Source organism: Emys orbicularis, chromosome 2 (assembly GCF_028017835.1).
Source record: "Emys orbicularis isolate rEmyOrb1 chromosome 2, rEmyOrb1.hap1, whole genome shotgun sequence".
Lineage (NCBI taxonomy): Eukaryota > Metazoa > Chordata > Testudines > Emydidae > Emys > Emys orbicularis.
In genome coordinates, this window is record NC_088684.1 from 233,952,767 (window position 1) to 234,024,855 (window position 72,089).

Below are 72,089 nucleotides of genomic sequence, written 5' to 3' on the forward strand. Positions count from 1 at the left end.
AAAGTATGGAGCATTCAGTGAGTCTGAGAGAGAGAAATATCAATGTGTTCCCCATCACAAATGTTTTCTTTTGAAGCGAATGAGAAATGTGAATCCAGAGGTTTCCCTTTGTCATGAGACGAGGCCTTGGTGGACTGCCCTGCTGCTGAGGATCCGCGTCATGATCCCCTGTGCCTGTGTGATGGTCCAGCTCTCTCAACTAACTGCATGCTCATTCGTCTGCCTGAGGCACATCTGCTAGAGGCTGACCAAGTGCATTTGTGTTACTGGATCCTTCTTGGATTGCCACATACATTCAAAGAGAAAATATATCGACTTGTTCTCACTTAAATATTATGTTATCTGCACTGTTTAAGAATGAGAGATATGTCTTTAGGTTCCACTTAGGAGTGGAGTTAGGCCAATGTTGAGTGCTTTTGAACATCCCACCTGGTATTTTTTAATATTCATATTAATGCTGTTTAATTTGGGGACAATTTTAATCCTAATAATAATACATAGTGGTCTGCAAACATTATTTGATCCACACTACACACTTGTGGGGGTGTTTTCCTAAGTTTACAGATGGGGAACTGAGACACGGTTATATTTACTGATGTGCGCAAGACAAACAAGAGAAATTAGGTGTTCCTGTCTCTCAGTCCCATGTTTAGACCACTAGACCCCAGCTCTCTCATGACTTACCTTGGAATAGAAAGAGCTGATATGTGTGCTTTCAATTTTGACTGCTCAATACTTTGTCTGATTGCACTCCAGCTGTTTTGTGATGTCACAAACTATTGAAAGCCTCTGTACCACGGGACAGGAGGACTCAGGAGTTTCAAATACATAATGAGGATCACTTGATTGACAGTGCTTTTGACCAGCAGCATAATCATTTTATTTTTTTACTGTTAAAAATATTTCCACTGTTGCAATAAAAGATTTACCTCTGTGGTGGAAACACCTATTTCTATAGCAGACAAATAATACTATTCATTTTCAGCATTAAATTAACTGATAGGAGTATATACAGCCCGAAATGTCATTGTTAGCTTGATGGAACTACTCATTTTTGTCTTACAGAAATGCTGGCACTTTTTATGACATTATATATTTTCACTCATCCTGTTTGCCTACCCGATGCTCATGTAGGAATATGGTTAACCTGATTAAAAAGTCTCTGAGTGTTGCAGGTTTACATCAGAGACATGGTTCTGCCTGCTGAAAATGCTTTAGACAGCACACACAATGCACCTTCCTTGAGTAACTGAGCCTAGTCTCTGGTTAATGTCTCCGAAACAGCCTGTTAAGAGTGTTACTACAAATTAGAGTCTGGATCATTCTAAAACGAAAATAGACTTCTTTCATCTTCCAGATGGCTGTCTGATTGGAAACTGGGCAGGATCACATTTCAGGTTGTGACTTAATGATTCAGGACAATATTTATGGTTATTACCTGACAGAGGGCAGTGAGGAAAATTAAAGCACAGCCCCATGCTTCATTTATGACAAAAAACAAATTCATGACAGTTCTGTATATTAGAGGTGGCATCTTTAGCTCAGGGCAAAGTCCAGGCGCAGCTCCACATCTGAGGCAGATCTGCCAAGTACTGCCATTAGAGCCCAGCAAAGGCCAAGCTAGCCATCAGACCTTTAATATATGTGCTATCGTCAAAAACAATCTGGTGCTTCCCTTGGAGGAGGTCTTAGGCACACAAGATACAAATAGGAGCGAGAGATTTTAGAGGAGACAAAGAACATAATTATACAGTGTGTTTGTTTGATGGCTGCACTTGTCTGAAATATTGTTCTTTGGGGCATTGTTTTGACAATATTGTAGTCACCGATAATCCCTTTTTGAGGAAAAAAAGGAGTAATTATACTTGCCAATTGTGAATGTCTTTTTAATGCATGATTTTGCATTATATTTTCACTGCAGCAATGCTCTTTGTGATATGATTCAGGGGGAGGAGGGGCCTTTTGGAATGGAAGGAGAAGGTGGTTGGAGAAATCAAATTTAAGCCAGAGCTCCTGTAAGTAACTGTAGATTGCCTTCAAGAATGGACGTTTACAAGAGTGTCTCATTACATTAATTCTTCATTTTTCAAATGAAACAAGCCATCACATTTTTATAACCGCAAAAAGGAAATGCCTTTTATAAATCTGACCTAACTGTATAGCTGTTAAGATCCATGCAAATCAGGTATGAACTGCCAGACTTCTTAATCAAACAAACAATAATCTTGGAAGCAAAATGTCAAAAGAAAACATAAGAAAAATGTTATGCTAAGCTAAAATAAGTTCTTTGAGTTTTCAGATATTGATAAGTGGAATATTGTTCCAATTAAGTGTATCTTATTTTTAGGAAAAAATATACTGTACACATCTGTTAAATATTACTCCAAGTCCACAACAATATTTATTATTTAAGAAACATTTTCCCCATGAGATGGGTGTTCTGAGTCCTTATTGGAGCCGCAACCTCTTATTCCCTCATAATTTGTCCCAGTATTATCCTCCCACTCCGTCAAACATCCAACATGTCAAGGCTTTTCCTTCCAACACAGGGGTGCTGAGTAAAGAACCCTATGGAGTGTGATACTAAATGTCAAGCCTGGGACGCAAATTTGGATCCCCCACATGGCAGCATATTGTGCTAACATTGGATCCCCAGGCAGAGCTTTACATTAAAATGTGTTTGCTGTTAGCGCTTTTGAGCTGGATGAGGTTTCCAAAGCTGCCAACACCGATTGGGGACAAGCCCATTGGGAATTAGGTGTCCAAATCCCTGTAGGCAGTTTTGAAAATCCCAGCCTTAATATTTAACAGACAAGGACAAATAATTTGTATGTACCATTTCTATTTGCAATGGTTTTTGATTATAAATAAAGGTTTCTATTTGGGGGATAAGATGCATTTTACTTTTACTTTTTAAAATTAGATGAATTTTGTGCAATGAAAGCACCGTGCTCTTTTATTCTGTTCCATTCGGGTTCTTATATTGTGCCTGTGATCATGGTATTGGCGTGTCTAACAGGTGGAGGACTATAGGGTCTGATCCACAGGCTCTGGATCAGGGCTATAGTGAGGGACTAAAAGCTGTGACTTGGAGCAGGCATGCAAGCAGCTCACAGCTCACAGAGAGATCTGCTAATTCCCCTTAACTCTGACCTTCAGCATCCCTGTAGCAATGTTTTATTAGGGATCTCCAGGGCATAAATTTCTTACTGAGAAGTGATTCTATGAGAGTGACTCTATGAGTGTGGCTGTGCTGTGCCTGCCAAACTCATTGTTATTGTGCCCAGGGCTGGCCCTAGACTAAATGGCACCCCAGGCGAGGAGTGGCTTTGGCGCCCTCCTCCAATTATTAAATTTTTAATACCTTTTTTATTGTATTTGTAGCCCATTTCATGATTTTAATGTACGATTTGCATGTGTGATTTATCCCTGACATATAAGATGATAAATTAGCATGCTAGGATCTGCAAATCTGTATTTATTCATGCCATATATAAGCAAATAAAAAATTGTTTTGCTTATGGAAACTTTTTAATTATAAGAATAACTGAAATGTGCTAACATCAAGAAATTGAACTGTGCACCAACATTGGGTGGGCCAGTATTAAATAATGTTACAGTAGGTAACAGCCTTAGAATGTTAACCCTGGTCCTTTAGTTCAAAAGGTCGCTTTTCTCCATAGGTGCTGGAACTAGCGGTGCTGCTGCACCCCTTGGCCTGAAGTGGTTTTCATTATATCCAGGGTTTATAGTTTGGTTCAATGGCCCTCAGCACCCCTGCTATAAACATTGTTCCAGCCGCCCTGCTTTTCTCACCTTTGCCTTCGTGAACTGAAGCAGGGCATCAGAGAGATCCAAGGACTGGCCAATGGCATTTTCACATGATAAAATAGCAAGCAATGTCAGTCTTTAATTGGCCATTGTCGATTGAAGATATGTTTTGAGGAGCCTGAGCTTTGAAAAGCTGCACTCACCACTTGCGACTGCAAGCAGAATCCTCAAAGCTATCCACACATTAGGAAAAATGTCCTTCAGCTCTGCATCATGAATTAATTGCAGAACTTGAAGTGGAGAGTTCTTCTCATGTTGCAAAATGTGACCGATGTTGTCCAATCCAACATCGAGGTCTTTATCATTGACTTCCGAACATTCCCCATATGTTAGCGTCTGATGAAGATCCATACAGTTGTTCAAGAGTCTGTCTGCCGGCAGCTTGCTAAGGTCATACAACCCCCTCTCCCCCCGCCCCCCCCCCAGGTCTTTTTGTGGTGCTACATTTATCTGAACCTTTCTTTGATGGATGCTCAAGCCGTGCCAACGAGCGAACAAAAAACCTTCCTCTTGAATTTTTCTTCCGAACTTCCCTTCACCTCAGTTTCTTCTGCACTGGGATAATTGCTACTGTCTAAAGGCCAGTCTATGTTGTTCTGTTTCATATATTTTCCCATCAAATTTGCCCCTTGCTGTAAACTAGATTGCAACTGAGCTTTTCACTTCCGATATTGAGCTCCTGAAGGCTTCTTCGGGGGCATCTTTTATTTTCTAAGGGGGAAAACAGACAGTATTAGAGAGAGCAAAAGTCTATGCTCTGCAGTCTTACAAAGGCTTCAAACATTACGTGTTAAGCATGGCAAAAGAAGTAACAGTATTTCTTTATATTGTTGCGTAGAAAAGGGTTGGATAGATATCGCTCGCATCTCATTAAATATGTCCTTTATTAGTTGCTACTTATACTCTTCAAGGCTTAAAACACAAGTACACTTTCACAATTACACAATAAAACAAGGTTCACAATATCGCAGTTGGGATCTCACTTCACTTCACTTTGTTCTTGTATCTCACTGACTGCCTGGCGACGTCCCACCCCTTATATACTCTCAAGGGAATGGTTGACAACATTCTAGGAGGTTTGAGGAAAATGTAGTTCTCAGAAAGTCTGAAAGGTTCCATGAGATTCTGCAAAGGTCCAGAACATTCTAGGAGGTTAGTGAAAAATGAATCCACATACGAAACGCCTGAAACATTTTACTTCAAACATTCTATGTGCCCTTTTGTCACTAACAACAAAAACAGCACCCTGAGCTTGGCACCCCCAAGCCCAGCACCCCAGGCAGTCACCTGGGTCACCTGCCCCTAAATCCAGCCCTGATTGTGCCTACCACACTCATTGGCACTGGGGATCTTACCTGGGTGAGGTCTGTACAATTAACCCTTATTTAAGACACATTCCCAGGTCTCCACAGTACCAGGCTAAAACCAGTCCATTAACCCCAATAGCAGCTGGCTCGCATTTCCTTCTTTCTGGATCCCAGAAACTAGCAATACTCAGATGCTTTGAACATTCTCTTAATTATGCAGCGTTGTGCACCTCATTAACGATAGGCCTATACTATATAATTAAAGAAAAAGTATATAAACAATATGCTGTTCTCAGTATCTGTAGCTCAACATGAAATTACACCAGGAACAGAAGACTGTTGTCTGAAAAACCCATTTTCTTGTCACTTTTATGGCAATGTTAGATAATAAAATCAAGATATATAGGACTAGAATAACAACAGTATCTCTTCCCAGGCAAAAGGGAAGGGGCAGGGAGGAGGAATACAGAGAATGATGTATGAAACCTCTTGTCTAAGTAAACAATCTACATACATTTGCATTTGCATGGAATCTTTGTCATAAAAAGTTGCCTTCATTAAAGTTCAGAGCTGGTGACATACGTTGCTTCTCCACCTTTGGTTCATTTGCCTCTTTAAAATAAGAACTGGGGACACTTAAGCTGATCTGGCAGCCTAATGCCTACTAATTTTACTGTATTATTTCAAGTGACTGAGATTTACTAATGAGAGCTTGACATTAATGAGAGTTAAACATTCATATCAAGGGGCGAATAAGCCCCAATTATGTTTTACTGGAATAAATCCAGGAGCCAGCTGCCATATGGTAAAATCAAAAATATGATGATGCTAACAGCAACTTTTGCAAAAATGTCTGAGGGCCACGTTCTGTCTAGTCCTTATATGGGTGCAGAGTGAAGAGGCTCCACCCCCTGGCATAGACTATAGAAAGGATGGTGTCACAGGCTGGCTGGTTCTTTAAGGGGAGTTGGGCTCAACCTTGCTTGTGATGGATCAGCTACCCACCCCCCACCAACTGATCCTGATCAGCTGTGGATCAGGTGGCTCAGTTCAGTTATCAGACCCACCTGGGAAGGAGTCAGGTGATCACCATAAAGGGCTGGAAGTGCTCAGCTGGGGAGAACAGCAGGAAGGAGGGTGCCTTCCGTGACTGGCCCTGAAAGGAGATAGTGGTAGGGAAGAAGGTGGCTCCTGAGGCAGGCCCTGGAGAGAGCTAAACTCCAAGCAGATGGCCTAGAGGGAGAATGGGAACACGGACCCAGACTATGGAGAACCAGACTGCAAGAAGCCCTCAGAGTTGGCATCTTGGGTAAGAGTTAGGCCTCTGCGGAGAAAATCAGATGGTCAGCACTCTACAAGAGAGCAGGGCAGAGGGGCAGAAGGACCCTCATTTATGTTTTCTTTGGACTAGAGATTTGCTACTTGACTGTCCCTCCCTGAGGGAAGGTAGGCCTCTTGCAGGGCCACTATGTGGACTAGGAGCGGAAACAAAGGGAACCACTGATGCACCCTGTTACAGCTGGCCAGAAGAGGGTGCAGCAAGGGGATGTTACGCTCGAAGAAGCACATGGGCTGCTTTCTCCCTGCTCTTCTGAGGGCACACATTGCCCTGAGGGGCAGAGGAGGTGGAACCAAAGTTCCATTGCCCTCACCCCACAAACCAACCAGCAGAGGTGGCTGGCCCCATGGAGTGAAGTCTGCAGCACCTCCTAGGAAGCTTGCTGCCTTTGAGATGGTGTGGCTCAGCACTACCCATCACTATGGGCTATATGCAATTTGCACAATCAAACCCTTAATCTGGAGACTGCATTCTAATAAGTAGTTTGATATCTGGATTACCCTGGAGATGGAAATTTGGAGATGGGGGTTTTGGTTCAGTCCATTATACAGACATAGGAGGTAGTTAGGAAATTAAGATCAGGCCCCAGGTTTTTGATTCCACCCTCTAAAGTTCAAGCTTTTGGGTGGTATCACCACCCTATAAAGCCATCTTTCTATCAGTGCAACATATTAGAACATATATAATGAGCCACAAGTCTACTAGCAAATAAAAAAATAAGTTTTCTGCAGTTTATGATATGAAACTGTTCACTTACTAGGGTTTCATATTAACATACACAGTTAAAAGAGCCAGCTAATTTGTCTTGGTGAATCAAATGAAAATCCCATAATCAGCCAAAGTTTTCTACAAATGAACTGTGTTGTCAATCCAAAATGCTCATCAGTAATTTGTACTATTATTCATACAATGTTGTTTATAGTGCAAAGCCAAATAGTTTAGTGATACAATGATCCAGATATTCCACAGTGTTTTCAAAACATTTTTTCATAAGTAAAGAAAAATTATTTGAATGCAAGGTGCTAAACAACCAAACAACCTTGCAAAATGAGTGCATTAATGAGGCATCTGGGAGAGTGAATCTAGGGCTGATGACTTTCAGAAAAAGCCTAGATGCCTTTCAGATTTTTCAAAGAAAAATAATCCACTGACAAAAGAATAGCAGCTGTGGACACAGTAAGGAAATTAGCTGGAGCAGACTTGTAATTAAGCATTGGAAACTGATCAAAAAAATGATCCCTTTCGTTTATACCATGGATTCTATCTACTGCAAAATCTATTAAACAAAAAACAAACTACACATGCTCTCTTGGTTTAACACATGAATTTATCCATCAAATCTTTGGAAATGCAAAAAGGAATACAGATATGTTTGTTTTTTCAGTCAAACATATATACATTTTTAATGAACATGGTTTTAGAGCCAAAGTAAAAAGCTGGAAACAACTTGGATTAAAAGGGGAACAGAGAAATTGGGAGAGAAGTTTGGCAGAATAATATGTTCTGTGAAGGCCATGTTTTTCTAAAGCAAATATTTGTGCAATGAGATAAGCAACTGTGATTTTCTTTTGATGCATGTTAGACATTTTTCCATTTTCTTATGCAAGGCACTTAGAACAAATAGGACCTATTGTTGTCAAATTATAATACTGTGCAACAATAAAAGAAAAATAATTGTAGAACTTTGTAGCAAGCTCTATAATAAAAGTTAGGCAAAGATTTGCCCTTAGCAAGTCACTTGCAACTCCCATCAAATGTAATGGAAGTTGTATGAATAAATAAAATAATATTTAGTATTTATCTAAATTGGGATTTTCCTAGGAGACTAAGGCCTGATGTACACTCAGATTTTGGAACGATGTGACTATTTCAGTTAGAGGTGATTTTTTTACTGAAATAGTTATACTAATACAACCTCTAGTGTGAACATAATTATACCGGTGTAGTTTATTACCCTTCCTTTATGGGAATAAACTATATTGGCATAAGCAGCTTTATACCAATATGACCAGGGGCTTTTACTGCTTTAACTATAACGGTATAGTTAAAGCAGTAAAACTTTTCTGTTTAGACAGGCCCAGAGGGAGTCCAACTCCCATTGAATTTCAATGAGATTTGAGTGCCTAACTCCCTTAGACACCTTTGAAAATCTCAGCTCTAGTACTCAGCATCTTCAAAGTGCCTACCCAAGGTTACCTAATTAATCTTCACAACATGTCCCCTCCCCCCATTCAGGAAAGTAAGTGAATATTATTACCCTATTTTCCAGATAAAGTAATACAGCTTACAGGTCATGCAGCCAGGAAGGAAATTGGCATTAGAATGCTGGAGTCCCTGGTTCCCAGACATGGGGTGAAGCCCCTAGACCACACTGCCTCTGTGCAGAAGAGAGGAAAGAAAGTTTTGGAGTTAGGTTGAAACAGAGAACTAGGAGATCTGGATTCTGCTCTAGGTTATACCACAAAAAGCCCGTGTGAGCTTGAGCAAATCACTTAGCTCAACATTTTCAAACCTGGGTGTTTAAAGTAGAGATCAAATTAGGAAAAACAGGGAGCAGTGTTCTTCCCAGCTCTGCTCACAAAACAAGCTCTGCCCACTTGAGACACCGCCCTGGGCTGATTGTGCACATATTCGAAATATGACCACACATAATAGGCAAAATGTTGTCATGCTCTCTGGGATCTGCTGGGCAGGAGAGGGTGGGTTTCCCCCTTGGTGGGGCTCAGCTGCCTGGCTGGGCTTCTTGGGCATGGATCCTTCTTGACTGGGGGGGGGGGGGGAATAATGAAAGTAGTGGCCCATTACACCAAAATGAGCTGTCCTCACAGCAAATTACGAAGTTCTTTAGAATGTTGTATTTCCTCTCCTTTCTTCCACGCTTTGATGAGCAGTGAACTAGTTAACAATGTTGACATTGAAAGTATCATCCCTGGCATCTGAGCTAGCACCCTTTGAATGTATGAGACAGCTCATGCCTCCCAGAGCTAGCATTCCATGCTATCTAAAGACTCAGGCAGACATTGCTGCATCAGTTACCTTTGGCTTATATTTTAAAGGATTTTTTTCACACCCACAACATCTAGAGACTTCTTATTATTATAACATTTAAATAGAATCTGAGATTCTAGAGAACAAGAAGGCAGCTTTGGAAGATAATAGTACTGCTGCGTACTGGCCTAATCTGAGCCTTGGTTTCCAAGTAAATATCTAGACCTATATTTAGGCACTTTGTGGGCTGATCAGAGGTGCTTCAAACCTACAACATCCCGTGCAGTCAGCACCTCTGAAAATCAGGCCCCTTATTTAAGGGTCTAAATGTGAATTTAGGCACCTAGCTTTAGGTCCCTATTCTTGTAAATCTTGGCCATACTTTTGGATCCTCAGATAGGAGTATAGAAGTGAAAGGTGGTATTATTGTGCCATGGGGGCATCCGCAAAAGATATCAATATGTGAATATACAGAAACTAAGGGAGAGACAGAGTTGATGTGCCTTTAATACCTCCGAAGTACAAGGAAATCTTTCACAAGTGCAGCATGACAGAGTTCACGAAAAGGTAAAGTCTAGAATAAATTATGAACCCCATTCCTTAAGAGGTATTTATTAAATACCAGATGCTGATGGGGCGGGGGGGGGGGGGGTAGGTGGGTTAAGAGATCATTTTGGTAGTAGCAGAGATTTCCTTTTCCTAGGATATGTTTGTTCTTTCCTGTCAAATTTACCGAGCCAAGAGACCTCTGCTTAAAAACTATGAGGATTTTTTATATATAGAAAAGAGATACTGGAATAGACTCATCCCTGGGGTAACTTCACTGAAGTCAATACAATTACACAACAGATTCATTTGTCCCACTACCTTTATTAATGTATATGCCTATGTAGTACTTATCCCTTATTACACTGTAAAGGCATATCCTTATGTTTCCCTTTACAGTGTAATGGATAAGTACAGTATTATTAGTATAGTATACTTATAACTACAGTACTGTTATTACAGTATAGTACAGCACAGTATTATTATACTATTAAATTTTATTGAAATACACTAAGTTCCAACTTCTGCTCAAGAAACCATTGCTTTACATTGACAGTCTATCCAATTATCACTCAGTCTCCCCTTTTGGGCAAATCCCCTGGGACAAAACTGGATGCTTTGAAATTTTCCAGTCCAGTTTCAGAGCCCATCATGGAACAGAGGCATTGCTGGTTTATGTGATGGATGATCTTTGAGCGACAGATGTGACACAGCGCATAGGGCAATAATGCTAATGGTGATGATGTTAACTCTGTTGGATACTCCTGATCACAAAGTGATGTGAGGGCTAGCCTTTGAGGCCTGTCAAGCTCCCAGCTGTAGAATTCTTGGTTTTATGGGAGCCTCCATGACACCTTGTGATTTTAGGGCTGTCACTGCACTGCTGTCAGCCTCTTCAGTATAACATAGCCCTACCCCCAAATATCACTGCACTGTGGGAGGAAAGGCCAGAGAGAGGGAGGAAGAGGATTACATGAACTATGCCTGGGAAGGAGTTGACTAACTGGCCTTTCTCTTCCCCTTCCTAATGCTGGATGGATGGGTAGGTGGATAGCAGCTGTGTCTTCAATCTCCAGTCAGACACTAAATGTGCTCCATGCCTGGGACCATCTTCTATTCTATTCTATTCTATTCTATATAGGTTTTTATACCACACTCATCATCGTATTATTCGAGCACCTTTCAGTAGTGCATTAAGATGAGGCCTCACCAGTGCTGAGTAGAGTGGGACAGTTACCTCCTGTCTTACACACAACACTCCTAATAATACACCCCCAAATAATATTAGTCTTTTTCACAGCTGCAACACAATGTTAACTCATATTCAATTTGTGATCCAAGGTTAACCCCCTGATCCTTCTCAGCAGTACTGCCACCTAGCCAATTATTTCCCATTTTGTAGTTGTACAGTTGATTTTTCCTTTCTCAGTGAAGTACTTTTCACTTGTCTTCATTGAATTTCATCTGGTTGACTTCAGACCAATTCTCCAATTTATCAGGATCATTTTGAATTTTAATCCTGTCCTCCAAAGTGCCCTACCAGCTTATTGACATCTTCAGATTGTATAAGAGTACTCTCCACTCTATTATCCAAATCATTCATGAAAACATTGACTAGCACCAGACCCAAGGCTGACCCGTGCATGACCCAACTAGATACACAGGTCAACCACTGATAACTTCTCCCACATTATAGCAATTTCATCTAGACCACATTTCCCTAGTTTGCTTATGAGAATGTCATAAGGACTGTGTCAAAAGCCTTACAAAAATCAAGATATATCACATCTACTGCTTCTACCCATCCACTAGTCCAGTAACTCTGTCAAAGAGGGAAATTAGGTTGGTTTAGCATGGTTTTGTTCTTGACAAATCCATGCTGGCTATTCCTTGTAACCTTATTATCTTCTAGGTGCTTACAAACTGCTTAATAATTTGTTCCAGTATCTTTCCGAGTATTGAAGTTAGGCCAATGGTCTATAATTCCCTGGGTCCTCTTTGTTCCCCTTCTTAAAGACAGGTACTATGTTGCCCTTGTCCTGTCTTCTGGGACCTCACCCATCCTCCATGAGTTCTGAAAGATAATTGCTACTGGTTCTGAGATTGCTTCAGCTACTTCCTTAAGTACTCTGGGATGAAGGTCATCAGGTCATGCCAACATGGATGCATCTAACTTATCTATATATTCTTTAACATGTGCTTTCCCTATTTAAGCTTGCATTCCTTCCCTCTTGTTGTTAATATTAATTGTGTTGAGTATGTGGTCTCCATTAACCTTTTTAGTGCAGACTGAAGCAAAATAGGCATTAAGCACCTCAGCTTTCTTGATGTTATCAGTTATTAGCTCTCATTTTCCTCTAAGGACAGGACCCACACTTTCCTTCATCTTTCTTTTAATCCTAATGTATTTAAAGAACTTCATATTGCCTTCTACGTCTGCCGTTGGTGCAACTCATTTTGTGCCCTAGCCTTTCGGATTGTGTCCCTACATGCTTATGCTATCCTTTTGCACTCCTCCTTAGCAATTTGTCCATGTTTCCACTTTTTCTAGGATTCCTTTTTGATTTTCAGGTCATTTAAGAGCTCCTGATGGAATTATCTTGCCCTCTGACTACTATTCCTATATTTCCTTTCCATCATGATAGTTTGCAGTTGTGCCTTTAGTGTTATCTCCTTGAGAAACTTCCAGCTCTCCTGAACTCCTTTTTCTCTTAGATTTTCTTCCCATAGGATCTTACCACCAGTTCTCTGAGTTTAATAGGATATGTCTACACTGCAATGTAAGCCCAGGGTTTGAACTTAGACTCAAGCCTAACCATCTACACACAAATTGGGCTAACTCAGAGTCCCAGGACCCCCTGGGAGTGGCAGGTCTGAGCCTGAGTCAAACCAGAACCGAGGGTTCAAGCCCTATTACTTTGCAGTGTAGATGCAACCCCACTGGACTCATGCTCTGGAAGTCCACCAAAAGTATTCCACAATCCCACAGGCTGACTTTCTTTGTCCTCTGGACAGTCAAGTTGTCCAACATTGCACCATGAACAAAAGAGTAGAGTGGCCACATTTTGGACGGTGCTAGGGAGTTAGGATATGGGTGGCTGGACTTAAGCCTACATAATGCAGTGTAGATGCTGGAGCCACAGGCTAGGACCCAGTGTTCAACAATTCCTAACCTGGGTTTCCAAATCAGTGTCAACACTCAATCTCTGGGTTAACCAACCCAGAGTCTACTAACTCGAGTTCTACTAACCCTGGGTTTACATTGCAGTATGCAGGGTCTGCCACCGCCTGGCTTCCCCAAATAACCTCAGGAGGTCTTTCAGAGCACAAAAGGAGACTCAACATACGAAAATGTTGGCAGTGTCAGAACGACCATTTGCTGGAATATCCTTGCAGGTGAAGCGAGGCTGATGCAGTGGAGTAGTTAATTAATTATGATCATTATGAAATATTTATATTTATGTTGCAGTAGCACCTCGGCTTACATTGCCGTGTACACTTAGCCTTAAAATCTGCTTTTTTTTTGAAATCCAGTGTCCTTATTCTGCTTCTTTCACTTCTTTCTTTCTTTAGAATCAGGAAATCTATCATTCCATGATCTCTTTCACCCAAGCTACCTTAGCTCTCTTAACTCTCTAAAGCAAGTCAATGTGGAGTTCAGGCTTCATCATCATTTTGAGACATTGAGACATTTGTTATCTATGGGACAAACTTTTAGACAGATGAGTACAAATGATGTGCATAAATTTTTGTACGTGCATAATTCTAAAACTATGGCCCTATATGTGTTGTAATACCTGCGCACACAGTAGAGTGAGTGATGCTCTGAACTTGGTGTTTCATTAGTTTATTTGGTCAAAGACAGACTCTGAGTGGGCTTATTTTGGATCAAGGTGAAGACACCATAGAGAATATTAATAGCTCACTGAGTCACATAGGGCTGAATAGAACATGACTAGGTAATAAAAGACTGGATCATTTTTGGATCACTTATACCTTGGTCTGACCTTCCTAAAGTACAGGAGGGATTATACTCTTTCTCAGATTATATTGGAGCTCTTTGTGAGCGCTGGCTGAGGAGCCGCTGTCTCCTGCTGTCACAGTAATCCCAGGAATACTGACTCCCACCAGCAATCCCTTGTAACCCTGACCCATGTCATGGGACTCTGGTCAGAAAATAAAGATCTGTCTCTCACCAGCACTCCTGGGTATTACACTTTTCTCACACCTGTTGATCCTGCTGTTCCTCCTTCCCTTCGCAGGCCTCTCTATTCCAGACTCCATCCTTCCCTCAGTCACCTACCAACAGTGGCGCTGGAACATTTTTAATAGTGGGGGTGCTGAAAGCCAGCCCTCTCACCCCTGTCCATACCCGCCCCCCCGAGCTGAGGCAGGTGCATGGGGCCAGCAACCGGGACCCTGGGCACGGGGCTGGCTGCTGGGAGCCCAGGGGTGCTGCAGCACTTCCCACACCCCTAGTTCCCATGTCTATGCCTATCAAAGCTCCTCAATCCTCCACCCAGGCTGACACAGGCAACCCAAAAGGAGGAGGAAGAGGAAGCACAGATGCCACCGTGATTCTTTCTCCTCCACAAAGAAGTCTGGGAGCAGAACAGGCAGGTTAGAGCTGGAGAGAGGGGCCTCAAGTGGTCCAGCAATGGGAGGAGAGAGCAGAGGGTGGAAGCAGCCCAAGCATAGGCAGGAGGGGACCCTAAATCCCCAAGTAGAAATCCCAGCAGTCGCAGAAAGAGGGTGGGCTGAGACTCCCAACAGAGGAAATGGACAGAGCCAGCGGACTAGAAAAGGAGTCTGAGAGCCCAGCCGAGATGAGTCGGGGGATTCTTGGGCTCACTACAATCTAGGCCAGGGGGAATGGGGCCACAACTTCTCTCTTGTGTTAGCGTCTAGCCACTGTGGCTCTGCTCCTCTTTCCCACTCACCTCTCGCCTTTGGTCCTCTACTCTAATCCTCACACTGTAGCCTTCCATGGACCCTCTCCCATTTCTTTAGCCCATTTGAGCCCTTATACTTAAATCTATCTATGAGCATGAACTGGAGGCAATGGGGTTGCACAAACCTAAATAATATAAGAACAACCATGCAGAACTGAGTCAGACCAATGATACATGTAGCCCAGTATCCTGTCTTCCGACAGTGGCCAATGCCAGGTACTCCAGAGGGAATGAACAGAACAGGTCATCATCAAGTGATCCATCCCCTGTCACCCATTCCCAGCTTCTGGAAAACAAAAGCTAGGGACACTTCGGAGCATGGTTCTGCATGTGTAAACCTGGACCTAATCTGGCCTGCAGAACCTTCATTCCCAGTGATGATGTGTAAGAAACAAAGAACCCAGACTGAGTTTGCAAGGCTGGAAATTAAGAAACATAATATTTTTACTTATAGACTAGGACATTTCTTATCAAAATCATTGAGAGAAAATACCAGTGGACCCCATGGTGTCACAGTATAACACAATATCATCTCAGAATAGGCCCTCACTTAAATATATTTCTGGCTTGTAAATGCCAAAACACAGACCATATACAGTTAATGGGTCATTTAACAGACAATTAATAGCCACAGTACTAACAAAGCCTTATCTGTAGTGGGAATTCTCAACTACAGTACTTGAATTGTCCTACATAAAGAAAATATGAGCAAAATTGTGCTTTCAGTCACACAAAATCAACCCTATTGATTTCAGGGGCCCTGTTCTCCAGTAACAGAAAATGAATGACTTCTACTGATTTCAGTGGGAAGTGTTGGGGCTCAGCACCTCTGAAGGTGCCTAAATATGGATTTAGGTGGCTAATGTTAGAAACCCACTTTTGAAATGTTTGGGGATAGTATATATGCTGCAGGCAAATCAGGGTGTTTTTCCATCCCTATATTTGCCTAAATATTTGGTTACACTTATCTCCTGGCAAGGTGACAACCATCTGCTTTGGTCTTCCAGTTTCTTTTTGTTTTGTTTTGTTTTGAAATTCATTTAGAAATGAGCCCACGTGCCTGAATGGGCCCCATGCCATACCAGGCTGCACACCCTCTTTCTGGCTTTTTGACATTCAGCCCACCAACGCCTCTCCCAATCCCATCTGCAATGGAGCCATATCGGTGCTCTGCAAATGGGCCTTCCCCAGTTGGAAAGATGGGGCTGTATTGGCCCCATGTGGCTGCCACCTTAGACTGAGCTCCTCTGGAGAAGAGGAAAGATGGAAAGTGGAAAAGATTAGCAGGATGCTTTTACATAGTTCCAGAACACAGAACGGGGCATATTTTATACCTTGCAGATTTCAGCTCTTCAATGTGCTTCTGCCAATCCCGTGCTCTGTGCAAGCTCATTGAAGGCACTAAAGGTCAGCCAAGCCTTCCAAAAATCACGTGTGAGGAATATTGAACATGCCAACTCACAGATGGAAGAAAAGTTTCTCTGGTGTATTATGGAATTTTGTGCCGATAAGAGAGAGAGAGCGATAAGGAAGATATTTCTTAACCCATTATCCGCCTTATGGCATTGATCATATTTCAAGGTAGATTGAATGCCTTTAAAATGTTCAGATTTGTCAACAGTTACCACATCTGAGATACCTACACAATTTTTCCACATACCTCAATTTTCCCCTAGACTTAGAATAGGACACAATTGTTGTTACTCAGTGTAAGCATATGTTGACTTTTGGGACCAGATTTTCAGCTGGTGTAAAGCAGCATAGTTCCACAGAAGTCAGTGGAATGATGCTATTTACACCAGATAAGGACCTGGTTCTCGTGCCAATGACTGTATTCCAAACTCCTACTCAGGCATCACAACTGTATAGGTGTGTGCACATGTCTCTGCGGGAGCATCCTCCAAATGCAGTGTAGCTGAAGATTTACTTTTTTCTGTATTTATAAACGCATTCCTACGATTTGAATTTCCAGTCATGGGTGAATTGATTATGATGACCCATCTGTAGGACTGTCGGATTTTATTTATTTCATTGTGTAGCTATCCTCTTTCAGGTTTCAAGATGTCACCAGAGTTTGCAGCATAAATATTAACCGGGCTGAATGTGCCAGAGTCATCACAGCAGCACTCAATGATGTGACTTGCAGAATTTTGCTGTCTGATGGAACCAGAGGAAAAACTTGCTCAGCACAATAATTTACGACAACAAACTAGACTAAATTCCCTGCAGGCTGCATTCCCTAGGTTCTAAGAAGAGCTCTCAGTTTATTAGAGATCTCTTTTGCATTTTCATTACATCTTTCCATCACAATTTTCTCCCTTGTAATTATTAACTTGTCCTTTCCTTGTAGGGGGTTATTTTCCTAGTTTGAAAATCTCATAAGAAGAGAGAGACCAGCCATAGTGCAGGCTGGGATTTTCAAATGAACCTAAGGCAGTTAGGCACTCATATCCCATTGAATTTCAATTTTCTAAGGAGCCTTTTGTTGCAAATCCCAGCACATGTACTGAGTCATTTTGCCAACGCTGACTCCTGTAGCAGGAAACAAGGTGTTCTTGATTTTACACACTGCTGCAGTTTCCTTCTGTCTTGCCTTTGTATTGTGTGCAACAGTCCCCCCACTTTTTACTTGGTCCACCATCAATGATGATACTAAACTGCTCAAGATAGTTAAGACCGAAGCAGACTGTGAAGAACATCAAAAAGATCTCACAAAACTAAGTGATTGGGCAACAAAATGGCAAATGAAATTTAATGTGGATAAATGTAAAGTAATGCACCTTGGAAAAAATAACCCCAACTATACATACAATATGATGGGGGCCAATTTAGCTACAACTAATCAGGAAAGAGATCTTGGAGTCATTGTGGATAGTTCTCTGAAGACGTCCACGCAGTGTGCAGCAGCAGTCAAAAAAGCAAACAGGATGTTAGGAATCATTAAAAAAGGGATAGAGAATAAGACAGAGAATATCTTATTGCCCTTATATAAATCGATGGTACGCCCACATCTTGAATACTGCATACAGGTTACTGGGCTGCATGGACCTTTGGTCTGACCCAGTATGGCCATTCTTATTTTCTTATGTTCACTGCTTGGGTCTGCACTTCCCACCAAATTGAAGTCACTGCGGTGCTCTGTGAAAAAGCAAGAAAAAGAAAACCGCCAGATGAGAAAGAATCACCTCCAATTAGCAAGAAGTTCAATATCTTTTTTAAAAATGTATCTTTGAGAGAGGAAAAATATGGCTGCGAAGAGTCACTTGACAAAGGTGGAATGTGCTGAAATGCAACTGCAAGGCACCCCTCTGTGCAAAGACCCCACTAATATCCAGTTGCCGGCTGAGATTATCTCAATGGATGTCCTGAGAGACGGGCAGGAATTCTTTTCCACCAATGACTGATGAAACCTTCCCATTCAAATGTTTTAAAAGCTGTAGAGAATTAAAAATAGAAGTCTTGCTTAGGGAGGAAAGAATCCTTTGGGGGGAGGAGGGGACCTTTGTTTGCTTTGGTTTATATCTCCCTAAATTGGAATGCAGTAAAAACCTGAAGAAATTAGAGAGCAAATATAGTGATTTGCAAAAAAATGTAACCCTACACTCAACTGACGCATGAGGAGCTCATTTTGTGTTCTGTTTACAGAAGGAAAGAAATATCTCCTTCTTGATTTCAGCATATGCAAGCTTTTCCTAGTTGCTCTCCCTGTAAGTAAAAATTACAGGGACTATGCCTTCAGTGGGTTATTAAATGATAGCTAATGGTAAAAGCAGGTCTATGCTATGTGTATGGCATGTTATGCACACAGACAGTATAGAGAATGAAATAGGTTGTAAAGCTTTTGTCTGATAATGTCCCTACATATGAACCAAGCTGCACAAACATGGAAGCCGACAGTGATGATAAGGACTCACTGAGAGCAAACTAGGGATGGGCAGTTCATAGGTCTCAGCTGCCCAATCACATTAGACAGTTTTTGACCGTGGCCTCCCAAGGAGATTGTAAATTTCCAGTAAAGTGCTATTACGTGCTATCAAGGCTTTTAATTACATCAGACTGAAATATCTTTCCTGTTTATTTTCTGTTTATGCTCCTCATAATTCTCTAAGGCCACAATCTGCAGACTGAACGAACTGTTGACTGGAGATGTGCGGGATGCCTGTCTTCTGCATGGTAATTATGCCCCATGTTTGTGGGACCATATGCCACATTGTATTTGGAAAATTGGGGCCCGTGCAAAAATTTTAAATCAGAGTGGGAAAGATATGTGCTTGATATTTTTGTCTAGGTTAGATTGTGAGGGAGGGCTGCAGAAATGAAGGGTTATATTTTCTGCTGGGTTGTGGCCCGACCTCCCTCTTTGCAGGAGCAATTTTTGACCATAAAATGTGCATCCCCCAAATGAACTTCTATGTAGTGGCACCTCTCACCATCTGGTTTGCACTGCAACCGACTAGATAGAGGTGACACTATGCACACTTGTGGCAAAATTTGTGTCCACAAAAGGGAAGCCATCCTTCTGAAAATATCCCCCAATATTATGGGATCATATTTACACCAAATAAGAATCCTCTCTGGTCTCTGCTCATTCTCCAGCCCCTTTTCCAGGTTTGGATCACTTTTGAGAGGTGTCCTAAAGCAGCAGTTCTCAACCTGCACTCCAGGGGCCCCTGTGAGGCCATGAGCAGGTTTCAAGGGGTCCTCCAAGCAAGGCTGGGATTAGATTCACTGGGGCCCAGGGCAGAGAGCCGGAGCTCGGGGCCCCAAGCTCCACCATCCATGGCTGAAGCCAAAACCTGAGCAACTTAGTTTTGTGGGGCATGGGGCCCTGGGCAATTGCCCTACTTCCTAGCCCCTACTTCCTAGCCCCTAACACCGGCCCTGACTTTTATATGCATAAAAATAGTTGTTGTGGCACAGGTAGGGTGTGGAGTTCTTATAGCATTGGGGGGGGGGTGGGCTCAGAAAGAAAAAGTTTGAGAACCCCTGTCCTAAAGCAAGCACCACCCTTTTAACATGTAGTGGCACAGTGCTCTCAGGTGGTCTCTTCCGCAGCTCCTTTCAAAAGTGGCACTACCTGAGGCCTCCCGCAGAGATTCCCCTTTGGTGCATTGCTGTGCCATTCCAGAGAGAGGAGCGGCACTTGTGGGGAGGGAAGGCTCTTCTCTAGGAAGTCCAAGATTAACAGCTCTCGCTGGGAGGGAAGGAGGTGATGTGCTCTGGCACTTTCCAGAAGAGCACAATGTACAGCATAGGATCTTGGCACCATGTTTAAATCCATAGCAGCACTGAGGTCCCTCAACTAAACCAGCTGCCTTGGCAGGAGGGATATGCTTGCTTCCCGTATCCCCTTAAGATACTTGCCACCGAAGCTGGGGGCGGGGGGAGTACTCCGTGATGATGCTTATTCTTACACAAAATGAAAAACAGGAGACAGTTAGAGCCATATTCCACAGACACTAGGCTAATGGCTTCCACACATTAGGTCTGAATCTCAAACACGCTGCAGGTTCTTATGGTTCATCAACCAACCTGAATTAAAGGGCCAGATGTTATTATTACTGTTATAGCAGAGTGAGTTGCCTGCATACATTAAACTGTACAGTAAAGAAGAATGGCGCTGGCTACAGACATCCACCAAAGGGAAAATTTCTACACCTGCTTAACGTCTGCCTAGGGCTCTGAAGATGTAACATGCTATATGATTGCTACATATCATCATCAAATTAATAATTTCCTGCATGAAAACTGGAGTATGGTAAATACATTGGTTGCAACTGGATATCATCACCTGATGAAGACACAGCCCACTTGACTTTGGTTTACAAGCAAAGAAATGCATGTGATACTGCTGCCTCCTTTTCCCCATCTGACACATGAGGAACCATGCATGTTCCTTTCTGTGGTCTCCTGTAGTCTTCCTCTTTCCCATGTTTACTATGGGCCCGAGCCCGCTCCCATTAAAGTGAGCCATCAAATTCCAATGAATTCAGTGGGATCAGGATTAGGCAGTGTTTAAGTTTTTTCTTCCCTTCAGTTAAGGTGGAGGTGCTGAATTCTAAGGAGAGAATACATGTTTCACCTTCAGCCAAGTAATTTTTCAGGGAGCAGGTAGTCTGCTAAATATTTGCATATCCATTTGTCGGTTGGTGGCATCCACAGAACCACAGGTGAGCTGGACATTTCAATCCAGCTCTGTGTTTAGTCACAATACAGTAGATTGAATAAAAAAGTTATTTCTCAGTCATTCTAATATTAAGTAGTATCTAGTTTCCATTAATGTCATACTTTACCAAACATCAATCCTCCTCCAAGACTCCCATTGACTCTAGATGCATGATCAGGCCCATATTTTGTCATTCTCAAATTCTGCTGTGCATATTGGGCAAAGTTCTGCAGTTTTTACTCCAGCAAAATTCTCAATAAAGTCAATCAGTTAGGATTGCAGGATCTGGACCGTGTTGTCTAAGAAAAGTAACAGGTTTCGGAGCAGAACAATGCAAAAATGTCATGTTTATACTTGTGAATATTTATGGAGACTAAGTGACGTTTCCATGAATGTGCTTGGAAGTAATGCCAATGAACCCAAGCGCTAGGTTTTTTTTTTTAATTATTATTTTTATTTTTATTTTGCAGAGACAGTGATGCAATTCTGTATGTCTGACCTTGAGAAAAGAAGACTGAAGGGGGACCTGATAACAGTCTTCAAAAAAGGAATGTGATTAATTGTTCTCCATATTCACTGAAGGTAGGACAAGAAGTAATTGTCTTAATCTGCGGCAAGGGAGATTTAGGTTAGGTATTAGGGAAAACTTTCTAACTATAAGAATAGTTAAATACTGGGATTGGAGAGAATGGAATCCCCATCATTTGCAGTTTTTAAAAACAGGTTAGACACACATCTGTCAGGGATGGTCTATGTTTCCCTGGTCCAGCCTCAGCACAAGGGGCTGGACTTGATGACATCTCAAGGTTCCTTCCAACCCAACATTTCTATGATTCTATGAATATGCAGATGACACACAGCTCTACCTATCCTTTACAACATACGACCACACCATCACCACCCAGTGGTTGGACGAGAGCAGCTCTTGGATGAAGAACAGCTGGCTGAAGCTGAAATGAGCAAGACAGAGGTGATGCTGATAGGCAGAGGAAAGCATTTTCAAGAGTTTGTAACCATGGTTCATTCTCCCTTGGTTGACAATACACACCCACAATTGGTCAGTTCAGTCTGTAGGTCGAGGGGTACTCTTGGATATCTCACTGATACGGAGCTCTCACATAGCAGCATCCGTGAGTAATATTTTCTACTATCTCTGGTTCATGCTCACCTGCTCTCTGTATGTGTGTGTATATATATCTCCTCAATATATGGTTCACTCTATATGCATCCGAAGAAGTGGGTTGTAGCCCACGAAAGCTTATGCTCTAATAAATTTGTTAGTCTCTAAGGTGCCACAAGTACTCCTGTTATTTTTTCTGGTTGATTAGGAAACTCCATCCCATCCTGGCAGACTGGCCTCAGTTATTCATGCCTTTGTCACCTCTTGGCTGGATTACAGCAGTGCAATATACTTGGGCAGGAAACTGGTAGTTCTCTGTCACAGGTTTCCTGATAACCATGCAGGACTCCACAGGGCTGCTCTTCTGAGCAGGAGCTAAATGCACACTTATGCTGTGTAGGCCAGTGATTTTTGCATATGGCAGCAAATGCAGTACCTGATTTGTGGAACTATACATGCTCCTCAGCCAAACTCCTTAGGGGACAAGGTCTGCAGGCTGGCATGCTAGCTGGACCAACCTCCTAGAGTGCACTTCTGCATTATAGTATGATCCTGTCACAGGCCCTGATCCAAAGCCCATTGAAATGAATGGAGAGGTTCCTATTGACTTCAATGGGGCTTTGGATGAGGCTCTTGCTCTTTGAAGGGGAAAAGGCTTGCCACACCCTCTCTCCCACCACATGCCCCACAGTAAGGAGCTCTGTTGATTCTGTATAAAGCATAATATAGGGGTCAGTGTTTGCTGTGTAGCTTTGTTGGGTGGATTTTGCCCTAGCTGCCTTTTGTTTTCACACAGCTCAATGAAACATCAGAGGCCAGATGATGAAAATGATTCACTTTTCAAAAAATTATGGGACTTGTATGCAGTGTAGTTGTAGCCGTGTCAATCCTAGGATATTAGGAAGACAAGGTGGGTGAGGTAATATCTTTTATTGGACCAACTTTTGATGGTGAGAGAGGGAGAGAAGCTTTTGAAAGCTTATCTGTCTCACCAACAGAAGTTGAACCAATAAAAGATATTACCTCACCCACCTTGTCTCTCTCAAACTGGGACTTTTCACACCGCTCTATTTCCAACACCAAAGTGGTCTTCTAAAAAAACATGGCAGCCAGTGACAACCCTCAAATGGTTGAGACAGCACTTTGTAACATATAAAGTATGCACTGTTCTGATTAGGCAAAGATGGAATGATCCAATGATATGCTTTTTTAAAATCAACAGTAAATTTTAAACCACTGGTTAAGTCTCACATTCTCACAGGGTATTGCTTATTGTTTCTATTAATATGTAAGTGGTGTAATAAGCAAGTGTCTGTCAAATTCTGCTTAGGCTCCTTCAGTGGACTATCTCCTCACACCTATTTCCTTCAGAAAGAGACAGAATAACTAGTAGGAGCAGTGTACGATAGTAGAGCACATGCTAACTGTTGGCAACCAGTGAGTTCCTACACTAAAGATACTAGTTCAGAAGCCAGGAGGGTTAGTGAAGTGATAGCAGCCTGATCCTCTTCATGGGGGACGTGTTTATTTGATATGTAATAATAGGAAGCATTTTCCTGGCAAATGGCATCTTTTGATATCCTGCAGATGGGAGAGTTGTCATGGGAGGGTGTATCTCTTAGGGCTCACTTAGGTCTCAGTTGTGCCTTTTGGGCTCTGCCCCGCCTAAGAAAGCTGCAGAATTACCCAAATCCAGCTGGATCTCCACACGCTTGGCATACCCCTGGCCTGGGGGGCGGTTCCCAGCAGGCGTAGAGTCAGCTCCTATGCTTCCCTATTCACAGACCCTTGCATGGGGGAGGGCATGGTAGGGGCTGGCAGGGGGAAGTGGCTGAAGCCAAATGCACTCTGGCAGTTCCCAGTTGGCCTAGGGTTTCTGAGGCTACTGTAAACGGAACACTAAGATAGGGAGAGAATTGGGGAGCAGTAACTCTTCCCCTGCCCTGTTCTGCTTTATGCTGGGCACAGCAGAGAATCTGGCCCTCTAAAGTCTATGTTTGGTGGCAGTCTGTCTGGTTCTCTGCAACCAGGAAACAACAGCTTGTTCAGCAATGAGGATCATCACAGACAAATGCAAGAAGGGATAATAAAATGTTTGCCAATATTCTGTTCAGCTTCAAACATTCTTCATGCCTGGGAGATAATCAGAACCAAAGTCAGCTGGGTCACAATGACCTTGGCTAAGATTTTTAAAGGGGCATAAGGGACTAAGAGCCTAAATCCCATTGACTTGTAATGGGATTTGGGGCTGTAACTCCCTTAAATGCCTTTGATTAGCCCATCCCTCGCCTACCATTCTGCTCCTCCAGCTGAAGAAGAGATGCATGCATTGCATTGATGATCTCACAAAGTAGGCAGGCCATTTGTGCAGTTTTAAACCAGATCATTCTCATTTGTCTGGTACTGAGACAAAATGAGATGTAGTTTTGTCCAGTATCAGACAGGGGATGCCATTTTGTGTGAGGTCACGCTGGCGGAGTGGTGTATTCTTCAAAATGGCGTCCTCTGTGTGGCATGATTTCGTATATACCCTGTGAGTGAGATCATGCCAGCAGGGGCAAGATCACACCAGTGATGGTGGGCCCAAACCATTCCCAGAAGTATGTCCAGTATTTTGGGAATGTGTGAGTGGCCACCCTACGAAGTGATGTCACTTGTTAGCAAGACGACAGCCACTGGATGTTAAAATTGTTAAAGGTAAATTGAAACTGAAATTTACAGTCTCAGCTGTAAAATGGGGATAATGCTACTAACCTCCTTTGTAAAGCCCTTTGTGATGGATGGCTGAAAAGAGCTCAGTATTATTAGTATTAAGAACAGGTTAGACAAACAGCTGTCAGGGATAGTCTAGATATCTTTACTCATGCTTCCCAATAAGTGCAATCACTTTAGTGGATCCGATGAGAGAATTTGTTCCACGATCCCTGCTGTAAGACATGTACAATCTAAATTCTGTTGGTGTCACTGACTTTCTAGCTCTATAGTCGCTATCAGAATATTCTCGTAAAAGGAAATTTTAATTCAAGATGTCATTTCCAACCATACTGTGAATTGTCCATTTCTCCATGGCGGGGGGAAGTGATCCTCATCATGTGACCTTTCACAACTCTGTGCTGTGTGTTTCTTAGCAAGGCATTAGCAAAACACAAATCAGTGTATCTATCTATTTTAATGAAAATCCCCTAAGAAACCCCAGAGTAATGGACCAAAACCAGTGGAACACTATTGTAAGCTGTAGGGTTTAGGACCATTTTTGTACAATAGTGTAGTATAATTTTTAAGGGATGTTATATCTTGCTTGTGGGATTTTCAGATTCATAGTAAGTCTATTACACATCCTAATCGTGACTATTATGCATATTTCCTGAATCACCTCAGACATGTCAGCTGCCAATTCTATCTTTGCTCGGCACAAAACAATAGGTGGTGTGTTAATTAAGAGAGTGAGAGATTTTTGGAAAATGATGCTTGTAAACAATGATATTTAAGACACAAACCATTGCATGAGACATAGATTTACTTTCCAGCTGTTTTATTCCTTTAGGAAGAAATCTGCCTGACTGGGGAAGGGGGAGTGGAAGGTTTGATGTGCAGGAGAGCTGCCATGATCAGGGACCAGTGTGATGAGCTACGATAACGAGGGAATCTGCAAACTTCCATGTGCAATTCAGTCAAGCTCTGCAGCAGAGCTGATCAAAACCGGGGAAATTATTTAAAAATTCATGTTGAAGTTGTTTCAATTTCACAGGGTTCAAAACGGACCCGTTTTCTACTTTTCACAATATTTGTATCAAAATCGCTTTTTTTTTTCCCAAACAGTTACTGACCTTTTTTGTGCACTGAAAACTAGTTTTTTGGTAAACAACAACAAAAATTACTTCCAAAATGATTTTGATAAACAATGTTGGTAATTTTAAACCTCCATTAAAAAGGCATGGGAAATTTTTGCAAAAACTGGAAAATTTCAATGTTCTTTCGGTGAGTTTCACTTTTTTAAAAAAAAAGGCCTTTTTTTCCCCCTTAAGGAACAACCTTTGTGTCCAAAATATTGTGACCAGCTGTCCTCTGCAGCAGCCCATTTTGTGGGTGCACACAAGAAAAGGGAAGTGCCCCACAATGCATTTAGGTGATTGTGCTGAGGCAAATGGATGCAAGGGAGGCCTCAGTCCCAAACCCAAAGAGACTCCAGCCTAGGACCTTCGGAGTTGAGGCAATGCTGTGTGAATATTCAGAAGTGCAGACATGATAAATAAGGCTCATGGTTACATGTCTCACTATCAAGACTCAGTGACTTGATTTATAACGTTGTTTACAGTTGTACGGTATAAGGACATGCTCTCATTTGCCATATGGGTAGGGAACTACTCAGCTCTGCTTCACAGTTCTCTCCCCATACTGCTTACAGGATGATACTCTCATACCATAGGGAGCATTCATGAAAATGTGTTTCAGTTTATGTAATGGTCCATCTGCCTGTAAAAGGTGCAGCCTAAAAAACATGGGGTTCAGGGACAGATATATTATAAAAGGACAGCATATGGCAATGCAACCATTAGATGATCAATTAAGATTCTTGCAAATGCTTTAGGACTGATGAGGGGTTAAAGCGAATGTTGGTTCAATGCTAAATTCAAGACTCAAAAAAAATGAAGGAATGCCATAGATTTGCAAATGCCTTGTATGATTGTGTTTTAAAATAACACTTTTAAACAGCTGCTGGGGCTCTAGGCAGGGAAGACCAGAAAGTTTTGAATAATGCATGAAAGATAATTTCCAAAATCACCCTTTAACTAGTACCACATTTTTTTTCACTGTCTCCATATTCATGATTCACCATTTGCTAATCCTGATGCATAAGGAATGAAGATAGCCCCGGTGGATAAGACCTAATGGACACCATTCTGGAATAATACACAAAGCTCAACTTCCAGACATGTGTCTTCAATTTAAAATAATTCAGCAATCATGTTCAACCAGAACCTGATTACACAAAATGGGACTTTTTAACTCCCAGACTTGGATCAAATTTTAAGGCCAGGGTTAAAAAAAAAGTGTTATGTTTATACATTCCAGATACTGTGGCTGAATTACCTGCACACAAATTTAACTATTTCTTTTGAGCCTCTTATCAGCTCATCTGTAACTGTTTTAAATGCGTTTGCTTTACCTGCCCTTTGTAGTTCCTCAGTGATTTTTCAGGCATTCCATAATTGTGATGAATGGATTTCCTGGACTGGGAAATTAATTAAAAATGAAGCTGAGATCCCATGGTACATAACAGTAAATTGTCACTTTTTAAAAACTGTTACTTTGTTGGTTGAAGCCTCAAGAGCCAAAGATTCCTGGGTCAAGAACATGAAAATGACAAACCCTAGCAAATAGCCAGTCATGATCTCCCTTTGTAACTACTGTAGCATCAGTGTCTCCTCTTGTCCCACTCATTCTTCCTTTGACAGTTACCTTACAGACTACAACTTGTGACAGTAACGTCCAAGCTAAGCTATCAATGTCTCCACCTCATGGATTATAACAGAAGCTGAAGTGTGATTTGATCCTAGAGTATCTGTAGTCAAGATGGGCTTGTGGAAAGTCACAGGCCTTGCAGAGAGCAACAACATCTTTGGTGACCAGAACTAAAACTCATTTTGACTGTTGGTTAAAGGCTTTGTGTGAAATCATTGCCGTTGATCTTTCAAAGCCAGTGTTACTGCAGAAGAGAGCTATGGCCCAGATTTTAAAAGGTATTTATTGCTGCGCTCAGGGTTGCAGCGCCTAACTGTTTTAGGAGCCTGAATCTCATTTTCAAAAGGGATTTAGGCAGTTAGGACTGTCAATGGGATTTAGGCTCCTAGGTGCCTAAATCCCTTTTGAAAATGAGATTTAGGATCCTAAATCAGATAAGTGTTGCAACATTGAGCGCAGCAACACTTAAATGCCTTTAAAAATCTGGGCCTATGCCACCAGAAGTGGACTGGCTGGTGCAACCCATCCACTCTGCTCACCCAGGAGGGTCTTTCTCCTTTGCCTTCACAGCATGATTAGGGCTGAATGAGCCAATAACTGCCCCTTCCCTCCAATCCTCTCAGGCCTTTATCCAAAACCCAGCCAAGCCAAACCTGGTTTTACGTTCAGACTGTTGGTTAACTTCCTTTCTGGTTATTTGATGTTTTTGCATGCCAGTGCATTTCTTAGGTCTGTCCATAAATGGGAATGTCAAAATCCTACAAGCAAGGCTGTTCCCCAGGTATTTCCAGCTTGAGCAGAAGCAGGAGCTACTAGAAAACTTCAAGAGTGCCTGGCCTCCTGACATATCCAGCCTTACTTCGCATACCCATGGGGTTATTGTTTATTTTGTTTGTTGATGGTGGTGTTGACAATCTGCTAAGTGCTTTAGCATAGTCCTTGCTCTGAGGAGCAAACATACTAAGGACAGACAAGTAGACAGATGCTAGGGGTAGGGGGAACAACAAATCCACTAAATTCTCCTTAGGCAACACAATAAAAATGGATCTTTAAAAGGGAAAGGTGGAGTGGGTAGGAGCCTTTTAGATGATTTCAGAGATGTCAAATCATGCTTGGGGGCAGTGTGGAAGAGACTGTGTGACAAGCTGACGAATAAGCTTGATAACAAAGATAAACTTCAGCTAAACACCTATATTTTTGGGTGCATCTCTGAAGCAAACTTCTATGCTATTAAGATCCATCCTTCACCAAACTTGACCAGCCTTCATCATCCATGGGAACAATGTGACTGCTTCCCATTCAGCATGGTAGCATATCAGGATCTGCCCTCACTACTACCTCACAAACAGCTTGCACTGTTCATCCGTTCATGAAGAAATCAAATCTTACTCACTGACACTGTTAGAAAAATGTGCTGTTAAATGAATATTACCGGTTAAATGAATACTAAACATCTTGCCAGTTCCATTCCAGAGTGATTGAAATAAGGCAGCATATTTACACAGTTTAGCTGCAGTTATACATGGGCAAATTAAAGTCAAAGGGAGTTTTGTCACCCTCTTCTAAGGAAGCAGGAGTTGACCCAGGAAATAGTTGGAAACACTGACCAACAAGCAAGATCTTCCTCCCATCACCCCTTTGAGTCTTCTTTTTGTTTATTTTTGTGGTGCATGTAGCTATGTAACCCTGGGAGATGTTATCAGGTGCCACATCTTTAAATGGAAGGCGGCTGCCTGCCTGTTTGCTGGGAGGCCTTCTGTTTTGGAAAGAGCGGTTCACTTCCTAAATATGGCTAATCTAAGAGAGGGAGTCAAATGCACACCACACACTCTATCTCATGGAAGCATTCCACCTGCAGTGTTGCCATCTCTCCTGTTGTTTTCCGCAAGTCTCAGAACATTTTGTGTTCCTTTTAATGTCCCAGCTTCAGGTGAGTCCATGAGAATCTCAGTATTCATTTAAAAAACATAAGTAAATTCCCAGCCCTCATGGCTGTGGAGAAAAGCTTTGAAACATGATCAGAGTTCACCCTAAAGACTCAAAAATGAGAAGGCAAACAAAAAGAACCCCAAATTTATTATTTTTAAAGAATCTAATGATTCTTAAGCCAAGCTCCTGATATTTGGCAGCCTGCCTCATGACATTTGAATGCTAGGGCTTGTCAACACTGCATTTGTTCCTTCTTACTTTGGTTTCTTTAACCTAAATAAAATACACAGGATTAAAAGTACCAGTTTGCTCTTTGTATATGGTAAAACTTTAATGTGAGTTAAAAAAAAAATTGAATTGTGAGATTCGTGCAAACCAACCCTTTCTTTTGAACAGTTTCGGCTATCAACGAATCAACTATTTGAGATGAAAAAACGTTTACTCGGAATATGCCTGATCAGCTCTGGTTGACAGTGAGAACATAAGGACCAATTTTGTCTTTTATTTAAAAAAAAAACACCAAAAAAAACCCCTCACACATATTTGTGAAACTCACAAATCCAACTAGAGCTTGAAGGAAGCTGCTTGCTTTGGCCATGCCATACCCTGGACCTCACTATGGGATAGCTTCAGGATCGTCTCCACGTATTTTAGTGCTGCTCAGAGATGCACTAGCTCCCTCCTGAAGAGCAGGAGCCAAAATGTGTCTATTTTAACATGAATATAAAAGGTTTAGAATATACTGCGCTCGCACTCTCTGTGTCCTTTCTCCCTCCAAGCAGCAAAATCCCAGCCAGAGTAACTTAATTCACATTTTTAAGAAAAAAAATCCTCTTCACCCTTGTCGTCCTTCCAGCTACAGAAGACCAAATCAATTAGCCCAATTTTTGCCTGGGTTCAGATAAATGTTTAATATGAAAACTTCTGACACAAACCTCTCCCAGTTCTTCTTCCAAGATAACTGATGCTTTCTCATGCCAATTTCAACTTAGAGCTTCAGATGAGAGCAGAATACAGTGCTCAGGTATGAAAGTCACCAGCATGTTGCACTGGAGCCTAATGGGTAAATAGCAATGAGATCATCAAAGGGTTTGTTTTGTCAGTATAAAATCTCTGGTAGATGAATCCCTGCATCAAAAAAAAAAAAAAAAAGTCAGTTGCTTCTTGAGAGATATATGGACCATCAAACTGTCTGTAAAGATGCAGGTAGTGTTATTAGTTATTGGCAGTGATTAGGAATTGCGCTGCTGTTGTAACCAGTAAATTAGTAGCAGAACACACTGTCACAGATGCGTGGCATGTGTTACTCAAGAAGCAGCAGCCATTTTAGATTCTGTTTCTTTTTGCAAGCTACTTCCTTAGACCACTAGATGGTGCTAACGGATTCAAACAGTAATGGATACAATAGCGGTTTAGATAAAGTCATCTTGTTTGATGTTATTATTTTCCAATTTAATGTGGCTCTCCACTTCCTGGGAAGAAGGGTTGGAAGGAACTTGAGAGAGGTATTCACAGTTATGAAGGATTTAGAGATAAATGACCAGATTCTCTTCTTTATACTGTCACATACCCTGTCCCAAGGGGGCATTATTCACTAGGATATTGTCAGAACTTGTCAGCCTCACATGTTCACCAGTCACAAGCATTCAAAAATCATAGGTCAGACCCAAAAAATCCTATTTTTAAAAAAATATAATAAATGTTGGGTTCTTTTTATTTGCCTTCTGGTTGTGGAGCCTTTAGATTTCATGATTTCAAGATTTCCTCTGCAACAATGAGGGATGAAACTTACTTTTTTAAAAAAAATGAAAGCTCATTTCATGAGATTCTAGTGGCTCCAGGAGCTGGGGCTTTCAGGAAAACACCATATATGGTGAGATTTGCAATAAAACCGCAAGAGTTAGCAACACTGCCCTTGTTCAAGGGGTCATTACAAAGTAAAGCAAGCATTCCTCAAGGAGCAAAGTGTGCAATGCTAGTTATATAGATTTTCTCATAGAAATATATGCGCCTGCAAACTGTTTGGCAATTCCACTTAATTACCACTTTATGGACCAACTTGTATGTGCTTACGTATGGATTCTCATTTACTACAACTGTGTGAGCAAATCAGACATTTGCATGTGCAAAAGGCCATTAAGAATCTAAGTGGCCATTTGCAAGCTCAGTCACCTGATTTGCACATGCATTCATAGGAGTTGCATGTGCAGATGAAGGTCACACAATTGTGCATATATTTTTGGGCACACGCAGGTCTCTGCTTTTAAACATTTGGCTCTTAGAAGTGTACTCTTAGAAACATGTACTCTTAGAAGTGAACACATTGACAGGCCACAAAATATGGAGGATATGCATTGACTGAATAGTGTGAGGACAATTATTGTGTGACTGTCATATATTGTGTGGCTATCCAACTGACATGGCATAGTGTTGATATGGGTGTGAGCATCCTACTGGCTGAGTTAAGCCTCTGAGCACCTCCAGAAGCCTGAGAGGACTCTGGGCTAAATCCTTGTGAACTATAAAGCAATGCTCTCTTGACAAACCCGATTCCTGAGTGCTTACTAAGCTTTATATGTGAGGGGCTGCCTCCTTGAAATGCAGTCACATCACTTTCCTTAACAGAAGCAAGCCCCGCATCCCACCACCAATGGCAAAGTGACCCTGGCTAGAATCACACAACTGCTGTCTCTGCTCATACTCAACTTTCTCCCTGTGCATTGGAACGTGATCCAAGTCACACTCTTTCTTTGGCTGCTTGCAGATGAAAATAGCAAGGTGAGAGGGATGGGGGGAAGAAAGGGGAACCGGAGGAAGAGAAAATTGAAGAAGCAGACAAATATATAAAACCGAGGGTAGCAAGCCATATCGACGAGCATCTGATTATCACTGTTCCTGAAGAAACCAGTCTGGATAAAATCACTGAACTGAACATTCATCCAGATCTCTAACCAAACCCCAGCCTTCATATTGTATCTTTTAAATTCTTTCTACATATGGGATGGTGCTATAAGAGATAGCTAGTTGGTGCTAGGCCAAATTCTCATGTTGTTACTATACTAATGTGGTTGTTTGGAAAAAAAGCCTGTTACTAATTGGAAGTGACAGGAGTTTATGACCTCTCAGTCTACAGACTGACCCATCCTAGATTTGAACCTGGTAGGGGACATTTGGCAAAGGAGTTTTTTACAATCCAGTTTTGCTGTAAGCTGTGATTGCTGCAGGGAATTATTTAGTTGTATTGCGGTTGTGCCTAGGCGCCCTAGGCATGGAACAGGCCCCTACTGTGCTCGGCGTTGTACAACGACAGACCAAAAAGATGGTCCCTGCCCCAAAGAGCTAACAGTCTGAGTATTAAAGGGCCTGATCCTCATTTACAGAGTGGTGTAAAAGGGCCTTAGTGTGAATCAGATCCAATCTGTTGTAGTGATGAGAGGTCCTCATGAAGATTTTATATGGATGTTTAGCTGAGCCAAGCCAAACCTTTGGAGGTTCATCCCCTCCGCCTCTTTGCATCCTCCCTCACAGCTCCCGCTTCTCTTTACATCAACCTTCCAAGGTCAACTGACCTATTTTTAAGGCTTGTTTTGACCTTTCAGATGGTGGTGCCTATTATAGTATATGGAGATATACCTATCTCATAGAGCTGGAAGGGACCCTGAAAGGTCATAGAGTCTAGCCCTCTGCCTTCACTAGGAGGACCAAGTACTGATTTTGCCCCAGATCCCTAAGTGGCCCCCTCAAGGATTGAACTCATAACCCTGGGTTGAGGGGGCCAATGCTCAAATCACTGAGCTATCCCTCCCCAGCAGAGAATCAAGGCTGCTGTTTCCCAAAACTGACAAACCCCAGTCTGGCTTTTAAATTGTTAAAAGGAAGGCATGATGTCCTTCACTCAATTCCTGAAAGGGGTGATGGGATCACCCATTCATGCAAGTGAGCTAGGATGTTACTTGGTTACTATCGGTGAAGATTTGCTGCCATTATTAGGCGTTGCCAGGTAGAAAGGTGCCTTCTCAGTTTCATCTTTCAGTGATCTGTCAGGAGAGTCTTGTCGGGTTTTTTTCTCCATGATGGTTACCAGCCTTGTCTGATCATTCCCATCTGCCGGCCATTCTTTGAAATTCAATGAAGTGATATCATTCCTATATTCTTAACAATCAGTGCAATTCCAGGCACCCCAGTGGGCCTGGAACAGGGCTGTGCACAAGAGGTGAGGAAATGCATATGATTTGTATGGCTGTGGATCGTTGTACGCCGTATCTAAAGAGCTTTGCTATTGAATGATTGGTTTTCTACAGGCACCAAAACGGATCCTGTTACAGGATTGCTACTTTGTCTTTTCATTTCTTGCACTGGACATCAGAGAAACTTGATGCTGGTGACATCTGATGTAATATGAGTTCAAAGGGCTCAGTGCAGCTGTAATCCACCTTTCCACTCCTCTGATCCTCTGGGGGCTGAGATGCCCCCAACATAAGGTAAAGTTATATTCTCTGGAAAGGTCCTATAGGCACCAGTCCACTGGCCAAAGGTCTATCCGAACATTTTGAACTTTGACCCCGACCATACTCACCCACCAGCATGCCTCTTTCCACTAGCTGAAGATTCCCCCATTCTTTCCAACCTGGCTCTTTTATGACTAGTTTAATGTCCCCTTATTCCATCTTAGCAGGGGTCAACAGATCTCGCTCCAAATAAATTAATGTGTACAGTGGTTCACTCTTCTGAATTGAAAATGACTGTGGATCACCTTCCAAAGAAAAATCCCAAGAACTCCCATTAGAAGACAAGAAAATCTGGCTCATAGTGATATTAGGAGGCTGTTACATGAAAAATGTTGATACAATACTGTTACCTTGGCTGATACTGCATACTCTGCTGCAACAATTTCAGGTTGTTCCTTCAATCTATATGCAGAAGTCCCACTGATATCATTGAGAGTATTTCTTTGTGTGAAATGAGGGTAGAATGTGGCCCACAGGAAGATTTTATAGTTTTATTAATAAGAGACTTAGTTTCCTAAATGCCCTGTTTTAGCTTTAGGGGCTGTGAAAAGCAATTTCCCTCTATTTAGAAAAATGTTTCCTATTTTCTGTTCTGTAGCATGACATACTTGACTTATAGTTTGGCTGTAGTCATTTCCTTTCGCTTTCCTAGGAAGAGATTACCATAAAAGAATGGATGAATATGGCTGGCTACATGAAACTAGGAAAAGAAAAATGAAATGCAATCTCATGGGATTAGACTGTGTAACTCCTCTTCATGTGGCCTCTTTGCAGGGAACATTGAAACCAGTTCTTCCTCCTTTCAGCCTGAGCAGCAGGTTAATCATGCTTCCTTTCCAAATACCATAACAAACCAGAGAGAAGCTGCCAAAAAGAATTGATCCCTGAAGAAAACTGTGTTTGCACAGCCCAGCCCTGTTAGAAATGGTAATATCTTCAGTGTAATCGTGGTCACATTCTCACTGCTCTCAAATAGCAATTGAAAGGCATTCTGAATTAATTAAAAATTGTTCTGTGTTTTTGTGTTGAACACTCCTTCAATTTTAAAGACCACGAAGCTTGGCAAACTACTACCCAGGCCCTAACCTCTCTTTGCTAGGCAAGGTAGTCAAGAAGTTAATGCAAAACAGTCTCCAGTATCTTCTGTTATCTGCCAATATCCTGTGCCCCTCTCGGTCAGGCCTCAGGCCAGGCATGGTACTGAGGCAACACTCTGGTGGATGACCTCCGCTTCTTCATAGACAAGGGGAGCACATCCATATTCATGCTGATGGACCTCTCTGCAGTATTTGATAGAGCTGATCACCAAATACCCTGCCTCCAAGAAGTGGCAGCAGTGAAAATGACTCAGGCCCTTCCTCTCAAACAGAATCCAGATAATTATGAGCAATGGTTCCTCCATCCCCAAAGCGCTGCCCAGTGGACTCCCACAAGGCACCATCCTCTTCCCCTTATTATTCAACATATATATGGAGCCATTGAAGAGAAGGGGAAACAGTACTGTCGGACAACACCCTGCACTAGATCTCCTTTACAACAAAACGTAAATAGTACTATCTTCTAGCTTTCTCCAGGCCCAGCAGAAATCAACACCCACTGGATAAAGCTGGACCCAGGCAACAGTTAGATGATGTGGACAGGAAGAGGGAAGCACTTTGAAGAAATCCCCAATTATAAAGGGTGTCTGTCCTAGACTGCTAAGCCAGACCACAGCCTGGGGATCCCTTTGAACATCCTGTAGGACTGAAGAGTCCAAAGAGTAAAAAATACCTGCTTCCCTCTGCAAGTGGGCAGAAGATTGCCTCCCATACTGTCAGGCATGGACCTGGCCATGGTGATTGACACATTTGTGATCTCAGGCGTGTGTAAACGTGACACAATGAAGCCACACACGCTGAGAAGGCTTCAGTTGGCACAAAATGTAGCAGTTTGTCTGGCAATGTAAGTCCCCTTGAACAAAATGCCCTAGTGCTCTATGCTGCAGTGGTTGCGAGAGATTCTCAATGGGATTGGCCCTCCCCACCAAAGCCAACCCCTCAGCACGATGGATACATGCCACTAGAACATGGAAACTGCTGACCAGTAAGATGAGTCTCGTGAATGCAGGAGGCAGAACTTCCGCAGTACCTGGACCTTGACTACAGAACCCACTGCCACAAGTGATTAGAACAGCCATGGAACTAAGCACTTCCACAACTAAATGACAAGACTCATGGCCTCAATTTAGATTGCCCACAATAGTTACTTCACACTCATGGACACACAAACAAATATAAACAAGCAAACAAACAAACAAACACTGAATTAGCTAATCTGGCCTAAAGACTAACCAAGCTACTTCTCCCACTGGCTGGGAAGGAAGAAAAAGAGATTGGGGGAGGGGGGGGAGGTAAGACAAGAGAAAGTGATTTAGATTAAGGACTCCTGCTTCCCCAATGTATTGGATAGTGCCAGACACACCGATGATGCTCTACAAATAAACATCAAGTTAAATCCTAGCAAATGGCTATGCTTTAGGACATGGCCACTGTATATCATGCCTTACCCTTAGGTTATATAGAGCTGTGTCTTTCAAGAGGTGTGGCGCTGTGTAGAGGAGGGGCCATATCTTGTGAATACCATGACATGCACACTTGGCAATGTTGGAGGCCAGTCTGTGGAAACTGTGGCACTTGGCAGAGTAGGAAAGCATGGCTGCTGAGGAGTACAGCTCCTGGTAGAGGAGTGACCATGGGACTTTGGGAGAGGTAAGGCTTTAGTCAAGCTAGGGCCATGGCTACCTGTAAGAGGTGTGAACAGGGTATGGCACCGGGAGACTTGTGAGGGGTTTAGCACTGGGTAGCTGTACAGGGTCAGGGGCATAGGGACTTCTGAGAGGTGTAGCATTAGACAAGGTAGGGCTTATGGGAGCTCATGACGTTTGTTGCACTGGGAAGGTTAAGGGGCGCGTATTAATGGTGTGTCACTGGGGGGAATGGAGTGGGAAGGTGTCTAGCTTTTGCAATGGGAGAAGGGAGTACATTTCAATGTCAGAAGGAATCCTGTCTAGTCATGGCTGCTCCTCTGAAACAATCTTTTCTTCACAACATCTGTGACAGCGAATATTTTGTGAAGAGTTAAGGTCACCTCTGAAGTTTTGACCTCATTCACTTTGAAATTGCTTAAGATTAAGTGATTTAGCTGAGCATAACATATGGTGGAGCGAACTGGGCGGGCATCTCAACCCCCTCAGCCTTAGAGACTGGGAACACACTGTACTGGATGCTGGGCAGACTCCAAAGTCATTATTTATTTAGTGAATCTCATTTACTATACACATAAAAGAAACACCAAAACCCCACATAGTGGAGGCTCAAGACTGAGCAGCATTGGGACATCCATTCAGGGCCTAACTCTGACACTGAATCCAACCCCAATCCAACATGTGCAAACTGTTTGTTTAAAAAACAAAGTGGATATTTTGAGGCTTGTCCAATTTTACACCAGCTCCCCTAAAAAGTCTGTGTGGGAGGGACGGCCAGTCCCCATTCCACAATGTCTTTGGGAATACGAATGATCAGTCATTTCAGCTGGATTCAGTGTAACAACTCAAAGTTACCTGATTTTCAGGTGGCTGCTCATCACTGCAAGATGTCATAGCAACCTTTATGTGAACCTTGAATTGCCTGGATATTGTAGCACATGTGGGGTCCGGCCCCTCATCCAAAAACTTCCATTGCAGTCTACTGGAGTGCTTGGATCCAAGGAATGTAGGATCAGGCCTATGGTATGTAGCACTTAGGACTTCCTGCTGTTTTGAGATGCTTTGAGAGAGAACTGCAAAGGATAGTCTGAGCAGAACAGAGCCTGGTTTAGATGGGTTGGCAATTTCCATTGTATTAGGGTCTTTACTGTAGGTTCCAGTGTAATGTTATTTTAGGGCTGTTGTTCTTTTTCCAGCTTATTGCAGGTGGGAAAAGATCAGACATCTAGAGCAGCTGCCTGGTCATTTACTCTCTGTCCTGAGTCAGTAGCAGGTAAGAATAGGTGGGGGAAGGTGGCTTTCCAATCATAAGTAGTGCGCCCTGAGTCCTAGGAAAGAACCCTCCAAAATAATTTCTGCTTACAAAAATAACCATTTTGTCCAGGGGACGTTTTAAAAAACTTTAGGCAAGAAATTATAAGGTTTATGTCAAATTCTCTCTGCGTATCCAAACAATGGCGATTATCTCTGTGTGAATGGAGGATGCCTGGTTTCATGTAACTTCAAACTAAGCATACAATGAACCTCACTTGGTTAGTAATGACCATTTGTATTCTTTTTGTCCCCCCCAGGTATTGGTGGTTGTGCACTAGAAATACATTGATATATAGTTAGAGGCCCTGATCCTCTAGTGGAGCAATTTTGTGCCACTGCCCAAAGACATTTGCAATCAAAATAGACAACATAAAGATGCAGGATAGGATGCAGCAAAAAAACAAAAACAAAGTGTAGCACTGGTGAATCACAGAGAACTTTGGGCCAGGTTGAGAATTCCTTATTCCCCCTGGTAAGCCGGTCCTCTCACAAGTAGTTCCATTGACTTCAGTGGGACTACTAATGGGAGTCATTGCTCAGCAATGGCATGTGGGAGGGTTCAAAATCTGGTCCTTTATAAAATTAAGAGGTTTCTTGGGTAGCTACTTTATGTTCCTATAGCTCTGCAGCTGTTCTGTCCAGCAACTCTGAAATTAAATGGTAGTACTACTTTCTCAAAGGAAGATAGACTTCAGGCAGTCTCATTCCAGAGGCATTCAGCATATGAACTAAATACCTCCAGTTAATTTACAATATCACTCAAGTCTTTGCAATCCTGAATTAAAATAGAGCTTGACATTTCTACATAGTAAAGCACAAAAGGCTAAAACCTGGCCTAGAGAACAAGAAGACAATTCTGAAATGGCCATTTAAAGATAATCAATGAGGACCTCAGAATACAAAGGTTATTTGCCCTCTCTCTCTCTGAACCAAATCCAAAACCTACGGACGTCAATAGGAATCTTTCTAGTGACTTCAGTGAGCTTTGGCTGAGGCACTCTCTTGCCATCCTGTGATATTTTTTGTACAGACATAAAACGGAGCAGACTGCAAGGTTCTACTTTATCGGCCACTCTGTTCTAGCTAACCAGGTGTTTTCTCAGCATGCAGTAAAAAGCAATCTTTGGGAGCACAAGCTTGAATCTTAAACCAAGTCCCAAAATATTAAGTAGAAAAAAATATATATACTTGATTAATATTAACAGAAGAGTGTTTATGCATTGAGAACAAAGAGAGACTAAGCAAAGGATTCAGAACAGATGTAAGAAATGTTCTCCTTATTGGGAAATGCCTCCCGTAACACTATAATTCTCCATGGGTCACACACATTTTGTCCATTAGCATCCTTCTCATCAACTTCTGGTCTACTGACGTCAAGCCTTCCCAGCATTTCAGAACTTTTCAGGGAAATCTTCTTTTAAAAAATAAGAGAGCACCTTAGCAGCCTGGATTTGGCAAAAGCTTCACATTTCAGAGATGATACTGATCTAAGAAGATATGATATTATCTACGTAATTTCCAGTTGTTCCTGGAACCATTATACTGTGAAGACCATTGCCAGCTCCTTAGTAAAGGAGATTCATTAGGGTTGCAAGAATTAACTGAAATTAAGATTCTTTGACATCTTCACGAAGAAAAAAACCCAGTTTCATTGCAAACAATTCAGGTTTTAAGAGATTATGTCAGGTTGTAAATGTCTATGTAGTTGAGAGAATAGCTTTGCTGGTAATAATGTCTTTCTAATTTACACATAGCACCATGAAGTGATGGCTACAAAGATATTATCATAATGAGGACGTTTGAGTTACGACATGAGTGCAGATTTTTAAGGTTCTTCTTAGAGGAATCACTTTGAAACATAATGTTATGTGCAAAAGTATGGGGCGTCACAGACAGTGGGAGGATAGAATGAGGGGTGATCAGATAAAGTGCTCCCCAGTTGTATTTTAGGGCTTTGTTTGTTGGCATATTTGGTCTGACATTCCCTAATGGATTTCCTGATAGAAGGGAGAAGGGCACCTGATTCAGGCTTTCATTGGGGGATTCCTGATGCAATTGGAACAACCTGTGACCACTTGCATACAGACACCATGCTCATCAGCAGGAATTAAACCTGGGAAATTCAATGCTAAAAATGTAGGCCTTTAGCCACTTGAGCTTCAGGATAACTCCTTTAGCTGGGAATAAAAAGCAAGATGCTATAGTAATCAGGGTCAACCACTAGGGAAGGCTAATCAGAAATTAGAAGTTGCTAGGCAATAGTGTCTTGCCCCTAGGGTATAATCAACCAATTAAAGATGTTCTGACAATGTCATGCCTGCATCTGCTGTTTCACTGTATTGTCACTCCATTTCATGTTGGAGGTGGAGTACTTCTGAAGTTTTAAGAAGACTCCTTCTTGATCAAGTGGTTGAATTTAACTCTTCAATAACTTAGTGTTTTTATTATTTATCACTTGCCTTTGCACTCTTAAATTATATTACTCCAAACACAACACCTATGAACTTATGCCTATTTTCCTCTGAAATTCTGAGTCAGAATTATTAAATAAACTACATTGTGCTGGCAATCTGTTATTACTGGTAATAGTAAATCTGTATTAAAATTCTATCATATATTGTAATGAGCCAGCTAGTAACCTATGCCCTAGTAAATGGAACCCTGTGTGTCATAGGCCCTATGATGCCAGTAGCTTATGGAGATTCCCCTTTACTTGTGGGAGGAAGATCTGAGTTCTATCCCTTACTGTGACATTCTGGTTCTATACAGCTACAACCATGAAGTTCTTAGGCAAGCATATTACAATATGGTTTTATGGTATAACGACACAAAGTAAAATGAGACATAAACATTACACAGTATATCATAGCTGAATAATTTGTGTGTCAGACCGTTAACGTTTATGGTTAGTAAGACAAGATGTTCAGAAAGGGTTGTCCTGCTGATGAAGTTCTCTTATATAAAGAAAGAGAAAACTGGCTAAGACACCATCATAGAAAACATGTCCATGTGATAATGTGAATGGCTTGGCTCACTCTTCGTACCGCATTAACATTTCCTTGTTGCATTTGCAAAGACTGCATGTTTCTAATCATAGCTTCATGGACTTATGATTATGTGTAAATCAGAAACACACGATTATTGTGCCAGTAAAGTACATGAGTTTAAACAGCAGCCTGCTGATCTTGCTAGCTCTGGCTCCCTTTATCCTAGTGTCTGTGCAGCTTGCAGGGTCTCTGCATTGAAAAAAGGTAGGCTCCATGACGAGTGGGCAGCTGATTTTTATTTCCCAGTAAGAAATGGTGCAAGTTGGTTAAAGACTTTCCAAATTAGTAAGCGAGAGACAGACAGACAGACAGACAGACAGTTGTGGGGGTTTGGCAGAAAACACCACACTCACCAGAAAATTGCACATCATAATTTCAATCTGGGGCAGAGCCTCTTACAGCTGCATAGACTGGAGAAGCCTGGGTCTTTAAAAAATAAACTACTATTTTAAAGAAAGATACTTTTTGCCCTCTCAACTTCTGTGGTGTATCCAAATCCCAGTTATCTTATTTGGTGGCCTTCCTGGCTTCTTGCCTTCCTCTGGAATGGCTGACACTCATATTCTTGCTCCGACAAGTGACAGAATCTGCTCTGTGTGTTCAGCTCTGGTGTGGCAGCACGTACCCTTCTGACAAAGTTTGTTGAAAAGGAACAACAAGCTGTGATGAGGAGTGTGTAACAGCACCAGGCAATTTAAAAAGTCATGGAGAAAAATGTGCCACTGAGAAAGTGGGAAATGTAGTCTGTTCCAGTCACCAGAGCTGATAGCAGCTGAAATATAGTGTAAAGTACCATTCATATTGAGACTATTGAATTGCAATCTCCTTCCATCCCTGTGTGTCCCGGAGGATACCCCATTTTCTACAGTTTTAGCTAGCTGTGTCCTCCAAGCCCACATCACGACTACAATTCTTCTGAGTAACAAGGACTGGCTGAGATTCCCTCATGAGGCTGTGATTGCTGTTCCTTAAAGGGCCCAGGAGTCACATACTGTGGAGAGTTGCAAAGTAAGACATGCTTTACTGGGGCTGCATGCACTGCACTCCCAGCCCATGCTGGCCCGTCGTACAAGAGACTGGGACATATGAACATTTCACACTGTTGACCCCCAGCAGAAATGCCAGTTGCCTACGTGAAAGTCCATAGCATAATTACAACACAGCAGGCTAAATTCTGCATTCAGTTACATATATATCACCTCATTTAAGTGAACTGGGCTGCCCTGGTATAACTGAGGCTAGAATTTGACCCACTGTTGCTTGCTTTTGCCCTGTGGTTATTACTTTGCCCTAACTTTATAATTCTGGATTGACTTTAATTCAGCTTGCCCTGGAGTAGTGAAAAAAGGCATCTAGACAAGGAGCCTGATTTTCCAGTGACTGTCCCTGGGCACAGTCATGTACACCTGCGCACAGTGGGGGGAAGCCCGACCGAATCAAAAAGGGAATTGTACAGCCACTTTGGGTGGGCAAAATGACACCACAAGGTGCTAGGCAATTGTGAGTTGGGCCAAAGTTTTCTTGCCAGGTGGGTTTTCTTGCAGTGATGCAGAGAGCTATTCCTGTCTGTCTGCATGTCTCTCTCCAGCACGGGAAGAACAGTGACATTTGAAACCCTAACAGTTCTCGTGATGGGTGAACCTCAGACAGTCCCGACGTTTAGTTTGAAGAAGGGCCCACGGGTCCAACACCAATATCCACCCCTTCCTGAGTTCCCTTTCTCTGTGTCTCCGCCCACTTTTCTTTATCTGCCAGACTTCTCCATGCATCCTCCCACCCCAGCCTACCTTGTCAATAGAGCACAGGCCTGGGGCTCAGCCGATGGGTTCAATTCCTGCCTCTACTACAAGCTGCCTGTGTGACCTTAGGCAAGTCACTTAATCTAATCTGAACTTCATCTCCCCATGTGTAAAATGGGAAGAGCAGCTTTTCTCTACCCCCACCGGGCTGTTGTGAAGATGAAATCCATTCATGACCATGAGGTGCTCAGATACTAGGGGGGTGAGAGGTTTATAAATTCCTACATAAATAGATCAATCTCTCTCCTCTCCTTCCCTTCTCTTGACAACCAGCTTCCTCGTCTCTGTCCTTAATTCGCCTTCTAACTCCCCAAATCTTTACCCCCTAAATGACCTTTGGATTCCTGAAATCGCTCTTCTTTCTCCCCTAAATACCCTCTCCCTGATCTTCAGCAGGCTTCCTGCTGTCAGCAATATTTCCCCGCAGCATCTCAGGCCTGGCATTCTCACTGGCTGGCTTTTCTATTCAAATCTCAGGCATTCCAGGGCTTCCCAGACTCAGAGGCAACCCAGAACACATTCCCATTTCCTGACCCCAGGGAGGACCTGGAACTCATGTGAACCAAACACTCCAGCTTGCTCAGAAGGGTTTGCCAGCGCTGATGAGAATCCCAGATGAGGCCAGTTTCCTCAACCTACCAAAATGGAGACAATAATTCACCTTTGTAAAGCACTTTGAGAACCTCAGTGAAAGGGGTGAAGTGTTGTTTTTAATGTTGTATTTATTAATTCCAAGCAGAGTTGGAAGCTTTCTGTGGGGATGGAGATTAAATGGGACATGCTTAGCATGTTTGCACTTATTAGGTTTACATTTTCAAAAATCAGAAAAGGTTTGGAGCAAAATTTGGACTGAGATTTGAGTCAGTCAGCCTAGACAGAGTACCTCCATAGTACTGTGTTGTCTACATTGCAGTGATCAGTTGTACCTGGTGTAACACATACATAAAAGCGTGGCTGTTATTTGCCCTTATCTGATCTACATTCTTCCAGTCACGGAGTGTTTAGGATATGGATGTTACGTGCTTTCTGGAGACCATGCTTTAGCCTTAGTTTAATTCATGTGAAAGTATTGGGACAGATCCTTGGCCCTATTAAGTCTGCTCTGTGTTGCGACAGTGGTGCAAAGCAGACATAAATGGTCAGTTCAGGTTTCCCCTGAGTGGGAATATCAGTGGAGGGCATGGAGTCCCTGTAGCAATTTTTATGCCACCCCTCCCTTCCTGACCAGAGTGGGTGTTCCTGGAGAGCTGCTGTTTCTGACCAAGGCTGAAATATCCCAGGAAGAAGATAGAGCAAGTTAAAAATCTTCTCTATCTTGTACCAGGAACAGTGATACCAGGCTGGTGCCTGTTTCCCCCAGGATCAGGGAGTTGCAAAGATGTGTTAGTGTCAGTTTGCCCCTCCCTTCCTGGACTTGCGCTGAGCACACCTAGGCTGTGCAAGAGAGTCTGGGCCATTGACTTTTGAGTGGTTGAACACATATCAATATTCCCCTTAGTATAGCCAACATGAATACTAGTTACTGCAGCATGTTATGAAAATCCATCGCCAGATAAAAATTAGATAAAATCTGTTAATGATTTATAAATGACACCTCTCTGCAATTATTTACACTTTTCATGCCGATTAGTAACTTTAAAATAAAAGCACAGAAAAATACTCCCCTCAAAAAATCAATGTTTAAAGACCCATATAAAATTATGACTGATGGAAGTAAAAAGAAAATCTTTACTTTAGTTACAAGGTTTCCTTGTAGCGTTAAAGAAATACCTACCACACTGGTTCTTTAATGAAGGGACCCTACTATATATTTCTTATTTTGCCATTTTACAAAAGTTCTGATTGGGAAAAATTTCAGTAACTTTATTCTTTATGCAAGGATTTTAATTACCAGTGAAGTGTGTAATTAACTATAGTAATTTTCATTATAAATGCTTCCATCCCATTCTTTCTGAAGATGGGCTGCTTAGATGCAGTACATTCCTTCAAACTCTATAATGCCATATAAAAGAAAAAGCGAGACAGGTGGGTGAGGTAATATTTTTTATTGGACCAGCTTCTGTTGGTGAAAGAAACAAGCTTTCAAGCTGCACAGAGCTTGTCTTCAGATCCCATGTCCCATCAGTCCCAGACCTGAAGAAGAGCTCTGTGCAGCTTGAAAGCTTGTCTTTTTCACCAACAGAAGTTGGCCCAATAAAATATATGACCTCACCCACCTTGTCTCTCTAATACCGTGGGACCAACACTTCTACAATAACACTGCAAACAGATAAAAGAAAATGCATTCACAGCATCCAGTGCACCGTCTGCAATCCAACCACTGGAGGGCATCTAAGATAGCATGTTCTGGCTGCCTTTCCTAAGAATACACACCAGGTGGCATAACTAGGTTAGTTACTGAATTTTTGTGTTTTATTTTCTGTTTAATTGCTAGGTTAATGTGCTGGGTTTAGGGAGACTAACATGCTTTACTGTGTCATTCATTCTCCTGTTTTTATTTTCACTCTAAACTGACCACAGCATATCCGTATGCCTCTTTTAAAAGCTGCCATAAAAATGCCACTTGCCAGCTATTCAATTTTATGTGTCCATTTACACTGTAAGAACGTATTAGCTATATTAATTTCTGAAGTATATTTGCAGGCTGCAGCAATATTTTTTTATTAATTAGTCCAGATTTAGCTTATTCTTGCTAGTTGTCATTGCGCTAGGTCCTGAAAAATACTGCACGAGACTTTAATTTTCAGTTGATCTTAAGTAAAATGAGCAGTAATTCTAAGTAAGAGCAGGGATTGGAAATAACCACTACAAAAATTACACAACATCCCCCTTCACTTTAATTATGGGAAGAAAAAGAAAGTAAATACATTAGTGGGTAATAAAGAATAAATCAGAGTTGCTAGAGCTGGGAAAGTCCTAACGGCTCATGAAATGCCTCCACTCCCCATTGCAGGACAGACACATGGTTCAGGATGTATCGGTGCTGTGTTTGAGATTCTCTTGTTAGGTTCTGGCCTTGTCATATTCAGTGAATCACTGAAAAAGACCCTATCTGGCTGTTTTGGGGGGTGGGAGCCCAAAGAGTCCTCCTGTGCTGGCACTGCCCACTTACCGGCCAGGGAAAATAGCAGTCCTGCAATGGTGAGAGCACAGACATTACTCCCTTGTAGTATACTTGGTGGTGTACATCACTCCAAAAGGGATAGGGGGAATTCAGGGCCATGTCCACCTCCTACGAGTTAGCTGGGGTTGCTGGCCTGTGCACAGGGGGAGAAGACTGCTTTGTCCAAAGGGAAGCTGGACCACTGGCTAAGAGGATACAATGTAGCCCTGAAACATATGGTCTCCCCAGTGTATATTTGTAACAAAAGTTGACTGGAGAATAAAATTTTTGGAATGATTCCTCCCTCCCCGCCCCCCCAAATTCAATTGTTTGATGAAAAAAATGGTTGACATTTCAATTTTTGAATTTTTTCAGCCAGCTCTATTTACAGGTCTTTGGTTACCTGATACTCATGGAGGAAAGAGGGCTCAGGCCCTGATCCAGCAAATCACTTTGGCAATTAACTTTGAGTATGTGAGTAGTCCTACCTACTTTAGAGTCTCATATGCTTAAAGATAATGACATGCTTAAATCCTTTGTTGGATCAGGGACTGAAGTGTCAAAGCATGGGGTCTGAAACACCACACTCACTGGTAATATAGGCTGGGGCCAAGTTAGCTCTTTCTTCCTTTGAGATAAATAAATGTTCTTTCTGATTACAGTGTATGCGACTCTTTTGTAGGCAGATCTTCTGTACGTACAATATATACTCGGTATTGTCAAGTGCTTTGGGCTCCTTTAATTTAAAAAACACTGTGAGCCAAATTGTGACACCCTTACTCTCACTGGTGAGCAGTTACTCATATGAATTGTCCTCTTGTATTTGAATGCTCAGGGATTCACAGTCTGGTCCTTTTGAATGCAGACTGCCGAACAGAGCTGTGGGAACCGTTTTCACCATTGGAGAAAAATGACATTTTTATGGGATCTCAAAAAAGTGATCCAAATGAAGCGGGAAGGTAGAGCAAGAGACCTGTTTTTTTTACTACCAAAAGATTTGTTCACTTGTGCAAACACTAAGACTGTCCTGGATCAACATGATATCAGCTTTTACATGTGAATAATCGTAAAGTGAAACTCCGTAGTTTGCACAGTGCTGTGACTAGCCAGCAAAGTCTGTTGGATAAAAGTTGGTGGAAGCAAGCCTGACAAAGAACGCTTTAGTAATGCCATTGGGGACAATCATCTGTGGTAGGTTTATTCAATCTGGTATAGTACTGTATGTGGGCAGAGGGCATTGGCTAACAATGCTACAGCTGCCTTATCAGCCCCCACACTGGTCAAATATGGCAACACTTCAGCATGATAAAGAAAAGGGCTGAAGAAGTATTTGTCTTTCAGTGGGCTGAGAATGGCTATGAAACATAAAAGACTGGCTGGTGTAGAAGGGCTCATTGAAATGAACCTAAAGGCATTTGGAAGCACAGCTTTTCAAAGTGAGACCTTGGACAGCGAAGGGTTATTTGAAGATTGTTCTGCACCGACCACAAAACTGGCAAAATTAGGAGAGTCATCAGATCAAAGCCGTACACTTACAATTACTGAGAGAGAATAAAATAGCTGAGAGATTTACACAAAAATCAGTTATCTTAAAAAAAAATCACCGTCCCTTCAACTTTTATTTTAGTATTTTATTTTAACTCAGAGCAACTGATGACAGCTGGCAATTTCTGTAGCAGGATCTGTTGATCAAAGCAGGGTCTTCCTACGTTAGTGACCTCAAATCAAAGCTCGTCACTACTATAGAATCAAGACTGTGAGCCAGACTCTGTTCTTAGTTAAATTGACTGCCATGGAGTTATTCTAGATTTGCACTGGTATAACTGAGAGCAGAGTTTTGTCCTATATTTATAGGGATGTAGTTTCCTGTTTCCGCATGTGCAAAACTTTCCACTTATGTATAGTCTTGGGAAAGAAAACTTTCTTTGTTTGGAAAGGGTCTAGTCTGTTTTGGGTGCTACTGTAGTTTAAATAATTAATAATTATTAATGACAACAATAATTAAATATAATGAGACATGATGTAGGGAAACTGACACTTCTATTTGTAATGCCAAATCCATCATCCTTAATTCATAGTGTAAGATCTGATCTTGTAGAGTTTACTTATGCAATACTCACACATTGGCTGCAATGGGATTCTTGTATGAGTTCTGTCGCAGCATCTGGCCTACAGTGCACACATTATTTTATGAGGTTGTGTCCTCTGAGCCCTTGCCCAATAATGCTGCTATATAAAGAAAGCTAGCTCCCATCTTTACTCCATTATTATCACCACCCCTTTTTTACCTCTTGCTCTAAAAATAAGACTAAATAGAATTCCCAGTTTCCAAAGTCAAAGACAGCATGAATTGATATTGCCCACTAAAATGCAATGAGATTAAATCAATAACATCTGCAATAAGGCATAATGAAGACAAAATTATATTTCAGCTTTCCTGAACAGCTGTGAATCTATTTTTAATGATCCTCATTTTTGGCAGTCAGCTAAACAACTTTTAAAATGTCCTAGCAATCGGATTGTTAAGTAGATCAGCAATACAGAGCACTGAAATGCCATTAATTGCAGCTTTATCTGTGGAGTCGGGAGAATTCGGCACTAAAAATCCTGCACACCATCGTCGGACCTGAAAATATACACAGCACCCAGGGGCAATTTTTAAAGAGGGGTTTTAAGTAGTGACTTTAAAAATAATGTAATGTGATTTAAACCGTTGTCTTTTTAGCGATGGTTTCTGGTACACATGCTCTGTTTTTGCAGGCTTATTCTATCATTCAGTGGTGCCTCACTGCTTGATGACAGCTTTGGATACGGATAGCCTATCTCCTGGGCTTGGCCTGTCAGATTCTCAGCATAGCCTCACAGTCTGGAAATTCTAAAAGAGTCGGCTTACGCAAAATATTGACAGAAATCATCACCGTTAGAGTCAAAGTAGCACTTTAAGCTTCAATATGCTTCTTTTCTACACCAAGTGTCTTGTAGCAGTAGAGGTGGTGAAAGATAAAGGGTAGGGGACCTGCAGTGTATCTAAATCTAGGTTGTTATTAGTAGTAAATCTCACAGGGTATGATCTTATAAAGTGCTGTACAGGTTCCGCTGCTGACCAAGAACGCAGGGGGTGCGCGGCAGCCCACAGGTTCAGGGCCGTAGTGTTTTAATGAGATATGTAGCTATATGGTTACTGTGGTGCTGTGCTACTAATGATCCTGCAAGATGATTTGCACATCTGTGACCTCCAGGTTTGAGTACTGCAACTCCTTATACCTTGGAATGAAACCATATACCCTGAAAAAGCTCCATTTGGTACAAAATGCAGCTTAGCAACACAGGTTGCCATGAACACATCACCCCAGTCCTCAATCTGCACTGCCTCTCCACTGAATCCAGAGTCCATGTCAAAGTCTCTGCCCTGATGTTCAGAGATCTCTAGGGTTAGCCTAGTTGCCTCTCTCTCTCTACAACCATGACCTCCTTTGACTGCAACATGCCATTGGAGCAATGAAACTGCGAACCAATAGGGGAGGCTGCTGTGTGCAGGGGACAGAACTTTCACAGGAACTGGACCTAGATTATGGAACTCATTCCTATAAGACATATGATGACCACAGAACTAACTGCTTTTAATTCAATAGACCCACACTGATTTACATCAGTTGAGGATCTGACCCTCTATTTTTAGCTAGTTGGTAGGTGCTCAGATACTATGGGGATATGAACCTGATCCCAGACTTCGTCCGTATACAGTCTTGGGGCTATCCTTCAGGCATGCTACTTCTGGGTTAGCTGCTTCTTTGTGGAAACCCCTTTCCTTTCCCCCCTGTGTCACAGAGTCTATCTTGGGCAATTTTAAGCCATCTGTCACACTAGTATGGTATCTAAACACCTTTGTGATGAATGCAGGGGGTGCGCGGCAGCCCACAGGTTCAGGGCCGTAGTGTTTTAATGAGATATGTAGCTATATGGTTACTGTGGTGCTGTGCTACTAATGATCCTGCAAGATGATTTGCACATCTGTGACCTGTGTATCACTTTTGTGTTGATACAAAAGTCTGGTAATTCTAATCTGCTAACCTGACCATTGATAGATTTTAGTTCAGCAAAGTCAAATTGCCAGCCAACAATTTGCCCAGCCCTAATTACAATATTTTCTGTTGATAAAGGAAACTTTATGAGCCTTATCTTCCACTTCCATTTGAATCCTGCCTCAGAACACTTCACTTTCAATATGCTTAGCTTTAAAATAGGGGGTGTATCATTGCAGGGGGAGTACAGTATTCCTAAAAGTCTCATCAGAGGAAAGATATTCTCTGCCTCTTTTCACATTCATCTTTAATGCACCAGTACAAAAATGCATCTTGCAGTCTGTGAAATGACAATACTTCTTGTGGCTTATTACTTTGAGTCTAGGATGCCTGTCTTCTGTACACTTCATCTTTAAATTACTAAGAACTCTGCCTGTGTGCAGGAAAACCAGGCATTTTGTTCTCAAATTTGATTCCGTGTTTTACAGAAGAGACACACACTGTGCTGTCATGGGAACTTTACTTTTGTTCTTTCTTGTTGTTGTTATTTTTTTTCATCTAAACTAAAAGACCAAGACTATATGGTTGCTCTTTTTGAATGGAAAAACATCACAGCTACCAATTGGTATGACTTTTTTTTTTAAATGTTATTTAACAGCTTATTTACTCCCCCAACAATTGGATATCTGCATCTACCCTACTTGGGGATTCCTTCATGAGAACTTGACAGAATTATTCATCAGTTATGCAGGAATGTAGAGAGCCCACCCTGTCCTCCTCTCCCCCACCCCCACTCAACCAGCATACAGCTTGTTGTTTGTTTGGCATTTTACTTTCCCATTGATCATTAGCAGGTTTTTCTGGAAATCTTTCTCTTTCTCCGTCTCCATTTTTATCATCTCAATAATGCTCCATGTGTACACTTGTGTCAACTAGTGCCTCTTTATAAGGAATGAAAACATGGTTTTATATTCCTGAATAAATAAACAACCATGGAACAGGCAGAAAAAGGCGAGAGAGGAAGAAAGAGAGAGAGTGCACATGATCACTTACAGAGCAGCAGTACAAGGTACAGTAAATGAATCAAAGGAACATTCCTTTGGCACAAGGGAATTGTAATGAAGGGAATGAAATTCTCATCATGTCGAAACCAGAAATTAACATGCATCACTTTTTTTTCTTCCCAGGGCTTCTCACTGCTGGCTTCAGCTATTTTGAAATATTTGGGGCCAAAGAAGGAGCAAATCTCTAGAGAAAAGAAGGCTATTAACATCACCAATAGTTCACAAAATAGCTTTGTTTCTTGAAAGGCACAGACACGGCGGGAGGTGGTTAGTGCAGCTATACGAGGGCTGTACTACTTTGAAATAATGGACCCTAGGGGCCTGAGGCTACAAACTATTCTTCATATGACAAGGAACCACTCACACGTGTAAAGATGACTTGTGTGAGTAAAGGACTGCGGATTGGGCCCTAAGGTTCTTATTGGAAGGCCACTGAAATCAATGGAAAAACGGAATGATTTCTCTGGGTTTTGGATCAGACTTTGGCAAAAGGGATTCTGCTAGGTTTGCAGATACTGCATATAATTATAATAGCAAATCAGCCAGGGAGCATTTCTACTTATTATTAGACCGGGCTGAACTAGTTGATGGAAACAATTTATTGAACAAATTTATTCCTTTATTTTGTTCACAAAATGTCTCCCAAAGAGACCATGGGTCAGATTCTTCTCTGGGCTGCATTTACACTCAGCGCAATTGAGGAGGGGAGAGAAGATGAAGGAATGGTGGTGGTAAGCCACAAAGCATGCAGAGCAGGTGGCTCTAAATGCAAAGCAGGGGGAATCAGAATTTCGAACAATTTTTATGCACATAGATGAGGCAATGTAAGGGACTCTTTGTACTGAGTAGTTAGTTAGTTAGTTGATATTCAGAATTCACTATTCAAGTTTTGTGACTAATCAACTAAGACTTTGTCTCCATTAAGGAAGTTTGCACCAGTGTAGCTCAACAATGCTAATGTCCTTAATGCACTTTGTTACAAGAGTGCACTATTTCTTTATATGTAGATGGCGTTCAAATATATGTCACATCGTTTATGGGCTTTGTAGGCACTGCAAATGGCTTACTGTGTGCAGCCGTTTACATCAGCTCTTAACATAGATCAGGCTTGAGTTACGTGACATTGTTTCTATTCCCTGATCAAATGACATAACTTCTTATAATTATTTTCCCTTACCCAAACTTAATATCATTTCTTCATTAAAGCTCCATCAACCTTGAATTGAATTGTGTGTATGTTTCTTAAAAAGAGTTAAAAGTCGTGATAGCTAACGTACATGCTATACGTATTGCACACCATATTAATATGTATTACGCACCACATTAATATGATATACTTTATATTATATATGCATGTTAGCACAAAGTTAGGCTGAATGGAACGAGGTTCACTCTTGCCCAACTTGTGTTCAGAGATATGTATCCCACAATAATTTGCAAAGCTAAATGTAGCATTGGGCATTACCGAATATAAACCCTGTCAAAATCAAGATATGTAGCATTCTAGCCTGGTACAAGGCAGAAAGTTTCTCCGTGGCCCAACTGGTTTCGAATGCTGTGTTCAAAAACAAGAAATAAGGGGTACAGCATGATACCAGAAAAACAAGATAAAAAAGCAAATTGGGGAATTTTAGTTTTAGGTGGCATATAAAGTGCGGTTAACTTGTAAACATGCCTACTTTAAATATAGGTAGTTTGGGGGGCATATTTTGGGAGCGCACCTTCTGTGTAAGATGAACTGATACTCTGCAAGAAACAGCTTCCCAGAAGGATCAGTAACAGTAACTCTTTCTTTCCTGTACTATTGACTTTTAACAATTGGCTATCTTTGTTTATTTGGTCTCTTGAACATCTTTCATAATGAACTAACAGTGTAGTCAATCAATTGGTGGCTATATAATTTAGCAATAGACATTTCAGGCACTACGCCTGCTCTTGAGGCTTCCTGCCAATGCTTGTTGTTTTACAATAATTTTCCCCTACCATTTTTAAACTTTTTTCTCAGCCTGTCCTTGTGTGAGAGACTCACATAATCAGTGGGGGAAACTGACTTACTATAAAGGGGAAAGAATGAAAATAACTATACAAAAAGTGGTGTCAGATGAATAAAGTTAACCTATGGCTCAATTCAAATAATAGAGATATATTTTCTACATATAGTAATTATTTGTTTGGATTTCTAATGCTACTAGATAAACAAATATTCAGAGAGAAATAGGGTTTTTAAGTTGGTGGCATCCCTTTAAATAAATCTCCACTCCAAATTCAAAACTTGCCTTGTGTTAATCTAAGCGTAACATTATGAACAGCAAATAACGAAGTAGCATGTATAGGCCAAATCAAACGTCCTGTGATCACATGGAAGCCCACTGTGGAAGCAGGGTCTTGGTTTCTAATTTGACAGACTGTTGGCAGACAGATTTTTCACACCATTTTATTCCAACACTGTTCATGACAATAACAAAAACTCCACCTCCCCAAAAGGCTACTTGCTAATTCACAGTGCAGTGCCTCAAACTGAATGAAACTACCAGATAATCAAGCATCCCATAGTTTAAAACAAAATTAAAATAACAGAACTGCTGTTAATACTAAGAAGGAGGTTAAATGCAATACAGCTAAAAGGCTGTGTACTGTAAAATAATTAAAATAAACCCCACTGCCTAGGATATCTGCGTTCCTTCATATTTCTACTAGTCTCCCCGTGGTTAAGTAAAGTAATGATTGATTTTGAGAGAATTATAGCTATTATAAACTGTAATCAGTGGAGGATGAGAATAATTACACAGAGAAAGGGGAAAAGCTGAAACATGGCTGAGCAATATTCTGATTGATGGCAAAGTCATTTCCTGGCTGCTAATGACTGATTTTTCAACAGTCAGCACAAGCTCTAACCCTGTGTGGGGTGGGGGGGAAGGAAAGGAATGGCCATATTATTAAGAAAATTACTATCCCCAAAGTATCGTTTTAATTAGAAATGGGGAAAAATCAGACCATCCCCCCAAAACTTCTGTCCATGTTGAAAACCAAACTTGAACTGAGTATTTTTGGAAAGATTCTGAAACTTTCAATTAGCTTCCCCTAAACCACCCAATTGTCTTTCATTTTCTTGATGCTTCTGTACTCCCAGGTTCCAATTAGGACTAGCACTGAAAGTGCCAAAATGCCATTCAAATGCCTATTCTTGCAGTATTTGTGGCAAGAATAGAACATAATTGTACCTGGATGAGAGAACCTGTTCCTATACACTTCCAGGTACATTTTGCAGATTTGAAAGATTCGGATAATTTAGATAAACCTCTGAAAAGCAGCCTATCAACTGATAAATCGATCCATCAGTCATCTCCCATATCACACTCATCACTTGAGTAACTGAATGCCTGAACCAGATCTTGGGTAAAATCATCTCCCCACTGAAGTCAATGGTAAAACTCCCATTGATTTCTATAGGCCCAGGATTTCACCTCTATTGAGAAGTTCCCTCATCACTAATGTTAATCTGTTTTCCTCATTGTCTTCATGCTCCATCTCTTGTTTCGTTCTTTGTAGAGAAGTGAATCCCCTCTAAAAAGGCTAATTACCCAGGCATATTCATGGTTAATTATATGTATGTGTTTTATGTATGTGTGCTTATGCCAAATGTGTCTTACACAGCTGGGTGTTGTGTAACCAATAAAGTACTAATCACTCCGATCTTAGAGGCGTCTATGGAAGGAATGTCTGTCCTGGATTCATGTGCATTTTCAAGTCTAAAATATTTTTAATCTCTATTTTGTGCTACATGAGGTCGCAGAGTGGGTAAGTCTACAGAACGCTTTGTTTTAGTTTATAACCGTGAGCTCTCTAAACTGTGACATTTCCAAAAAAGAGTCTAATTTATCTTATCAGTTACAACCATAAAACAGGATAAGTGATGGAAATAGATTAGGAACCATAAAACTGAGGAAAGCAGGACAGCCAAGATTCAAGCAATGACAGACATCACCCTTCAGGGTCTTCCTGACTTTGAAAAACCTTCTGGATAGTTTACTAAAACTCCATACGGTGTCTCCTCTCCCTGCTCATTTCCTTTCAGTTTTGAATGCCAGAGAACTTACAGGAACATAATTTTAAAGACTCTCCTTTTTTTGTGCCCATGCAAAGATGGTCAGATTTCCTGGGAAGAATGACCCATGGTAAACTTAAATGCCTGATTTGAATGTTCAAGTGTGCTCAATGCTTGTGCCAATTACCTAACCCTAACCTACCTATCACCTCTTATTCAGTATCGAAAGGTCAGCTTCCACCTCTGATGTGCCCATGCCAGCCTCCATTGCCCACTTATTAAATGTTCAAACAAGCACCTTTGTGACTGCTTTTTCCCATGCTGTCCACCATGCTTGGGTGAAGCCCCCTGTAAATATCTGCACAGCTTTACCTCATTATCCACCTTAAAATCCCTCGTTAAAACTCTGCGGTGCCATGATGTGTACAAAGAACTCGACAACGGTTAGGCTGTTCACGTACTGAAATCACAGCCTATCATGCTGACCAATATTGCCTCATTGTTTCCTTGTCATCTCTTGTCATATGCTGAGGCAACCTCTACGCTACACACTAGGGCTGTGATTGCCAGCTCGTGTACACGTACTTGCGCTAGCTCTCATCAAGCTAGTGTGACTACGAACAGTAACGTAGCTGTGGTAGCATGGGTAGCAGCCACAGAGGCACAGCTTAGCTGTGGTGAGTACAAACCCATCTGAAACTGGTGAGTACATCCTCGGCATGGCTAAGCATCTGCTGCCACTGCCTGCGCTACCATAGCTACACTGCTATTTATACTCACGTTAGCTTGAAGCGAGCTAGCACAAGTATGTGTACACAAGCTGGGAATCATACCCCAATCTTGGAGTGTAGACGTACCTATGACTGCATGCTCTTTGGGGCAGGAACTGTTTTTTTGTTCTGTGTTTGTACAGCACTTAACACAATGGGGTCTTGGACCATGATGGGGGCTACCAGGTGCTACAGTAAAACAAACAAATAATAATAAATAATAATTATTAAATTAATAATAATCTTTCAAAATGATGCCCATGGCATAAGGCTAACAGTAATGATTGCACTGAAAATCTTGTGAGTTTTTAAAATAATGGACAAAATCCCAAAGGTACAGAGGTTAAAGGCTTGATTCTTAACTTAAGTTTTAACTTATGGCTTGTTATGCCAGTTTAGTGCTAGTGTAATGCCGTTTGTTTCAATGGAATTACCCCAACTGGTGTAAACAGGTAGAATGGGGTCAAGAATACAACAAACAGCTTTAATTTCCTCCCAACAGCAGGTTAAATGCACCATGTCAGTCAAAAGTGCAAGAAAACAAAGTAGAAATAAATCAGAAGGTTCTCTGAAAAGACTATTAGAAATGTAAAATGTCTGTAATGCTGACATTATAGCATTGGGCTTCATCATACTTAATTTCAAATGAGGTGGTTCAACAAAGAGAAAGAGAGATGAACTACTTCAAGATACTGTGGGTAGTCAGTCAACCAGGTTTTCAATGGATTTGTTCAGGGATTAAATGAGTAGTTTGCTACTTATAGCACACTTCAGACTGCACAGCAAAACTCCACGACACTCAACATTCTGCCACGGAGGCCCATGCAGTATTTTCCAGAGCTGGGCCAGCAAATCCTACATGTTTCTGCAAGCCAATCCACTACCGAGTTGAATCTCCTTCAAGCATGCCTCCTCTCTAGAAATGCTGGCAAAGATCTAGACAAGTGCCACAGTACGTGCAATCCCTCTTCTTTTTTCTGGTGTAAAATTTGCTCATTTGGCTCATATAATCTCAAAGCAAAACCCTGAGTGATGTGTGGGTCACTGACATCTTCCTTAGTATGGTAACACCCATTGTTTCATGTTCTCTGTGTATATATATACACCTTCCTACTGTATTTTCCACTACATGCATCCGATGAAGTGGGCTGTAGCCCACGAAAGCTTACACTCAAATAAATTTGTTAGTCTCTAAGGTGCCACAAGTACTCCTGTTCTTTTTGAGGATCAAATTAGTGTCTGGTAAATTGCCTCTTGAATGAGTATGTTAAAAAAATTCCTTTGCCCAGACATTTTCTTTTCTTTTTTAAAGTCTATTTTGTAACAACTGTAGACCCCAATTCAGCAAGGTGTGTAAGCACATGCCTTACTTGAAGCACACGAGTTGTCACATTTTCTTCAGTAAGGATACTCATGCATATAAAGTTAAGCACATGCTTAAGTAGCTTGCTGAATCAGCAGTGGTAAAAGGTGCCAGACCATTAGCCCTATAGCCTTTCTATGCACAGAAAAGGTACAACACAGGCAGTGGCAGTGCCAGCTTCTCCATACCTGCTCATAAGAGACAGTATGATCTTGTGATTAAAGCGTGGGTCCGGAGAGTCAGGACTTCTGGTTTCTCATTCTGGCTTTGACACCACCTTACTGTGTGATCTTTGGTAAGTTATTTCACCTCTCTGTCTCAGCTTCCCCATCTGTAAAATGCTCACTACATCTAACTCACCAGGGCTTAGCTAGGCTGATGAGGTTTAAGTAATTAGGTCAAGATTTAAAAAATATTGGTGTGATGCTCTGTACCCCAAAGCAATACCCTGGCACCCCGACATCTGCCATGGTGATATAATTATGATGTATCTTGTTCAAAATATTTCATGTGAGGTGTCAATGGAAAAGTTATGGTTTGTTGAATATGATTATCCTATTTGTATGCATGTATCATTTTTGTATCTGAAGTTATGAAAATTGACTGTGTACCTGCATTTAAAATGTGTTTGCTCCTGTGTTAACTCCCACAAGGTAGTTTACATCCAGTCTAGCCAGCACATTGTGAATGGACTATTCAAGTTGATGGCTCATCAATGAACACGATGGGCCATGGAAAAAGCTTATCCCCACTTAATGGACTTTCCCGTGAACATTAGAATATGGGTAATGGCCCCTGCTATGACTCATCATGTGACCAGCTCATGTGACACAGGATTCCACCTTGTGCTAGTATTTTTCCACTAACTGTGCTGGTAAAATTGTTTGGGAAAATGAAGTTCCCTCCACATGGAAGAAGCTATAAAAGGGAGAAGTGACATCATCCCATAACTCAACACGTGGAAACACCTCAGGATCAAAGAATGAACCGGGGAGGTGGTCCCAGGTGGGAAAGAAGGAATCCCAGCCTGTGTATGGGAGACTGGTGAACTGTTTGTATCATCAGGGTGAGACACTGCTTGATTCAAATCCTGTCTAGTTAATAGAACTCAGATTGCAATTTTGTTTTATTTCCTAGGTAATCTACTTTGATCTGTACACTTATCACTTATAATCACTTAAAATCTATCTTTCTGTAGTTAATAAATCTGTTTTATATTTTATACCTAAAACAGTGTGTTGTTAGAAGTGCAAAGGGACATCTGCTCAGGAACAGGGGCTGGTGCATTGGGGCAGACTGGGTAATAACTTGCCCTGTCAGGCTTCTGACCAGGGCAAGATGGTACAGCTCTGGGCCTAGGCTGGGGAGCTGGGGAGAACGGGCTGGAGCCTCTCTATTGTTGGTTCATGAGTAGCTGGTGAAAGCACTCATCTAACTCAGCTGAGTGTATCCCTGTCTGTGAATGTTTGTGTGAGTGCAGAATCTGGAGGAGTCTGCAGCTTGTAACAGCATCACAGTGTGAGAGGGAGCCTAGGTTGGTGAGACAGAGGACTCAGTGATACCCCAGTTCCAGGTTGCAACTTGGGGAACCTGTCACAATCAGCTCTTATGTCCTTACTTAGGTGCCTAAATACATGGCTTGATTTGCAAAAGTGCTGAGCACCCAGCAGCTTTTATTCATTTCAGGAGCTGCAGGATGCTCTGCACTTTTGCAAATCAACACTTTTATTTAGGCATCTAAATGAGGACATAGGCACCTAACTTTAGGCACCCATTTTTTGAAAATGTTGGCCTAAATGTGTGTCAAGTATTTGGTGATCCTTGAATGGAGGTGCTGTGTAAGTGCTAGGTATTATTATCACTGTTCCATCAATTACCTACATAGGAAACAGAAATTAGATAATAGAGGGCTTTTCATTCTAGCAGACAAAGGTGGTGTAACTAGACCCAATGGCTGGAAGTTAAAGATAGATAAATTCAGACTAGAAATAAGGCACAGATTTTTAACAGTCACGGTAATTAACTATTGGAGCAACCTACCATAGGTCATAGTGGATTCTCCATGACTGGAAATTTTAAGTCAAGAATGAATGTTTTTTCTAAAAAGTATGCTCTAGTTGAAGCAGGAATTAATTCAGGAAAGTTCTGTGACCTGTGTTACACAGGAGGACAGACTAGATGATCACAATGATCCCTTTTGTCTTTCTAATCTATGAATCTCAGAAGGGTCTCAGCTTCTAACTAGGGGGATCACCTCTAGAACTGAGAAATCAGTTCAGTCTTCTGAGACTGCCAACAAAATTGACAATTGTTGCCAACTATAGGGAGGCTTTTGTCATGTAGACACTTGTTCACTGAGAACTGGACCGACACCACTAACAGAAAGATCCAATTTAAATGTGAAAGGGCAGCCCTGCACTTGCATATCTCGTCCAAGAACAATGCACATGGACTTATTCACTTGGAAGGGAATTCTGAGTCATGCGTCAAATAACCAAAGCCATGGCAACAACGATGCCCAAATCAACAGACAGCTCAACAGAAAGCTGTGCTTGTACCTCTCAGCAAGGAGAAAGGACAGCCAGATGCCACTGCCTGAGCAAATGCAATTGAAAGTTTGTCATCCAAGTCCTTCAGATGCCAAATGTGTTTGCTGAGTTGATGAGGCACCTGGGTTGTTCCTTTTCAGGACCTGGCACAGGAGAAAGAGTGCTACAGTAGGTGGCATGAGACGAAGCTGCCATAAACGAATGTACTGCAGTTCTGTGCATAAGCCCCACTTGTCAAGGGATATATCTTTACCACGTGCCCCTCGCTATTACTAGGATGTCCCTCCATTGTGGCCTGTTCCTCCCTTGATACATGAGGGGGTTCCTTGCCAGGGTTTTCTTAAGCAAATAACAGACATCAATGACTTCCTATTTCATAGGGGGGCACCCTTAAAAATCTCGTTATGTCATGTGTCCAGCTCCTCAAGAAGAGACAAGAGGAAAGCAGATAAGTCAGAAGAGAGAACACAGTACAGTTTAAGGGGGGCGCCAGCACACAGACACTTCTGCTTTTTTTTTTTTAAGTGTCAATAAATTCTGTTCCATAAAAATGACAAGAAACCAATCTGAGAAGAAGGAAAGACATCCCCAGTAAGCATCACAGTGCTGTACACACTGAAAGCTACAGGAGGGAAAAAGCACTATGGCCATTGTATTGCTGCAAGAGTAAACTTGGTGGGAATCTGGGATCCTGCTGTGATGTTTTGGGGATCACTCAGACCGGTGAGGGGTTCTGTCACTGCCTGCCCTGTATCCTTGGGGCTCTTTATGCTGTGCATTTATGGTACAATTCCCTGACACCAGTAGACTGCCCACAAGTACAAGGTCTGATCCTGGCTCTCACCAGCTTGGTTTCTCCTTGTAGGGTGACACCAATTGTCCTTCCAGTCCCAAGTCAACCCAAAACAGACCTCTCCCATTACCTTAAGTACCAGACACTTGGACTGTTCCCCTCTGGTTTGTCATCCCAAACATGTGAAACCAGCCCCCCAGTAATCAGCTCACTTTGGCATACACTGTCCACTCAGTTTGCACACTAGAAACCTGCTTGAGAAAAAAATAAACCAAACGTTTCTTTAATAGATTCAAAAATGAAACAGCAAGGGAAAGCACACACCAATCACACCGAAAATAAACATAAAGACGCAACCTCAGGCTTTGCACTTCCATGTTAGATAAAATCCTTTGTCTGATACAAGTTACCTATTGCTTGTGTACAGTTTCCCAGCATAACCCCTAACTAAAGGGGGGAACCAGTTGTCATGGACAGCTTCCCACCTGGAGTCTGGCCTTCAGTTACTGGATCAAAACCTCTGTTTCAAGCTTCCTTTTTAAAAGGCTTTTTCTTTTTCCCCACTCTCTCTTGGCATGGTGATTCATGGTTATTCAGAGTGGTGGAAATTCCCTCTGGACGTGATAGCCAGGGCTGTCTCAGTGTCTCCCCATTAACTCTATTGGTCCATCATTGTCTTTTCCTGGGCTGGCCAATGGATAGTTATTTGGAGCCGGTTTTGTGTAAACACCTGGCTTGGAAGGTGCCCCTCTCTGCTGTGATGTGCAGATAAAGTTGTAGTACAGGTTATGAACAGTTTTCTATGGATGTTCAGAACCACAGTCTGCATACATATCTCATAATGACTATCTAGTTCAGAACATTACACGCTTTCATAAAAGACTTTGCTTGATATACTCCGCATTACAACAGTACAGATGCAATTGGTTGGTTCAACTGCTCATTTTGGGAGGAGAGGGTTAAAACTTCTGTTCTCCACTTGGGATTGTCACAATTACCATGGCGGTTTCCTCTTTTCTGAATAACTCCTCTCATCAGCACACATCTCAGTAATGATGCTGTGGGGTTCCACAGAGAAAGAATCCTCCTGCTCCACCAGGCTGCTAATGCAGTATCAGCACGGCAGGAGTCCCCATGGCCATGATACAGCACCTGTGCAGGGAGTTTCTGGCCAGTGGTGCTGTGTAGTTGTAAGCCCAGCCCATCACTTTTCCTTACCTGAAATCTGCCCGCCACCCCCAGTGGTGATGTGCACAGGTCAAGATTTTGCACGTGCCATTTTCCACAAATACTGTAAGTGTGCACAAGCTCAGTGTGTACAAACACAAACAAACAAATGCAGAGCAACAACACCTTGAGGGAAATGAGAAAAAAAAACCCAAGTAAAATAAATTTACTTTAACCCCAAACAAGTTGCCACTCATTGAATTCAATGTCTGCATGAAATCTCCACTTCCCAGTAACCACAGCAGAAAGTTTCTCAAACTGTGTTGCTTTAATGAGAAGATGTCTGATCCCGCAGCCCTTGAAGTCAATGGGAGTTTTGCCATTGCCGCCAATGGCAGACTATTGAGAACATATAACTGTAGCTAAGGAGAGTTCCAGTGTGCCACTTAAAATTTTGACTTAGATATTCTGCCACTGGTAGGAACGGATTTATTGTTTTAATTGTTTTCATAAGTATGTTTGTGATGGGAACTATATAACATGGCTAAAAAGTGGGAAAATGCTGATGCTTCTGCTTTGTATTTTTTTCTGTTTTTTGTTGAAGCGACAAAATGTATAAGAAGTTACATCTGATTTCATGAACCTTTGCATGCATGAGAGCTGGGCTGGGAAATGCACTTTGTTTGAACTTTCTGGCCATCGGCCAAGTTAAATAAGATCCAATTCATATTTATTTTCCTTACCCCTTCCACTCCCTCCCAGGTTAATAGAACCACCTTTGGGACTTTTAACTGGCAAGTTATCCCTACAGCGTCTGGTTTAACTTGACCATTAAATTGGCTATATTTTTTTTCATATTGAATCATTTTTTTAAAAAACATATCACATAATTTTATAGCCATTGTTGTCTTTCTCTAACTTGTTTGGTACATGTAAAATATATTGATCTGGCTTAATTTATTTTTAGACATAACAGAAAAACAACTTAACCCATGTACTAGGATTCAATTAAAATTGGAAGTAGCCACTGTAAGTTAAGGGAGTTCATGTCACCCATGATTTGAGGGTACAAGACCACATATAACTTTTTAGCAGACTAATCCATGCTAAGAACCTTTATGCTTTAATGCCAGATAGAATGGTTAGTGTTCATGTGGCACAAATTTGAAACCATGCTATGCCATATTGCAGAACCAGATTTAAATTCTGCTAAGAAGGTTCACCACAAATGTAATTTGGATTTAATAGCTGACTTCTTCTCATGAAGGGATGTTCTCTGACATGGATACCAGACATGCTATGTGAATCTTATTTATTGAGAGGGTTTTATGTGATGCTCGTCTCACCATAGCATTTGAGCCTCACAATACCCTGTGACAAGGGGAATACTATTATCCCCATCTTGCATCTGAAGAAGTGAGGTTTTTACCCACGAAAGCTTATGCCCAAATAAATCTGTTAGTCTTTAAGGTGCCACCAGACTCCTTGTTATTATCCCCATGTTACTGAGGACTAAACTGAGACCCAGAGAGGTTAATGATTTACTTGTCCCAGGTCTCACAGGAATTCTGGGGTACAGCTGGGAATAGAAACCAGCTCTCCCTTGTTTCTAATCCAGGGCCTTTATTCCAAGGTCATTCTTTCTTCCGTACTGAGCTACCCCCATTTGGAAAGGAGTTTCTGTGTAAGTAAAATCATTTTCAAAACGGAGCTAGCTTTTTGCTAGTGTGGACAAGGTTTACTTGCCACTATTAACTAAATACGTAGTGGCACTCACCATTAGTGAAGATTTTTGAAAATGTTGGCCTATTTTGGGTGCCCAATTTAAGAATCCTAGGATCTGATTTTAAGAGGTTCTGAGCATCCACAGCTCCAATTGCCTTCCCCCTTGGGCTCTACCTCTGCATACGTAGGACACCCCATAGGAGTCTTGTTCCTACACATGACTTCTCTCGGCCTGTGGCAAAGCCATCACAACTATCTGTGAACCTTCATAACTTCTGGTGGCTTCCCCAGGAAACACTGGTTTCCTGTCTGACAGATACAGAATCACGATGTATACATACTGTTCCTCACGTAGTGCCTTCTGGTGTGGAGTTATACCAAATTCAATATTGTCACCCTTTTTCTTCAACAGATATGAGAGAGACTGAGAGATGCTGGGGATTCCAGTGTCAACAGAATGTTGACAACACTCAGCTCTATGCGTCCTCCACCAAAACAACCTCTGCCACCGCCAACATGTCCCAATAACACCGAGAGAGATACATGAATGTATGAAGGACAATTGTCTTGAACTTAATGCAGGGAATGCAGAAGAGATGAAGGGACAGAAGTGATAAAGAAGAGGGAGGCTTTGAGAAAGTTCCCAGAACACTGACTTCATCCTCAAATGTGGCACTAGGCCACCAATTATCAAGGTATGGTGAAGCTTTGGGGTTATGCTGGATTCCTCACTGCTCCTGAGCACAGAGATTGCAACAGTGATTCCACTGTCATTGGCTGGCTAAGAGGCTATAGCCTGCCTCTTAAATGTGGATTGTATCATCATGACCAATGCATTTATCACCTCCACATTAGAGTACTGTCACTCACTCTACTGTACTGGGACTGAATGTGACGACAATGTGGAAACTCCAACTGGAGCAACAGGCAGCAGCAAACTTATTGAGAAAAAAAGCCGGTGAGAACAAATCACATCAATGCTCTGTGACATCCACTGGTTCCCAATCTGTATCTGGTCTGAGTATAAAGTTGTAGGCTCTAATCCTGCAAATACACATTACTACCACTACTCATGTAAGTGATCAGTGGGACCACTTACACATATAAAGTTTAGTGCATGTGTAAATGTTTGTAGGATCTGGGCTTTAGTCGTAATCTATAAGGCTTAATTGGCTAGGACCAGGCTACTTTAGGGACCACATATCAACATGCCAACACATTCCACAGGGATAGTGCAGCTAGACAGGCCCAGACTCAGACTCTCAGAATTAGAGCATTATCAGCAGCTAATGCTAACTGTGAAACTATAATATACAGAGATGGTTGCAAAACAGCATATTATTATTTGTTGTTTTTGCTCTCAATAACATACATGTGTGCAGTTGTGATAGTTCTCAGGGTACCCAGGACAATGAGTCACCTTGTTACTCCCTGGCCTCCAGTGTTAGGGAGACTAACTTGTGCTTAACTGGGGGTCAGCTCCCTGACACTACCAGCCTGTCAGCCACCAAAGCACTATCCTCTGGTCTATGCCCGCCCTTACTTTACCTTGCAGGGTAACAATAGGTGGACCCCAGTCCCTAAGTCCCTTTGAAGTATTCCTCTGTAGTGTCAGCCCCTTATCAACTGTACACTCACAGAAATAGCTGGTCTGATGTACCCAGGGAATGGTGTACAAACCAGCTTGCATGTTTCAACTCAGGATCAGCCCCTACTTTAATATCACAGCACTGAGATATATTTATAGTGAAAAAATAGTTTATTATCAAAGATTCAAGAAATATTGAAAACAAACAAAATCTTAACACACTTGCTAGAGACTAAACTTAACTATTAGGTTAACCTCTTGTCTAATGAAGTTTATCTCATCCCAAACGCTTTGCAGCATCTTCAACCAAAGCTGATTGTGATCCCATTTTCATCAATGTAAATGCACTGCATTCTAGGTGCAGGACAACAAGGTGTCTTCTTTGTTCCCCATATACAATTCAGCAGTGTGTATCTCAAGATAAGGTTCTCTTCCCCTGATATGTTTCTATACCTTTTAGTTCTTTTCTGAAATTCTTACAATCCCTTGTCTGCATTCATCTTAGATAGGTGATGGGAGACCTGTTGTGAATGAGACAATACTTAATCTACAGTTCAACAGAGAGACCAGTGAATAAGCGTCCCTTATCTGACAGAAAACCTGTTTGTCAACGCTACCTTGATACAGACTTTAAAACATGTTTTTAGTATATACACATAACTCCTTACATAGTACCTGTACATACGTTTCACAATGATATTAAAGTCCAGTGTGACACTGGCTTTCATTTAAGACCACACATGACATTCTTTGGTGAACCAGAATGCATATACCAGAATCAGGAAATTCTTGTAACCCCCTTCCCAGCTGGCATTGAGGGTTTCTTGGGTCACACCAGGCATATTCTCTAATATGGGCTTTTGTTAATTCATGAACATGACATAAATCAAAGAGTTAGCCTGATCAGAATTTTATTCCATGGAAAGTTATGAGTTATTTTGTTTAGCATTGTTGTGAATGGTCCAAATAGCAATGAAATGATGACACAAAATATGGCAGAGCCCTTTTGTGAGATGGCTGTGGACCTTCAAAAAGGCTAAACAGACACTGGAGAGAAGACACAGAAACTAATTCAAGCAATTGAACAGTTTGGATTTCTTTAGTGATACATTTCATCCACAGAAGAGAGAACTACAGCACTGTAGAGCAGTGGTTCTCAAAGCCGGTCCGCCGCTTGTTCAGGGAAAGCCCCTGGCGGGCCGGGCCAGTTTGTTTACCTGCCGCGTCCGCAGGTTCGGCTGATCGCAGCTCACACTGGCTGCGGTTCGCCGCTCTAGGCCAATGGGGGCTGAGCCTGCGGGAAGCGGCGTGGGCTGAGGGATGTGCTGGCCGCCCTTCCTGCAGCCCCCATTGGCCTGGAGCAGCAAGCCACGGCCAGTGGGAGCCGCGATCGGCCGAACCTGTGGACGCGGCAGGTAAACAAACTGGCCCGGCCCGCCAGGGGCTTTCCCTGAACAAGCGGCAGACCGGCTTTGAGAACCACTGCTGTAGAGGATGGTAGGATTTTCCATTGAAGGAATCTAAACTTTACTTAATGGCTCTGACGTGAAGTCCCTTTGCAAACCATCATGTTCAAACTCCAGAGGGCTTGTATTCCAAGAGGATAGGCAGTACGAGGTGAGTATCAAAGGCCTGATGTTCCTTTGCCTCAGTTCAAATAGGAGTATGTTGACTCTCAATGAAATTAAAATGGATATTTGCCCAGAATAGTAAAATTGGTGTGAATAAAAATTGCTCTTCAGAAGTGGCTCATAGTTAATGGTATTATTATTATTTTATTTGAACATAATTATGGTTGTTATTAAATACAAATTGTTGTCATTATACTTTTCTTAAGTCAGTTTAGTGGTCTTAGTAATGTCACAAAAGACCAGTTAGACCCACCTGCCACAAACCTTACTTTCTATTGCTACCTAATTTGGTTGAACTTGGAACAGAAATTCGCCTTGAGGTGCCCCAGAATTGTAGAGTCTTGATCATAATAATCAGAGACTCAGAGACCATCTGGTTAAAATCAGGCCTGCTTGTGTGCCTATATTGCTATTTTAGAGTTCATCACCATTTCCTCTCTGCAAAAATTAGAAGAAATCACAAATTTAAGCATATATGTTTTTATAGTTATACAACATCTTGAATTGATTATTGATAGTGATTCTGAACAACAAACACAGGACCAAATCCTGCTGTGACCAGTTACTAGGTAGAGTGGGGATGTTGGTTAATGCATCTATTTTCCTAGGAATCCTACTAGCCATAGAAGATTCCATCAGACAGGTCCAGGGGATGTGTTGCTAGACAGACTTTAATGCTGCTTTGAAAAAAAGCAGCATGTGTCCCTGACACATGACTCAATCAGAGGGAAGACTGCAGTGCATCATGGGAGATGTAGTCCAGCGAGGGAGCCTGGCCCATAGAGGATAATGGAGGTATGAGGCACCTGAACAACAACTCCCATGAGGCAGTAAATCAGGTAAACACAGATCGCTAGCAAACTGACCTGAAATGAAACATTACAATTTGGTTCAATAAACCAAAATATTTTAATACGGTTGACCTACTGTGAAAGACAATATTTCATTTTGATTTTTCCAATGGGAAATCAAAAAAATAGAGGGAAAATGTCAATTTTGGACTAGCTGCATTTTCCATCAAAAATATTTTGGCGGAAAGTTCCCAGTCAGCTCTGCTCAGAACAAAGAAAATTAAATGCTTGTTTGAAAAGAAAACAAGAATTTACAAAAAATATTGGGCCAAATTCATCCGTACTGTAACTATAATTGATGTTAAAGGAGCAACAGCAGAGAGGAACTCTACCCATTTTATTTAAAGAATTTTATGGCATATATGTACCAAGAGTAATATCTAAAACATTATAGGCCTGGTTTTTTAAAGGGCTCTCAACCCAGTGTTCAGTTTATTTTGTGGTCAGAAATGATTGTTGGCATAAATGATGCCACTAGCAACCTGAATTGCAGGCACATTCAAATCTAAACGGCATGATTTGCACCTGCAAAATGGCATCTGCAGCTGAATTCGGATACAAAACTGGAGGCCAAGTTTCAAAATGTGGCTCTATCACTAGAGAATGATGCCAAGTCCCATGAAGTCCCAGATGTATATAACTAATGCTATAATTAGTTGGCTTGAAACTAATAAGTTTAATTTCTACTTTATTAAAGTTTATCTTCTCAAGGAAGTAGAGACGTTTGTACATTTGCCCCCCACAAAAATCATAATGCTGATGGAGTTTATATGCAGGCATTCCTAATAATCTCCCTCCCAGCTAAACTCACTGTGAAAGTTCAGTGTCATCTGGCAGCAGAAGACATTAATCACCTGCTGAGAAGGGTAGGCTAATGTTTCTAAGCCAGGAAAGGCTTGTTTCTGCTTCCCAAATAGCTTACCCTAACAGTTCTTTTTATTGAGATTGATTCCCTGTATTTTGCTAGTTTGGGGATAAAGTCCGTTTATATTTATCTTGTAGTGAAAAGCTAATAATTGACATTGTTAGTATAGTTATTTTATGAGCCAATTTCTTAGTACCCCAGAGTGTTTTTATAACCCCCTTTTCCGAGTACTGACAGCATACAGTGTTTTTCATATGCATTTGCTGTGAAATACATTTGCTGATGATTATTAATTCTTTCTTTGTTTATACCACCATTGCATTTTCTGGTGTCCTGACCATGGCCCGGGCCTACCTAATCCTCAGTGTAAATCACAGAGCAGCTCTAACCTGAAGGCAGCTCTAATTTATATTCATGCTGCCTGTGTCCCCTTAGGGGCTGAATGCAGCCAAAAATAACCAGAATGCAGTGATGCCCCAGCCCTGCTGGAATGCCCTGTGGCAGGCATCCTACACAAGGGACTATGAGGGGGGCAGAATAGAGCTATTCCGACAGTTCTTCAACTGCAAAGCCCCCCTACACCAAAGATATTCCCTTAGGGGGAGATCTGCGGCTGAAGTAGCATAAAGGGACCTCAGGGCAATTGAGAATTGGGCCCATTGTCTTCAGTGGGACTAATGTGAATAAGCACTAGGCCTGATATTGTTTGGCTGTAATTTTTGACATGGCATAGTAAGTGTAAATAACAAACCATAGGGAAGGAATAGGGCGAGACAGGATGGTGGGTACAGCACTAAGATCACATATTTACCCAATTTAGGCATGTGCATCTCATCAGTTTACACCAGCTGATGTTCTGGTCTATAGGGACTAATTTTCACTAGGGCTCAACCTAGGCATAAATCTATGTCTGCAAATAATTGACCCTGTAATTTTCGAGTCTGTAATGAATAGCAGGAGCAAATATTAGCACTTAGACATCTAACTATATGTTTCTGGCTGAATAATCAGATAGCTAGGTACATGCATTTGCACCTGCAGTTTGTTATGGGTATAATTATTAACAGATGCAACATTCCAGCACCTTTTCTCTGTCTTCACGCAGGGTGTCCCTGTCCACAACGTAACTGTCCCTTTGTGCTAGGCCATCAGCAGCAAGGGGCTGTAAACCTGGTAGATCTGGCCAGCTATATCAGTCCTCACCCACTCCTCAGGTAAAGGGGGAATTCCCAGAGTGCATCTAATCCCTGTCAACTCCCTGCTCTCAGAACAGTCCCAGAGGGCTTCATCACTGGTGTAGTGTGTGTATGAGAGGACACTGGTGTAGTGTCCAATCAGGAGGTGTGATTGCAGTACACATAGGCATACCCAAGCTAGCTTTGAATTAGCCAGGTCACTAAAAATAGCAGTTAATCTGTGGCAGCTGCCTGAGTAACGGCCCACCAGGGACCCTCCTACTTCGGTGGCACTGGGCAGCCTGTGCTGCTGTGGCTCCACTGCTGTTTTTGGTGAGGTAGCTAGCTTGGGTATGCCCGCGTGTGTTGCAAGCACACCTCCCAGTTGCAGTGCAGACGTACTCTTAGAGCAGTCTCTGCTGGGCACCAGGCTGGCACTAAACTAGCCTCAGGTTTGAGAAACCACAAACAGCTCCTTTGTGTCCCCTTCTCTCTTCACAGCTAAACTCAATGTTTTTTGGACACCGATGAGAATCTGGCCCTGCCGCTCATCCAAAAATTTTTATTTTTTTTTGCCAGGTGAGATCTTCATCAGGGGACATACATCTTTTTAATAGGATCCAAGTGGAAATGAATCAGCCATAAAAGCCAGTTATTTTACTTTTAAACAGGGTTATTTTTTTCTTTAAAGAATTTGCATTTGTTAATTTATTAATTTCCTCCAGCTAGTTTTTCTTAGATCACAGGCCAAAATTGACTCAATGGGAGCTGCAGGTTCAATGCAGCTCTGCAAATCAGGCTGCTTCTGAAGGTGCCAAAGTATGGATTTTGGTGCCTAACTTTAGGTACCTACCTTGGAAAATTGGGACCACAGTTTTCAAAAATTAGCTTTGAATGTTTATAATTTTCTATTTAATTGTATAAAAAAACCACTCTGGGCCACATGCTAGGAAATCTCCATTCTTGCCAAAAGCAGACTTTCTGTTTTCTTTCTGGTAATCTTGGTTCTTGAAGCATTCTCAAAGATACCAGCAAGAAAAATGCTTCCCTGACTGATTCAATACTGAATAAGCAGTAGTCGCATCATCCATGCAATCTATTTCCCCCCCTAATGACGGGAGATGCTCATCTTTGAATTTAATGGGCAGAAGTAGATGGGGGACAACTTCCCGTGCTCTGAGTTCATGTATAAGCCATAAATACAGGAAACATAATAGCATACTTTTCTGGGGAATCTAATGCTTTACAATTGTAATTTGCAGTTAATCACTAAGATTTTGCCCTGTAAGCCTTGTGGCGCATGTACAGCTGCTATGCGCTGCCCATAGAATCAATAGGGGGATATGGTATGTCAGTAACAACAGAAGTTTCCCTCTCCCCCACATACACACACAACTCATGCGCCACAATCCCATAAGCATGTGAAGTTAATCAGAAACGGACAAGATCACAATACCACACAAGTCTGTTTGTCAATGACATTTTAAATAGACAAGTAATTGCAAGTGAATAGTGACAGAAGGACCATGTAAGCAAAATATCAAAGGTGCACGAGTTTTGTTAATGACATATAAAAAACCCAACCTGCCCCCCTCACTCCCTGCCTTAGCAACTGAAACAGGGACTCTCTTGCAGCGGATGTTTGGGGCCATTTCCACATCAAACCACCAAGATCGAAAAGATTCTCAGTCCCACTCGTATAGTATCTCTCACTTTTCACTGGCCAGGGAATTGTCACAATGTATCCACATTTTTCTTGAGATAAGGACCTTCTCCTGTCAATGCTAGGGAGTGCTAGAAATCTGACACTAAACATGGAGGAAGTGAAAGCCTGACTAGCACTTCCAGAATTTAAAGCTATCATATGGTTACAATGTGGAGGTCAATCCAGGTTACCAGCATCATTTAAATACGCAAAATCATTTTCAGCAGTGACATATCAAAAACACTTATCTATTTCTATGCATATAGAGATATGGATGTTCTATCTATCTACACATGCACATGCACAGTTATATGCTTTGATATGTCACCACTGCAAATGATATTGCATGTTGAAATGTCTGTGCGCGTATGTACAGATACACATGTGTTAAAACAAATCTGATTTGTATGTCTTTGTATGAACTTACAAGTTTTACAGTCCAGCATCTCCATGCCAAAATGGCCATAAAAGGAACACACATTTTGAAAAGATGTTGATTCAGGATTCCATTTGATTCAAGATTCCGCATTCTCTCTCGGTCAGCTAAAGGTCTAGGTTATAAATCCTACTGCAGAGAGAAGCAAACTTTTCCTGGAATGGACAAGTCATCTCAGCACACTC